Source organism: Lampetra fluviatilis, chromosome 29, assembly GCF_964198595.1.
Source record: "Lampetra fluviatilis chromosome 29, kcLamFluv1.1, whole genome shotgun sequence".
NCBI classification, from domain to species: domain Eukaryota; kingdom Metazoa; phylum Chordata; class Hyperoartia; order Petromyzontiformes; family Petromyzontidae; genus Lampetra; species Lampetra fluviatilis.
This window is the reverse complement of record NC_136303.1, coordinates 1,498,867-1,570,955: the sequence shown is the minus strand read 5'-3', so window position 1 is coordinate 1,570,955 and position 72,089 is coordinate 1,498,867. Positions and strand designations below refer to the sequence as shown.

At 51.1% G+C, this 72,089-nt stretch overlaps 2 protein-coding genes across 2 annotated transcripts in view; one reads left to right on the top strand and one right to left on the bottom strand.

Moving 5' to 3' along the window:
* LOC144942928 (uroplakin-1a-like) overlaps positions 1–7,350 on the bottom strand; it is a 17,668-nt gene extending 10,318 nt beyond the window's left edge. Inside the window, exons 1-3 of the mRNA XM_078869958.1 lie at positions 7,288–7,350; positions 6,213–6,286; positions 1–41 (exon numbers count right to left, since the gene is read on the bottom strand). The exon at positions 1–41 is cut by the window's left edge and continues 160 nt beyond it. Of these exons, the coding sequence (XP_078726084.1) occupies positions 1–41; positions 6,213–6,278 (107 nt within the window). The 5' untranslated portion in view covers positions 6,279–6,286; positions 7,288–7,350. The remainder of the gene's footprint in view (positions 42–6,212; positions 6,287–7,287) is intronic.
* A 4,696-nt stretch (positions 7,351–12,046) lies between these two features.
* LOC144942927 (palmitoyltransferase ZDHHC3-like) lies at positions 12,047–67,456 on the top strand. The gene is made up of 10 exons (XM_078869957.1): positions 12,047–12,410; positions 22,375–22,466; positions 25,014–25,090; positions 25,968–26,080; positions 29,454–29,515; positions 30,789–30,888; positions 40,481–40,553; positions 53,637–53,757; positions 61,406–61,457; positions 63,042–67,456. Exons 1-10 carry the CDS (start codon positions 12,283–12,285, stop codon positions 63,082–63,084), a joined length of 861 nt encoding a protein of 286 aa, XP_078726083.1. The 5' UTR covers positions 12,047–12,282; the 3' UTR covers positions 63,085–67,456.
* Positions 67,457–72,089: the final 4,633 nt, after the last annotated feature.

Here is a 72,089-nt window from a genome sequence, read left to right as displayed (position 1 = left end):
ACCACCCAGATGGTCACGGCGGTCAGCGTGATGCCACACAGCTGGGGCGGTGGAGGCGGTGGGGGAGAGCCAACATGGAGGGAAATAAGAGCGAGGCAAACAGAATCAGAACCAGAATGTTTATTTATACTGGTTGAATCTGACGAGCTATAAAGCTCTTTTTCAGAGATGTCCAGTTGAGCCTCCCAGTTTCTCGAAGAGGCTCAACTGGGGACACACGGGGGAGATGGCAGCCACACCCACTCTTGCATAGCCACCGCCCACGCACTCGCGAGCACCGTCCCATGCGGCTACACGGCGAGAGACCGTGACACCTCCTCGCCCTGTCCGACTCGTTCCTCATTGCGACCGCGCCGAGACCAGCAACCTCGCCGACTGCGCTTGAGAGCGGGTCAACTATATTTTGTATTTTTAAAATTGATGTTGTTTTTCTTCCCTCCAATTGCTACCAGAGTCGTGTCACTAAATTAACACATTTATTCATCTTCAATACAGCTTACAGAGGGCGTAATTTCAAGCCAGGGACGGTGCAGGTCGGCAAACTGGAAATAATTTCCGCACCATGCACACCATGTCTCTTGCGATGGATATGGTTACTCTTCGCATGCTTATTCCAGTCGACAAGCGAACCGGAAAACATCGAGTGAGAAATAGTCCTGGCCCAAACAAAACCCATGCCCAACCCTAACAATGAAAAAAGATTTGTTGAATAATTGACAGCGATGTTTCCTCTTTTTCCAAACATCAAAGCCTTTGGCGGCGCACGTCATAAACTCAACATTTTCCTGCGACAAGTCTGAGACTTTACAAAACGGACAATACAATTACCGCGAGTCTTGAATCACATGCTAAATATAGTAATAGCACTGTGTCATGGTCAGAGTGTTCATAGAACATTATTTAAGAGCCACAGAGTTGCAGCGTTTGGTATTTAAGGACAGACCGGTCGGACGACTAACTTTGCTCTCCAATTCCTCCCCAATGCGTTTACAGCGAGGAAAAAACGAAGACAACCACGTAATTTTGTTAAAAAGATGTACTGTGATCTAGGGCACGGTTCATAATGGCCATGCCGGAGCACCCAGCAGGGTTCGCATGCAGCCGTGAGCTGCTCGCGATGAAACCGGTGTCTCAAGCGCACCGCACCCGTCTCGGTTCGCTGTTGACGTCATGAAGAGGGGCCCCCACCCTTTTGTGACTTGTGTGGTTTTGCACTTAAATAAATGTGGACGCGCAATGCCGATTTGGAGTCGATTGAAATGAGAACTGAACCCGGCAATGCATCACAAAAGTGTAAAAAAAATGACTGTTAAATCAGGAATATATATTTTTTACAACCGAATTGTTATCGGGCCCAATCAAATACTATTTATCCGAGTGAGCTCAAGCTTCCTGTAAATCACGTGACTTCTGTGTGGGGATGACGATGGTTTGGTGTCCTTTTTAGAAAGCCAACTTTTATCAGAGGCATTCATCCAGCAGTGGATGGATAATGGCTTGTAATGATGATGATACGTTTCCATACATTGTATTACATTGCAGTCGTCGTAACAAGTCACAACTATTGCAAGGTTGAGAGAGTTCAAAATTCCGGTTCGGGCGTTGTCGATCCAGCCCACAGTCCCTCGAGGGCGATTAAAATTAGTACCTCTGAAATATCAAGACCTATCTCTTATGGGGCGTGGCTCGGCCGTGAAATAGGGGGTTTGAAAGCTCCACCACCGACTCAGCGCTGTGAAATGGGGAAATGAGCATTGCTGGCACTGCTCTTCAGAGACGGAAATTGCTTTTTGACCTTTGAAGGATGAATATCTGGACGTGCCTACCACTTCACACTTCTGTGATCCATTGCTTGAGATTTGTAAAAAGCTCCCCGACCCTCTGGCACTGTGCAGTCGTCACTGACGGCAGTGCAGCAAGTGGGGTTTGTCAGGACCCATGTGTCTGGAGCGTTGAGTCTCGTCTGCTTGGGTACATGGTGGGGTTTCTCCGCGACGACCTCTGGTTCTCTCCCACATTATGCAACTCTAGAAAATAAAAAAACTGGCCAAACACGGTGACTTCAGCAGCGATTCTCCTGCAAAAATGAAACTCGGTACGGCTTTCCTCGGGGTAAATTACGTTATTATTTATCTTTAACAGAATTTGGCACAAGAAGGGCATTTACGCAGGGACAGCAGCACACAATCTGTACAGAACATACACTGCAAACTATCCGATGCAGGGGGTTTGTCTGCTTTAAAAAATTCTAATGGTAAACTATATAAACTAATAACTAAATAATATTGTATTTTACCAGGTAAAGCCCACCGAGCAATATAGCTCTTTTTCAGAAGCGACGTGGCTATCACAGATGCTAGCTCACTCAATTAAGTGGCCCACTTGTGGCAATTTATTGCAGCCAAATACTGTAAACGCATGTGGATTCTAAATGCGCAGGGCAAAACCGGAGGACCCGGAGAAGAATCCACGGGGAGAAAGACATGCAAACAACAAATATACAGCAGGCGTCAAGGGTTGGGATCGAACCCACGACCCCCTGTATACCAGGCGAGGGAGTTAACATCTCGCCACACACATCACGTGGAGGGGACTACATGTGGGCCCCATCATCATGGAAGCCGACTGACAGCATAAGAACACGAAGAATATTATTCGTTAAGCAAAAGGGAGTTGGGCAAACATCGCAATGTCTAACGACTTGCCTAAAACAATCTGAGATACTCGGGGAGGCTTCCATGCTTGCGTGATAACCTACAGGTTGGTCCAGATTGTCTTGTGACCAACCCCCCCCCCCCCCCCCCCACTATTTAATTATCTAAAACTTAATAGTATTGTGAAGTAAGGCTCTTTGAAAATGTACATTGCGAGTGAGCAATTGCGTCAATCAATTTGTCATGTCTGTATTTTCTAAATGTGGTTTGTGAAAATCCACATGCTGGTACAAACAGAACCCCCGCCCCCCCACAACAACAACAACAAACCCAACTCTGGACAGAGCACGGATGGTTTTTGAGCGCGTTGGCCAACATCTTCAGAGAGCTTTAACACACAAAAAAACCCTGTATACGTGAGCTCCACAATTGACGGAATGTCACGTCACCACCAGAGTGAGAACCCCACCCCACAATCAAATGGCACCGCATTTCTCAAGAGATTTTAACACGCGACAAGCGAGAGGGGAGAATCAAAGAATGCCTGGGGGTCATTTTGAACGGGGGTGGGGGGGGGATCAAATGTGGGTTGGGGTGGGGTGGGTGGGGTGGGGGTGATGGTGGGTGGGTGAGGGTAAAATGCCGCAGCGCTGCAGGGTGCGCGTGAAGGGAGGGAATGTCGCGGGACCAGTTTGACACGTTTTTACGCAAAAAAACGTCGGAACAAGAGCCGCATTTATATTCAAAAAGTTCGTGCCGGAGACGCGCCCGTACCCCAAAGCCAAACCCACCCCTGCCGCCGTCCCCGAATGGCCATCGAATCGACGCCGTGTTAAACATCACGCCGCGAATAGTGTACACGAGAGATATATACTATGGACAGGGGGGACACATTACCTGCTCGTCTAGTCTTCTACCACAAGGACGACAATAATCATCATCTTGCGCGACGTCTCACGTGGGGAAGCGGGCCCCCTCGTTTATAAACATCAGGCAGTTCATCGACCGGTGTTGGGTTACGCAAGCCTGACTGCTGATGACGCTGGGTTTTTTGTAATTAAACCATTTTTTATTTATCAGGTAACACCCATGGAGCTACTCTGTATAGCTATTTTTCAGAAGCGAACTGGCCACAAATGACTGTTCAACCAAGTGGCTGATCACGTGGACATTTATAGCAGCCAAATACTCTGAAGGCGTGTTTCTAAATGAACACACCGAATGTCGAAGTCGGTCTGGGCACAGAGTTTTTGCTTGGATTGAACCACTGGCTGCTGAAGATATGTACCCCCAGAAGGCCGTGGGGCCGATGGATGGCATGTAAAAAAAAAAGTATATTATATGTAGAGACATACATGTGTATGGAGGCAGTCAGCTTATCTAATTTGGTACTAAAATATCGGCTTGGTAAACTGACATCCGAGAGCCATAGGATGAACCGTGTCCAAATAGTTTGAAATTCTTACCCATCTAAGGCTACCTGTTTGCAAACAGTTTACCAAAATCTAATCGTACAGCAAAATAAAAGACTTTAAAAAAAATGTATATATGGATAAATATTACATCACATGCTTGACAGGGATGGCTTAAGAATGGGTGGGTGGGGGCTTCAGCTTTGGATTGAACCTGGTTAATGCGCGGTTAAACTTTTACTTATATTATAAATTGGTTGCGTTGGCAAATATGCACCAGGCATCACCCATAAAACCCCAGCTCTATCTCTAGAGAGGAATTGAATCGCAACTGGGCTCTTACTTGGTTAGAAATTAAGGCCATCTCTAAATTGGCAATTGTAACATTTTTAACATAACCTTAAGATTGCAGTCTGGACACTATCGTAACACTTGCTAACCACAGCAGCACATTACTCATCCACGATGCTGTATTCAGCAAAGGTGGCTTTTTATTTATAGTAAGACGGATGGGTTTTACCCTGATCATTTGCATATTTCTGATTATTATTATTTGCACATACTTGTATAGCCCTTTCAATCAATTCACTGCTAGAGGGGTTCTTTAAACGCAGCGTGGGCGTTGGGGTCATTTGATCATCCTCTGGTAAAGACGGGGGAGCACAGCAGTACAGCAACACCTCCATGTGCCAAGTAGATGCGCTCATGAAGCTTTGTTCGTATATTGAAAAACATTCGTACTTTGAAGATACGTTTCCCAGCCTTTGTAACTTACCATGTAATGCTATAAACAATTTATAACTTAACATTAATATTGTATACAACGACATTATATTTAAAAAACTCAATGTTAAACAAATGAAATAAACATTACGATGAGCAACGCTCCAGAATCCGGAGTACATCAGATCAACATTTTATTACGTCGCGATTTCAGTGCATTTGTTTGTTTTTTTGCTGTTTAAAGTAATGATGGTGAATCCAAACTTCCTTATACCGAAACTTCGTTGATCGAATGTACACGTGTATATGATGCGTCTTCGCTGCCCTCTGTTGCCCCCAAAGTAGCACTGCAGCAGCCTATAGCACCTGTTATTAGCGGTGGTGGAACACTGCATCTCGAGAATATCCCATTTCACCATCTAAAACAGTCATTTATAACATCTTTACGTTAAAATAGGCGCTCGAAATGTAATTGGCCATACATACGATAGTTTCAATAATCGATTTTGACTACTGGAGCGGTGACTTCAGGCGTGCTGGAATTATTTAGCCGCTTAATCAGTCACAGGTGTCACTGGCCAGAGTACTCGACTGACAATCCACAGGGGTACAAGTTCAATCCCCAGTCAGGCGCGGGTTTACGCTAAAATGACCATTCCTATCACCATCACCCACGATCATCATCGCTATAGCCACACTCGCCATCACCGCCCACCCTCGCTATCACCACACCTTCCATCACTATTCACCATCACTGCCACCCTCATCACCATCACTCTTGCGGTCGTGAAAAATAACGATCAAATTGTGGGAACTTTAGCAGTGGATGTTCTATGGAGGATATACATAACGCCTACCACGGCAATGTGGACGTTCCACTTCTAGCTCAGCAATGAGCTCCACACCACCCCCATTGCCTGATGGAGCAGGCAGATAGTGAGTTTATAATTTACTGCCTTCACTTGTTTCGACCGATAACGCAACAAAAACATGCTTTGCCGTAGGCGTCACGAGACGTAGCGTCCCATATGGGAACTGTTGCAGCTCGCCATCAGTGGGCCACCACGGCGAGTCCCGATGACCCAAGGAAGGTGGCCCAGCCCCATAGGACGACTTCCATATCAAGCCCCTTAAAACGAACTCTTTATCCTCAACAAAGGCACACACCCCCCACCGCCCCAGGCTCTGTATTTGTTTTTTTTTCTTGTGCAATCAGTGGTATCCAGGCCGTAGTTCATCAACTCGCTCGACTCGACAATCCGGGTTAACAGAACAAAACTAAAATCAACGCAGGCAGAAACCTGGAATTTTAATAACCCAACATCTCATCAGAGTACCTCCGACAGGGCCATTATGAGAACCTGTACCCCTTGAGCCACATGAGGCCCACTTGTAACAAAAATAAAACCGTTGTCCTCCTTACCAAAATAATCACGTTGCCGATGATCACCAGCCACTGAATGCCGCCTGCGTTCGACTCCTTCGCCATGATTCCCCCTGGGAAGGAATAGGCGGCAGCGTTGTTATAGTCTCACAAGCTTGGCACCGTTTGCGAGCGCCTATCAAGAGGCTGGCCACGGCGCGCGAACGTTGCTGCAGCCGTGGGCCCACGGGACCACGCCCGCCGATGTTTGCGGACGGGCAGCCAGGCACGGGGAGATTTCACTTGAAGCGGAGAGATGAAAACCTCGCGGGGAAGGAGGATCCGAGCGGTTCGGATATCACTCGCCACCGATGTTATAGGTGGCGTGGGAATTGAACCCAGAGGGTTTGCGTAATGAAAAACAACGCGCACTCGTACACGAATTCTCATGCAAAGGAACACAATTACATTGACAAGACAAAGATCCCCCGTATAGCCTTAACAAACTGTTGGGGCAAGTGATGTTAGCGAGCACCGATGAAGGCCGGCACGGCACACGAGAGGGTGGGTGGCCAACACCACCCCCGGCCGCCTTTGTCTCCCCTAGTGACGATGTATTTAAGGCCGAGTCGACCTAGGAGAGGCCCAGAACCGGTACAGATAATCGTCACTGGTGTTGGCCGTGAGCGAGAATCGAACCCGGGTCACCAGGTTCGTAGCGCAGCGCGCGCTCATTGCTACACCGCCTCTCCCTTTTTACATTACACTTACAAACACGCCAACAAATGTACACACAGGCACGCATTCACGACAATGAACGCCACCACGCACCACAAATACACGCGTGCACATCTCGCAACGGGCACACGCAATGCAATAATCGTCGAACAGGCGTCAAAGTATTCACAATGCACCCAAATGATCTATCGTCAAAACGCGTTAGAAAGTTGCGAACGCATCGAATTGACATTGCAGTAAATCACATCGTCCCAAGCTTCGTGACCGCTCGCGATATTCACCATTGCCTCTGACATTACACGCCTTAGGTTATGAATCGAGTTTTATGGAAACACATTTTAGTCGTAACAACGCGGTTAGAGAGAGGAGCAGCAGCAGCAGCGGCAGCGGCAGCCACCTTGGTGACGGGATGAAGGTTGGAGAGAAGTTGGCTGCACAGCGAGAAAAAAAAATGCCACACCTGGTGGGCGAAGCGCAGGCGCGGGCCCCTTTATATACTCGCGTGACGTCACGCAGGTGAGAAAACAGGTGGGGACGGTGAGACGTTAGCGACAAGTGTGGGATCGTCAGCTCCTCTCCACCACCGAAAAACCTCCACCATCATCATCATCGTCATCGCCAGCCATGATCAATCCATTTCCATGTAAAGCTTTCGTGACTGCAGGGATTCATCTTCTTGGTTCTTTCGGTAAAGTCACGTAGAGAGAAATTAATACAATGATAAAAATAAAACATTTTTTATTAATAAAATAATAAAACTAAAACATATTTTAATTATTTTATAAATGTATTTATTTATTTATTTCTACGTGACTTTACCGAAAGAACCAAGAAGATAATCAATCCACTTCCCAAAAGCCCGTCGACATCTCTCATTGACTCTGCGATCAGTGAGAGATGGCGAGGTGTACAACATCCAGCGGTGGATAATAACAAAATGAATAAGCCGGCAAAACAACTCCTTCCCATGTCCGTCTCGACGTGTAAAAACAAATATTTTGTTACACACATCTCGACACAACTCGGAAGCGTTTCAATCGTATGTCTTCCACTCCGTCATTATTCTTGCCAGTCCACATCTCACGACTTCTAACCATAGCGTGCCCAGCCGAAGCGCCACTCGCTTTATTCACACTTTGAACGACGTCTGCGAGCTTCGTGTGTTCTCAAATCCGTCTGTGTTCATCTTCCTGCATCTCGACGAATTCTCAAGAGTGCGTCTTTTCGCCGTGCTTTGCTGTTGTTTTTTGTTGTTGTTGCAACTTTTCATTTGTCTTCTTGGTTCTTTCGGTAAAGTCACGTAGAAGGGAAATAATACAATAATAAAAATTAAACATAATAAAATACAAAAAATACATAAAATATTATGTTATATATTTATTATTTTATTATTTCCCTTCTACGTGACTTTACCGAAAAAAACAAGAAAATGAATTCTAGATTTGAAGCTTTCGTGACTGCAAGGATTCATACTCGTAGTTCTTTCGGTAAAGTCACGTAGGTAAAAAATGCAATTAAAATTAATAAAAAATAAAACAATAAAATCACGACGTTTCGGAGGCAACACAAGACTCCGTCATCAGGTGGGACCGTCACAGCCAGATTTGCTGCATCAAGTGAGGCCAAGAAGATGAATCCCTGCAGTCACGAAAGCTTTAAATCGAAATTTTCATCTGTCGTTCCATGTTTTCTTGACCGCGACCATGTTTCTGAACCATAATCTCATGCCAAGTACCGAATGCGACACCACACCCCATAAGGAAATGATGAAACCTCATGGGGTTTTTACAGACAAACCTTCGTCAATTCACTGCTGAATGAATGCCTTCACTTTGACGTTGGTTCGACGTCTTGGTAGATGTGTGAGGTTATTTTCGTAAACGGCGGTACAAATTGAGTCCGGAAATTAATATGTATAGTTCCTGAATGCTGTGAATGTATTTTGTTGCTAGCTAATACACTCCAGGATAACTTCTCTTAAACTATGCTTTAACTCTTCCTATCATCCGTGATGTTTGTTTTTAACCTTGCGTGTAAGAGGAGAAAAAAATCGCAAATAACTCCCGCTGATAATAGGATCCGCGACACGTGTCCCCCATATCACCGCGGACAATATGAGTTCTATATGTGCAACCCTATAGAGTGATAGGGACGGAGTTTGTCACCCGGGAGCTAAAGTTGTGTGGTATGCTCATGGTGAAAGAATTCAGAGATTTTGAGGAATGCGCGTTCGTGAAAACCCCGTCTCTGTGAGAGCCCAGCGCGACGAATTCCCTGCCTATCACGATCGTTAACCATGGTCCATTCTCTGCTGGATGAAACCCGTACCACCTTCTACGCGGGCCGTGGTCTATCAACTGCTGGATGACAGAGGTGTGGACTCGAGTCATGTGACTTGGACTCGAGTCAGACTCGAGTCATGAATTTGATGACTTGCGACTCGACTTGGACTTGCATAACAATGACTTTGTCCCACCTATGAGATGTGGACTCGAGTCATGTGACTTGGACTCGAGTCAGACTCGAGTCATGAATTTGATGACTTGCGACTCGACTTGGACTTGCATAACAATGACTTTGTCCCACCTATGAGATGTGGACTCGAGTCATGTGACTTGGACTCGAGTCAGACTCGAGTCATGAATTTGATGACTTGCGACTCGACTTGGACTTGCATAACAATGACTTTGTCCCACCTATGAGATGTGGACTCGAGTCATGTGACTTGGACTCGAGTCAGACTCGAGTCATGAATTTGATGACTTGCGACTCGACTTGGACTTGCATAACAATGACTTTGTCCCACCTATGAGATGTGGACTCGAGTCATGTGACTTGGACTCGAGTCAGACTCGAGTCATGAATTTGATGACTTGCGACTCGACTTGGACTTGCATAACAATGACTTTGTCCCACCTATGAGATGTGGACTCGAGTCATGTGACTTGGACTCGAGTCAGACTCGAGTCATGAATTTGATGACTTGCGACTCGACTTGGACTTGCATAACAATGACTTTGTCCCACCTATGAGATGTGGACTCGAGTCATGTGACTTGGACTCGAGTCAGACTCGAGTCATGAATTTGATGACTTGCGACTCGACTTGGACTTGCATAACAATGACTTTGTCCCACCTATGAGATGTGGACTCGAGTCATGTGACTTGGACTCGAGTCAGACTCGAGTCATGAATTTGATGACTTGCGACTCGACTTGGACTTGCATAACAATGACTTTGTCCCACCTATGAGATGTGGACTCGAGTCATGTGACTTGGACTCGAGTCAGACTCGAGTCATTAATTTGATGACTTGCGACTCGACTTGGACTTGCATAACAATGACTTTGTCCCACCTATGAGATGTGGACTCGAGTCATGTGACTTGGACTCGAGTCAGACTCGAGTCATGAATTTGATGACTTGCGACTCGACTTGGACTTGCATAACAATGACTTTGTCCCACCTATGAGATGTGGACTCGAGTCATGTGACTTGGACTCGAGTCAGACTCGAGTCATGAATTTGATGACTTGCGACTCGACTTGGACTTGCATAACAATGACTTTGTCCCACCTATGAGATGTGGACTCGAGTCATGTGACTTGGACTCGAGTCAGACTCGAGTCATGAATTTGATGACTTGCGACTCGACTTGGACTTGCATAACAATGACTTTGTCCCACCTATGAGATGTGGACTCGAGTCATGTGACTTGGACTCGAGTCAGACTCGAGTCATGAATTTGATGACTTGCGACTCGACTTGGACTTGCATAACAATGACTTTGTCCCACCTATGAGATGTGGACTCGAGTCATGTGACTTGGACTCGAGTCAGACTCGAGTCATGAATTTGATGACTTGCGACTCGACTTGGACTTGCATAACAATGACTTTGTCCCACCTATGAGATGTGGACTCGAGTCATGTGACTTGGACTCGAGTCAGACTCGAGTCATGAATTTGATGACTTGCGACTCGACTTGGACTTGCATAACAATGACTTTGTCCCACCTATGAGATGTGGACTCGAGTCATGTGACTTGGACTCGAGTCAGACTCGAGTCATGAATTTGATGACTTGCGACTCGACTTGGACTTGCATAACAATGACTTTGTCCCACCTATGAGATGTGGACTCGAGTCATGTGACTTGGACTCGAGTCAGACTCGAGTCATGAATTTGATGACTTGCGACTCGACTTGGACTTGCATAACAATGACTTTGTCCCACCTATGAGATGTGGACTCGAGTCATGTGACTTGGACTCGAGTCAGACTCGAGTCATGAATTTGATGACTTGCGACTCGACTTGGACTTGCATAACAATGACTTTGTCCCACCTATGAGATGTGGACTCGAGTCATGTGACTTGGACTCGAGTCAGACTCGAGTCATGAATTTGATGACTTGCGACTCGACTTGGACTTGCATAACAATGACTTTGTCCCACCTATGAGATGTGGACTCGAGTCATGTGACTTGGACTCGAGTCAGACTCGAGTCATGAATTTGATGACTTGCGACTCGACTTGGACTTGCATAACAATGACTTTGTCCCACCTCTGCTGGATGAATACCCTTCTCATCATCGTTACCAGCCGTGATCTACCCACTACGCCAGATGTGGAAAGACTTTGTCATCGTCATCAGCCATCGTCTATCCACAACTGGATGAAGACTTCATCAGTAGCCATAGTCTACGTCACCGCCATCATCATCATCATGGTCTGTGGTCTATCCGCTGCTGGATACAGACTTTGCCCACACAGCTGAATGACGACGTCACAATCACCGTGAGCCACGGTCTCTCCGCTGCTGGACGATGACCTCACCATCGCCAGGGCACGGCTTATCCACATGTCACACGAACGCGAAAGGGAGCAAGCAAACGGACAGAACAGACGCGGTGAGAGCGATGGATTATTATTATTACATCAATTAGTGCCCCGCCTGACCGGGGGAGGGGGGGAGGTCAATGTCCCTCGTCTCGAGCAAAGGACGAGCGCGCCACCTGGCGGTCTTCATCGGGAGGTGCCGGGGGGGCCTTAAGCGAGCTACGAAATCCAACCGGACGTTGGCCACCCGTCAACAGTGGCAGCGGAGGGCGGCTTTGTATTTCGCAGCGCGGTTGGGCGCCGCGGTGGCGTCAGCGCTGCGGATGTAGCGATATCCTGCTGCTGCTGATGCCGGTAGCGGTGGGAGGAGGATATCGAGGAAGAGGTTGTCTGCCGTGACGCGTTAATCCGTGTCTCCCCACTCCGCACCACCATCAACCACCAGCACCACGGCATCTACCACGACCACCAGCGGTCACCGGCGTCGTGAGCCCGTCCCATCATGAGGCCGGGCGACAGATCGTGATGGTGCCCTCGGCGCTGAACCCGGCATGGCCGTCACTCTGTCGCGCTGCCCAGACCCGTGCGGGATCTTCTGCGTGCTGCTCACATACGCGTGCGTGGGATATGCGGAGTACGCGTGTCTCGCAGCGGTGATACTGCCTGGCTACTCTGGCAGGTAGGTGACGGGTGACAGGTCGACTGACCCCCCCACCCCACCCCCCCCCAGGAGTGTGTCCGTGGTCACTGTGTGGCATTTGGCCCGGAGCTCACCGGTCGGGGGCTCAGCTCCGGAAAATACTTGGTTGTGTTCATCACGTAACTAAATTAACAATGAGATCAATTGAGTTGGAACGCGCCCATGATATTGGCCGTGTATCTCGGGGAAGCTAAGCAGGCGTTGAGGCTGGCTCTCCGTACTTGGATGGGAGGCTGCCTGCCTGGTGTGTCGTGATGTAAACTTGCGCTTGCCAGCTGGAGTTGTCGTAACAAGAGAGTTGACAAAGGTGGCGAACCACACGACTGGCTGACACCAAGGCCGTAGCCATGGAGTCAACATTGGGGGGGGGCAAATCTTCCTGGGGGTCTGGGGGTCACCCCCCAGAAAAAAAAAATCTAAATTTTAAAACGAATTTCTGCCTAAAATATTTAAAAATTCACTAACACATGGGATGGACTTTTTATTGTTTTACAATAATGTCTAATAGTGTGTTGTATTTACATTGCTCTGTTTTCTTTTTTACCTCTTCTTGTTTCATTGTATGTAATGGCAGAGATTAGGGATTAATAAAGTACAACCATAACCACAATAATGTAAACACATCTATGCATTGTTATATGAAGACAAGTCCAGATATTGTGGCCAAGGTTTAGCAAATTGTTGTTTTTCTTTACATAGCGTAGCAATGATTATTTGTACATATTTTTGATAGCAATATATTGGGGGGGGGGGGGGCATTTTGAGCATATTTGAATATTGGGGGGGATGTGTCCCCCCCAATATATATTATAATTACGGCCTTGGCTGACACCCACCCCCAACACGACCTACCCCGTATTCTACACCCTGCTGAGCCAGTCCGCGTGTGCCGTGGGAACTTCGTCATCTTCAATGTGCCACGGTCAATCCACCGCTGGACGGAACCCTCCGAAATCCATCGCCTATGTCACGGATGTGCGATGCAACAGGCGCAGTAAGCATGCGAACTCTGGGACAACTTTAGTTGCATGTTTACCGTGAACCGTCTTCCTAGTGTAATAATCCTTCCAGAGACGGCTTCGGAATCGGTCCTTTTATTTCCACTCCACAATACACTTTGCTCACTCACTCTCCGTTGCTGGCAGACAACGGAGAGAGGACAGACCACGCACTAAGTCCCCACCGCGCACGTGGCAACCCCAGCCCCCGTCCGCGCGTGACCCTGCTCTTGTCAGTTTCAGTCTCCTCTCGATCGTTCCCCTCCACTCGCTCTTAATACCTTCGTCACGTGGTTCCCCCAGCCAATCGTACATGGACAGCTTCGACCATTCTCGATGGTTCCCTGTCAATCCCGGGACCACGCCCCTCATCCGGCTCCCCATTGGCTGGGGCCCCGAATGGCTAGGCCAATCACTCCTGATGACCTGTCGTGATGACGCATGGGCCATGGTCCCTATCTCAACCCTTATTGGCTACAAGCAGGACCGGCAAGCCAATCCCCACGTGAACCCTCTATGGCTGTTAATACACTAGTAGACGTGCCAAAGTTGGGGCATCGCCTACTCTAGCTGTCTCTGCGTGTTTGTGTGTACGCGTTCCTTGCGCCTCCGTCTTGGCTTGCCCTTCTGCGCCGGTTTCAAACATTCAGGCTATGTCTGTCCACGATCCAGCCTGGGTTTAACCAGCCCGGATTGTGTGAGCCACTCACAGATCCCTAAAACGGTCTGGACACAGTTCCATCGGTGGACTCCTCCGGCAGGCGAGGCTGCGTTGGCTGGATCGTGTAGCCCGCATGCTCAGCCACCGCGTGCCCGGCCACCGCTTGCCCGGCCACCGCATGCCCGGCCACCGCATGCCCGGCCACCGCATGCCCGGCCACCGCATGCCCGGCCACCGCATGCCCGGCCACCGCATGCCCGGCCACCGCATGCCCGGCCACCGCATGCCCGGCCACCGCATGCCCGGCCACCGCATGCGCGGCCACCGCATGCCCGGCCACCGCATGCCCGGCCACCGCATGCCCGGCCACCGCATGCCCGGCCACCGCATGCCCGGCCACCGCATGCCCGGCCACCGCATGCCCAGCCACCACTCGCCCAGCCACCGCATGCCCAAGCAGCTTCTGTTTGTTCGCATAGAGGGGGCTAAACGGGCGCGGCATGGGCTAGAGAAGAGATGGAGCTGATGCGGTACAACATGAGGATGTGGAGCTGAGTGGACTTGCCAATGACTGGTACCAGTGGTGTCAAGATGTGAAACTCTGTGGAGGAGGAGGCTCGTGAAGGACGCTGCTGCTGGGCACTTGAAGGCAGTCGCCCTCCAGCAACAGCGGAAGGAGCGACGCTCACAACAACGAGCGGAGCGCCGGGCGATAAAACGCATCAAGTTGGCACAGTGGGCAGCACAGTTGGTGCGGCTTCCAATCATCTCAGGTTAACCATGCTGACACACGGGTCTATTCTTGTGACCTGCCAGCGAGCATTCGACACTTCACGTGGCCTCAACGTGCACCTAGCCTGGCACAGGCGAACGGCGGTTGTCGTAGCATGTGTGTAGATGTGTGCCTTTGTTGAAGGGGTAAATAATTGACTTTGCGTTTAACGCGAAATCCGGTTGAGACGCGTTCGAACAGTACACAAACAATCACCACCACCGTAGCTGTATCGCCCCTAGTGGGCGCTGTCAGGTAGTTGCCGTCTCATCTCCAACGCGTCCTGTCCAATGGCCCATTGGTAATAATTATTGTTAGAGAATGCAGTTTGCAACTTTTACTGCTGCTGACCATGCTGATGGAGCCCAGTTGGCATGCCAACATTCACACGTGGTTCGGACCGTTGGCATTCCAACGTTGGAAGTCCAACGTTGGCAGTCCAACGTTGGAAGTCCAACATTGGCAGTCCAACGTTGGCAGTCCAACGTTGGCAGTCCAACGTTGGAAGTCCAACGTTGGCATTCCAACGTTGGCATTACAACGTTGGCAGTCCAACGTTGGCAGTCCAACGTTGGCATTCCAACGTTGGCAGTCCAACGTTGTAAGTCCAACGTTGGCATTCCAACGTTGGCATTACAACGTTGGCATTCCAACGTTGGAAGTCCAACGTTGGACTGCCAACGTTGGACTGCCGACTGGGTGCTGACGATGCTGCTTGTGGTGGCGGTGATAATGATCAGACCAATAATTATGTTGCTGAAGTCGCCGATGCGACTGCCGCTTGCTACCGCTTGCCATTTGGGGTGACGACGATGCTCGTACTACTGCTGCTACTACCGCGGTGTCTGATTTACAACGACTATGCCATTTGTATCGCGCGCAATGTCACAGACATGGAATGTGACTGTAGGTTTTTAAGGTGCGGAGACTTTTTTCTCTCGGTGTCGCTTAAAGGACAGTCGATAGGGCAGTGCCGGATGAAGCTAGTGCGGGGCCTGTAGCATGTGTAGCTACTTTTGCTACTAGGTGTTCGGAGCATTGAGGTGTCTCTGGAAAGGTCTCGGTTCTTTGTGTCGAGAGGAGGGAGGAGGTTGTGAGTTCTGCCATGAGCTGTAGTGCAGGGCGACCAAGTAGTGTTGATTCAACTGCCTACGGCTGTTGCTGCATAGCTGTCAACCCATACGGGTTTACCCCGTTCTCGTACAGGGAAATTGAGTCTTCAGGTCCATACGGTGTAGAGTCGTTTCAACATGGGCATAAACAAAATATTATTTGTGTGTCTCCCTTGTGATGATGGGACTTTGTAGGATGAACGTTGGGATTTATAAGGGTCCCGGGGTGACCAATAAGGCCTGAGTTGGTCTGTAATAAGGTAGGGCACTGATCAGGGGTTGACAGGCATCTTGCTGTTTCTGTTTTTTTCTGATGCTGCCGCTTCTGCTGATGCTGCTGGGAGGATGTTGATGCTGATGATTAAAGTGACCGTTGCAATGATCCCGGCCATATTTGCAAGCAAAATACTGTGCTGAACTTCCAGCAGATGCAGACAGGCAGAATACATCTCGCAGGAATACTCACGCGACGCCAGTGACTCGGTGTGAACATGAGCAGCGACAGGCTCATTCCTAGCAGCGGTTTCAGCCGCACCACCTCTACATAACAAAGGCTCAGTCCCATTTACAGCAACCGCACCTTTACATCAGCCGCACCGTAACAACTCTTGGAACCTCCCAGTTCAACCAGTCTACACAACAAAGGCTCATTCCTAGCAGCGTGCTTCAGCCGCACCGAACCTCACAATAATAATATCCAGGTGCCTGCCTTGGCTCCTCCCACCCTCAACCAGTATATATACAAGGGCTGTTTTCTTGGAATATCTCTCACTTGATACAGCTGTCGTGCTGTGACGGTTCCACCTGAAGACGGAAGCTTGTGTTGCCTCCGAAACGTCGTGATTTTTATTTTATTTTTTATTTTACTTTTATTTATTTAATTTTTTTACCTACGTGACTTTACCGACTAAACCTAAGAATATGAGCAGCGACAGTTCATGTTTGGTGGGGGCCTCGGGGACTGTTACATTGTTGGAGGGCCCTCTTTGTGGTTGAAATGCCTAAACTTGATTGCCCACCACCCATGCCCGATGCCATCGCTATTCACTTTGGTTATTTCAGTTCCAGTGTTTACTTGTGAAAAATGAAATGTAAAGCTCAAGCAGAGATAAGATGAACCAAACTTTTTAATTTCCACACAGTGATGCACTGGCTTTAATTGCCAAATGACCTATAGGGTTAAGCGTATATGATTAGACTATACCACATCACCATAGTTTTCTTCTTCATATGGCTGATGTTGTTGAAGAGCAACAACTACATTGAAGTGGTTGAGCCAGATGATTGCGTCCCAAGTAGCGGAGTGGTGTGCCGCTGTGGTGATGCCTCCTCATCCTGTATTCGTGAATCCGGCCATTGAGTCTGTTATACGTTCCGTGGTTCTGTTCAGGGTGACCACAGCCGCCACACACTGCCAGAGAGTTGACTTTTCCATTCCTGCAACATCATCAAGCGTCCACATCTGCTGCTGCTGATGCTGCTGCTGCTGCCATGGTTTGTGTGCGGATGCGGTTTTATGGTCGTGGCCATAAACTTCACAGAAGATCAAAGCCAGTGATCTCCTGCGTCCGGTCTTTCACGAGACGTTCGTGGTATCTTGTGAACTCATTTCGCCTTGCAAAGCATCATCAGGGTTGAAGTTGTATTGTTGTAGGCTGCAGTATTCAATATTTGGGGGGGGGGAGGCTCCGGACTACATCGCCTAAAGCCCCTGCGTTTATCCTGAACGTAAATCCACAGCAATTGCACATTCATGCACACACACAGCAGATGCTCACACGCACACGCGCACACACACATGCACTTCTCACGACAGCAACAAAAACTCGACATTTACAAAATGTGGCCGGGCGGCTCAGAGTGCAGAAGGCCGAGCTGGTACAGCTGAGAACCGGGGTCTGAATCCAGGCAGCCGCCAGTGATTACACCGGCTGCACTCGGGGATCTCAGACGTAGTTTTGGGATATTCCCTTCTGCGGGCTCTTCTCTAAACACGACGGGGCTGCCCTACTCTGCGAGAGTAGAGTATGGCAAGAGAGCGCAGGGCACGTCTCGTGAACAAGTGACATAACGCACGTGCACACCGACACGTTTTTTTTTAATGGGTTCTTGACGTTCGCGATACCCGCATGGAATCCCTTGCGTGAGAATCCATTACATTCGATTCGTATACGTTGCATGTAATTAGTTCACGTGAACCCTGATGACGACGGTGGGCGACCTAAGCAGCTACTATCGGTGCTAAAACCTACCACACATTCGATTTTGTGAAGAGGTCAATTTGTTAAGAGACATATTCGGTCCTCCTTGCCCTGAAAAAAATGTGACATTGAAATCTTGAACAGCATCAGTCTCGTGCCCGGTGCGTGTACAGTGGGTGATCAAAATTTCATGAAGGTGTGGCGTGTTTGAGTGTTCACTCTCCTATACTCGTCCATTGCCCTTGCCTCCAATCTTCTCTCAATCTCCATGTCCCAGTCGTGATGAATGAGATCGTGGGTCCAGGTAGGTTGCCGCAATATAATCTTGCACAATTCGGCACGAGATGCCTGCTACCTTTTCCACAGTCGACCCAAACCCGGACACATTTCTCAGTGAGCACTGGATCTGCCAGACCTTGCAGTTCACTGTAATGCAGTTCAACACAATTCCTGCCACCTGAACACAGATACCTCTTTCCGGACTATGCAGGTCAAATCTGGACAGGTGGAAACCCTAAAATATAATGTGATATTATATCTCACGATATAATGATTATCGCAATATAATTTTCCCGTAACTTTGCAATTGTATTTCACACGTTCATAGACGTGTGTGTTGTCCTTTGATGTACTTCAAGTAGGAATAAGGATTGCTTAAAGAGTTAATCAACTACAGTCCACTCAACACAAGCCTGCCGTAAGTATTCTAATTATTGTAAATTTACAATATGTAATGTTTAAAGTGCTAACGCTGTCAAAAAATTTGGACATTTCGTCCCACGCCATCAATTAGTGCGTATAAATTCTTTACAAAGCCATGATTTAATGTTAATAGGAAGGTCCACACAAGCTTAATAACTATTGTCAATGTTAATTATTGTTATTCCAGAAATATTTGACCAGGAGAGGAAATATTTAAAAAACACACAAGTGAGCAACGATAATCATGATATGATTTTAACAAAAAGTCCCGTAAACGAGAACGTGCAAGGCTGCCCTGCATGAGCAGACTGGCACATCGGAGGCGAGGGCACGGGTCCTATGGGTGGAAAAAAACCCGATTTTTCCAGCGGCAGGCATCGGGTTTTTTCTTTAATACAATTAAACCCGATTTCGGGGGAATTAAAACCTGGTTTAATGAATACGAAACTTTGATCCAAGGCTTAGGCTACTTCCTTGTCGGTGCTGCTATCGTACTCGGGGGGGGCCGTCGGGCACGGGGTAGTCGTAGAATGCGGCGGGCAGGTTGGTCTTGATGAACACGAGCTTCTCCTCCACAATCGTGGGCGCCAGTGAGTTCCTTCGCTTGGAATGGATGAAGCCCATCGTTGAGAAGTTGGCGAAGTGCGGTTCTGCAATTAGAACCAATTAAACGGGATTTCTTCCAATCTCAGATGATCGGGTTTAATATCAAAAGACAATTAAACCCGATTGTAAAAAACCCGACTGTGCCACCCTTGACGGGTGCACGCGCTGCGTCAGTCCACCACGTGCTCTGCTGATTCCGCGCTCATGCCGATCCCAGCATGGAGACATCTGTGTGGGCTGTGTGTGTAAGCCACAGCCGATGATCAGGTTTGAGGTTTCTCAGCTCCGTTAGCGCCACGGTAACAACTTCTATTCCGCTTTGATAGAGTTACAGAATGAGAGACGCTCTCTCCCCAGCGCCGCTCATTAATAATGACTGATGCGGAGACACGAGATCGGGGCGAGCGGGCGGTAGGGAAGGGATGGTGGTGATGGAATCGTGGGTGATGACGGAGAGGATGACGTGGAGCAGAGGGTGATGGTGCGTGCCGGTGATCCAGCGCCGTGGAAGTGCGGGTTGGTGGGTCACGTAGAAGGCCGCTCGTGAAATTGGCCAGGAGGTGGCAGTGTAGCAAGTGGGTTTTGTGAACACGCTCTGAGACTTGGTAAGGGGGTGGCGACTGAAAGTGGGCGGGGAGACTTTCATCCAGCGGTGGAGAGACACTGGATGATGATGAATATAATTATCGTGTTCATAAATTAGGTTGATCTTGGCAATTTAGAGTTTGTGATGCGAGTTTAAATTTTTTTACCTTGGTGGCTCTAAAGCTAAATAATCTACCCCTCTAAGCCTTTCCTTATCTGAAACATTACCCCTAACCGCAGCCCTAGACCTCACTTGAACCCATGGTCCATCCATTATGTTGCAAAGTGATTGCTTCATGTGAACCCGGCAGCTACTGAAGAAGGCTCGGTCGGCATTCACCACAATACCAAAAATAGAATCTACTCCTCACGAGTTGCCTCCTGAGCACGATGGGTAGTGCTACGCCGTCTTCAGAAGCGCCGCGTCTCAACATCCTCATCCTGGGTTCTCTGCACGGCGTCACTTGTTAGCGTCCAAGGGGCCGTCCATGAATTACGTCACGCACCTAGGGGGGGGTCAGACATTTGTGACGATGTGTGACGAGGGGGGGGGGGGGTTTGAGAAATGTGACGTCACGTAAAAATGCGCAACTTTAAATAATTGTTATAAAAACACTCCTACAACATCAGAGTGCAGCGCCACATTAAATACGCACTACAATGACAATAGTTTAAAGCGATTTGAAGTATGTTTTATTTTCAAAATGGAAATATAGTTTTGGGGGGGGGGGGGCAGAGCTTTGTGACGTCATATTTGAGGGGGGGTCTGACTTTTTGTGACGCCGTGTGACGAGGGGGGGGGGGTGAAAAATCGTCCAAAATCGCGTGACGTCATTTATGGACGGCCCCCAAGATTTGTGGCCGTATGATTCTCCCGATATTACTGTTGTCCGATAAAGTTGAATTTCTGAGCTTGTGAGATGTATCGTCGTCTGCCGATATCCTAAACACGAAATGATCATCTCCTCCCTGGTTACGCGAACATCTCCGGTGCAATGGCCAACACCCACGTGTCAGCTCATCCAAAATTAGATCACCTTCTCTTAGGAATGGACCGAGGCAGAACGCCGTTCACATTCCCGCGTCGCCGCTCCTTGCGAGCCACATAGCGGCGCCGTCTCCAAGCGGCTCGGTCTTTTAAACTTCACGCGCGCGGACACACACAGAGATCGTGGGGGGAACGGAGCCAGCGTTTGAACCAGAAATACAAATCCGCTGAGAACGGCCGGCCAGGGGCAGCAATCGCCGCACTTCGCACCGCAACAACGGGGCGCGTTGTGAGCGAGCCGCAATGTTGCGCGCGTGTGCGATGGCAAGAGAGCGCAGCAGGGCACGTCTCGTGAACAAGTGACATAACGCACGTGCACACCGACACGTTTGTGCGCCCGCCCGCGTGCAAAATAGCGCGCGCTTTGTCTCCAAACACGCCGCGTCTGCGGCCCCGTCCCGTAACGCGCAAAGGCACAAAGCCCTCGTCTGTCGGCCGACATCCTGGCCGTGCCCCCCCCCCGCCCCCCCCCCGAGCGTCCCTCCTTGAACTTATTCTCAGGAAGCGCGTCTCGATGCCGCGGCTGGCAGTGGGCCCTGTCTCGCGTTGCGTAATGCGGGGGGCGAGTCGCCCGGCCGCTCCCTCGGCCCCCGTCGCGAGGTCGGGGCTCCGCTCGTCACGCGAGTTGTGCGCGCTGACGCCGGCCTCGGGAGCGCACCGCCACCGCGCAGAGATGCCGGGACGGGGGCTGGGGGGGGTGGACCCTGCGCCACCAAATGTCCCTTGCTCCCCCCTCCACACCCAGGTTCACTCTCCCCTTGCGGTAAATCTTATCTTCTTGTGTAGATGTAAATAGCAGGGTCTTACTGCAAGGTGCTTTACAACGGTTATAAATAAAGTTTTTTTTTTATCGGGTTAGATCACGTAAATATAAATGTGTCGTTAAAGCCGCCACCACCCGACACAACCAATTTGTAAGTAAACAAAGACGATGAGTGGTGTTATGAATGGTGGTGGTGTAGTTATGGTGGCAGGAGATCAGGTGGGAGTGGTTGTGGAGGGCTTGGGGTGTGATAGAGGTCGGGGTTGGGGTCGTGATTGAACATGGCTCCACAAGGCGTACAGGTCCGAGTACGAAAGTGCGAGTGGAATGCTCTCACCACGACCCCACAGGGTTCATGAACGATGCAGTGTATGAATTGCTGAAGCCTGTAACCGGCGGTTGAACTGTGAACCTCCTGTGTGGGCTGCGACGCTTAATGTTGACCCCCGCTGTGTCTCTCACCCCTTCCCATTGCCCTCCCTCCCCGTGCATCAGTGGCTGGTGGCGTTACCTCCACGCGTCCCTCTACACGCTCGATATCCTCTTCCTCCTCGCTGCCCACACGCGCGCCATGCTCGCCGACCCAGGTGAGGCAGTGGCGTGGAACGTCGGGTGTGTAGGCGGTGCAACTGCACCGGGGGGTGGGGGGGGGCGAGCACTCTCGGTTGTATGGGGGGCCTGCGGTGCCAGGGTTGGGCAATACAGGCAGCTCATTCCCATACAGATGGAACAGCTGGAGACAACACTCGCTCGGCCGCCTTCTTCCGGAAGGCCAGGGTACAGTTCAAAGTTAATTTATTAGGTATGGCCCTGTGAGCCATTCGGCTCTTGAATTGGGTGCAAGCGCAACAAACAAAAACAAAAACATGAACAAGAAAACATCTTAAAGTGACTATGTGCAAACAGAAAATCCAAGAAAAGACAGCTAAATATTGCAGAAAAAATCACCGTACACCAACCCTGTGCAAATATCCCAGTGGGATGCAAGTCAAATAACAACAACCACAAGACAACTTAGATTAAGGCCAGAAACCTCGGGGCTCACTGGGAATGGAGTTGCACAGCACTCGCGTGCGATCCACCAACCGTCGCTGCCTCCAAAGGGCCGCGTGATAGATGTGCACCACCACTGTCCTGGCGTCACGTTCGGTGTGGGACCTCGTGCCAATCAACGCGCGGTAACCGACACGAACACATCGCAGAGCTGCACTCCCCGCAGCCCGTGTCTCCTCATTTAAATCTTTAGCTCAAACACTCTTGCACAACCCCGCTAGGGTACATGCTACGTGAACCGGCAGTGCGCAAGTATTTAATTATTTATACGTTTATTTGTGTGTTCGACTGGATGTGACGTCCACCGTGCAAATGAAACAACGATTAAGTTACGGGTTTAAAATCTTTAGTTACGCGCCAAGTCACGCGTCTGCTACGTTCGCCTCAATCGACACCCTTGGACACCCTTGCTAATGAGGCAGACGCTCCATCTCGAGGGTGGGGACATTTGAACGGGTTCATTAAAACTGTCCGGCGCAAACCGCGAGAGCGTTGGCGGCTTGTAAATATAACCGCGGAAGCTTCAGACTCCGCGGGGGACAGCACGGAGGGGGGTGGTCGGGACACAGCCCGTGTGTGTGTATCACGACAAGACAATGGCTGCTTGTGTTTCTGAGCTACATCTCCCTTTTAATGGACCGGTTTGGGGGGGGGGGGGCGGCAGCTCGTTTGCAATAAAAGGTCCCATTATAGACTCAATGGCAGACTGTCGTTGAGGATTAATAGCGTGGCAGGCTTGCAGCGTCATAATCTGCCAGAGTCTATTTCCAGCTCATTATGTTGGCCCCCCCCCGGCGGTGAGCTCACGGTAATCAGCTTCTGCCGAAAGATTTGCGGCCGCGCGCCGCAAAGATACCATGAAAATGAATCATCCGCAGCCCCTTCGTCACTCCACTGTTGGATGAAGTTCTGCCCGTGCAGTGGCGGCCGAGGTTGTTCGACCGCAGCTCACCAAGCTGGCCAGCGCGGGCTGCCGAAGGCGCTGATGTTAGCCGTGGTCGCGAATCGAACTCGGCTCACTGTGTGCATGGACAAGTGTCCTGAACACCCTGCCACCGCTTCACCCGACTCAAATTAAACGACTTTATTGAGTACTAAACAATACAAATGCAAGGCTAAATACCTTTATTATGAATAAATATCAACTCCAAACATGAAAATAAAATGTTTAGTCCATCAATCTATGCAGCTGAAATTCCAGCAGTATGTGGCCTGTTAAAACAATGCCACTAGGCTTCTTGATGTCATTGGATAACATCAGTGACCATTGGTTTCTGAACTTGTCCTGGACCTCCCATAGGTCAGCTCAGCCTTATTTGGGTACCTGGCGCAGTGTGTAAATGCCACCACTGGGGAAATGAAGGTGGCCGGGCGTGATTTTGAACATGGCCCCCTCGTGTGCCGTGCTGACCTTAGCTGCTCGCTAACAGCACTTGCCCTTTTGAGTCGAAATGTTTGAGTGTACGAATATCTCCGTCTCTGTGTGTGTAGAGGTTTGTGCTGGTTCTAACGTGTGTCTTATGTAGAACTAGCCGATCTGATTCAGTCATTGATTGCTCTTCCAATTTATCGGTTCGGTTGCTCGACCAATCGGACAACACCCAAATAGTTGTTAGAAATAATTTCTCACCTCCTGTGCCGCTGGACGGGAGGTAATGGGGGCGGGGCTTGGTGGCTGAATTGGCATCATTCATCAGCCGTGCGTCACGCTGAGAATCGCTTTGTTGGGGGTTTCCTGCCTTATTTTTTTATTGATTTTTTACAGTTTTTTTTTATATTCGCATTTATGACACATGGTGCGATTCCAACAATAAACACGTCGTCCGGCGTTACGGGTCGTGTGCGTCCTTGTTTACAGGGCTCAATGTCGGTATTTTACAGGGTTGGCTGAACTTTTAGTAGGTTTCCCACCTACCTCGAGGAAGGATTATGCAGGGGCCAGCTGCCGTTTTTACAGGGGGCCCCCGAGTAACCAAAACCCCTCAAAAAAATGGGAGTCACGAAGAATAACCTCTCGTTGATCAATCGACTTAATCGTCGCGCGACGCTCGCCTCGCGTGCCCCGCTCCGGTTTGCTGCAGGTGTGGTCCCTCTGCCCGCGACAGCCATCGACTTCTCGGACATCCGTTCGAGCGCCACGCGTAACGGCGCGGAGCAGGTGCGTGCCCTCGCCCCTCCGTCAAGCCATCGCCCGCCCACCGCCAGCCTCGCCCGCTCGCCCGCCCGCCACTCTCGCGCTCCCCCACGGACTAGACGGGCGGCCTCGTCCGTCTTACCCTCTGGACACTCGATGCATTGGTCAATAATACGGTGGCCTTAGAAGGAGATAGATATACGTAATAGGCGATGTTTCAGGCGATCGCCCAACTTCATTGCACTTAATGGCCTGTCTTCATAGCACGTAATACATTGATTGCACATGCAGCATTTATGTGTTATGTCATTGCTAGACTCATCAGCTTTTATACATTTCTGTTCCTTTTAAGCCCGCAGTGTTACTGACACTACGGTCTTTGCCGCCAAGTTTATCCCACGTGCAATATCGGAATCGGGCCACGAGACAGAGAATCCATTCGGATCTCACGTATAGCAGCGGATCGCCCCGTAAGGTACAGAGTGACCGCACGCAAGCAGACATCCTGGAGCTTGCCATGAGATCCCTCCAAGTGACCTTTGGTTCAGAGGTGAGGCTCCAGAGGTCACACGGTAGGGGGGCATCACTTTTCTACCCCCCCTGTTTCAGAGAGCAATGTTTGTGACGTGAAAAACTCAATTTTTTTTATTTTAATAATCAGCCAATTGACGTGCAGCAACAAAATAAATTTGATGCGATGTTGTTGTCGAGTCCCTGGTGCGGTGTGGAGTAAACATCGCCACGGGGAAGACAAGGCGACCGAGCGTACGTGGTGCTGGCCACCCACCCCTTCGTGTGCTGTACCGGCCTTCACAGGTGCTCCCTAACGGCACTTTTCCCAATAGTCTGTTAAGGTTATACGTGGGATCTTTGTCTTGTGTGTGTGTGGTGCGGCTAGCAGGCCAGCGAGTCGTGGACCGTGTGCAATCGGTGCGAGGCGTACCGGCCTCCCCGGGCCCACCACTGCCGCATGTGCCAACGCTGCATTCGACGCATGGACCATCACTGCCCCTGGTACCGCCGCGTTTGGGGGGAATTCGCGGGGGGGGGGGGAGCAGGACAGGGATGGGGGAGTAGAGCAAGTAGGTTGTTGGCTCTTGTAATGGTTGTAATGAGAAATTGCCAGTCAACTGCTGGATGAAGCCCTCTCCATACTCTGTTACTCTCGACTTCCTGGATCTGTTCCTGATGTTGTTTGACGTAGTTTCAAACGAAACACCGTTATCAAATTGTCAAATTTGGCTTTGTTCAGACACGTGATGAGTAGTTTGTTCTGCCACGTTGGGTGGTGGAGGGTTTTAATGACAACGGTTTGGGCTGATCGATCGTTACGTCGCGGCCTAACCGAAAAACAACCTTTTACGAATCATAACATTGGCAGCTCCACTCGCTCAGTCACACAGGCAGGCAGACATACTTCCCCCTTTCCTGCCCAGCCCTTTTACGGAGATCGCTGAGTTCACGCTCTTGGGACAACAGCAGCAGCAGTCCTCCTCTGTTAGCGGTCACCATTATCATCATCATATCTCATCTGCTGTCATTCCTGTCCACTCTCGTGCCTCCTCCATCCCTACCTCCTACCCCCCTCCCCCGCCCCACCTCCCCCTTGTCCTCTACCTCTGTTTCCTTCCACTGGAGCAGGGGGTCAACAACCAAAATAACAAGAAGGGTCCTTTTTTTTCGAATTCGATACAAAACTCAATATTTCAAGAGGCGCAATGCACGCGAGTACTTACATACACACATTACGTCAAGAGCAGTCCAACCCCTGCGCTAGCGGCTGCATCGCTTTTGCCGGATTCCTGTTTGGTGGCATTATTCTGACGCGACCACAGCGCCTTGGGTGTGCAGATTTGTGCCAGGAAGGCGGCACGTGTTTAGGCGAAGAATTACAATTGACTCGACGCGACATACCCACAGCCACCCGCAGAATGTCGAAACCGGTCCACAGTTGTGCTTGCGTTGAACTGATGCTGCTGAAAAATCATGCCCTCCCAGAAGGCCGTGTGGCTGCTGGGTTGTGCGTAAAAAATAAACAATTACGTTCCTTTAATGCGGACGGACAGATATGTGAAGCAGGTGAGTCGTTGGCTTGTTTATTTAAGTTCCTCTCTATTATCGTCCCTTCCAACTTCAAGTTCTCTCTTGAATATGGACATGAGCTTGACACTAAGACAGACATACAGAATGTGTGCATATATATAAACACATGAAGGAGGTGTGTGTCTGAAGAGTAACCCGGGAGACCGGTGCCCGTGGACGTGTGTGTGTTTTTGTTCCTTTTCTGTTTATTTTTTGTTCTTTTAGATTCGCCCAAATATAAAGTGCGGTCCACCTGGCTCCCGCATGGCGCAGGACACCGAGGGCGCGGTTTGTAAACAGACTGCGAATGTCAGCGCTAGCAGCAACAGCAGCGGCAGTGGCAGCACCTCAAATGAAATGCTGTCCAGCTCAATTTCGGAGGCATTTTCATTGATGATGATCTACCATACATCTGGCGATCCCTGGCGTTCATGGTTATAAACGCACGCTCGGAATTTACACCGAGAGAGAAATTGACACTGAGAGACAGGATTCTCTCGTCAAGGAGCGTAAACCACCAAGCGAACTCCGGTCACCCTCGCAGTGGCGGCTTTTGGCTGGTCATCGAACAAAGACGGTTACCGCATCGCGCGCTTTCAGATGCACTTCTGCGGCCGTCTGGAGCGCTCTTCCTTGCCACGTAAACGAAACGTGATGAACATTACCAATTGGCTTTGTCGGGTGGTGGTGGGTTTGACGACACATATTTACGCGATATAACCCAAGAATACTCTTTGTTGTGGACATACATAGGTCAAAGGACTACTGCTGAGGATCCCTTGAAAATCCCCTTATCCACACTAGGTGGTGCTGTATTGTCTCACATTTCCCTGCTGTGGAGGTCTTCGTCACAGGGCAATAAAATGAGAAAAATTTGTTTGACCTCTGAGTTGGATATTTAGCCAAACGGAGCAAAACGCTAAGTTCAATACGACGGGGATATTTTTTTTCTGAGCAGTCATTGGTGGCCGAGTTGAGACCATCGGCCCACTACCCTCGAGGACCCGATTTGATCGCGGGCAGCCGACGCCTGGATTCAAATCTCAGGACCTCAGCGGCGGTCCGGCTCGATGACCTCATAACCCCCAGAGCCCCTCCAATGCTACGTACGCAATTCGGTTTAAAAACAACAACAACAACAACAACAAAAAGCGTCTTTCTGCAGCACAATCCCAAGGTCTGTGGAAGCACGAGCATCCCACGGCGTCTCCTTCTCGTTGGGAATCTCCGTTCGGCCGTCGCTCCATTCGCTGAAGCAGAACCGTTTTGGGATTGCGGTGGACAGGGGTGCGAATATTTCGATCATTTGTGGAAATGGCTCCGAGTCACCCTTGAATTGGACAACTGTGCAGCTTAATGGGGGGGGGGGAGGGCTTCACACGGGACACCAAAGCTTCTGACATCGGGGCCACCTTTGAATTTGCGTGCATTTACCACGGGAGGAGGTGGGATGGTGGGCTGAGTTGACCTCCATCTGGGATTTGATGTCGCAGCCGTCAAATTTTTGCGAGTCTAGAGACTCCCCGAGGAATGGGTAGACAAATAAAGGACATTGTTATTATAAACACTATGCTTCCGCAGTGGGTGATAACCTGAGTAAAATATAAAAGGGCTAGTGTGTGTTAATAGGTGCTCGCTCACCGTCTGTGCACCTGTGTGAGTGTGTTTTACGAGTGCAATTGCACGTGCACATGGGTATGCACATGCATGCATGCGTGTGTCTGTTTATTTACATGTCCCTGTTATGTGTGCACGGGTCTGTGTGTGCGTGTGTGCACGGGGAGCGGGAGTGTAGCGGTTCGCGCATTGTGCTACGAACGGAGCCACCCGAGTTAGATTCCCGCTCACGGCCAACACCAGTGACGATTATTTGTCCTGGGCCACCCCGAGGTCGACTCAACCTCAAATTAGTACCTGGTGCGGTGGGTAAAAACATCGCCACTGGGGAGACAAGGCAGCTGGGCGTGGTGCTGGCCACCCCCCCCCCCCCCCCGTGTGCCGTGCCGGCCTTCACAGGTGCTCGTGATCAGCACGTGCCCCAACAGTCTGTTAGGGGCTATATGGGGGACCTTTGCCTTTTGTGTGCGGATGTCTTTTCTCCGTTTACATTTGCGTGCCCTCGGTAAGCGTGTGTCGTCCGTAATTACGATAGTGTCTCTGTTTACGTGTCAGTGTTTGTGTACGTGTGACTTACGACCTCTTGCATCCTCACTGCTGCCGTCATCCCGGGCCGCTGCTTCGAGTTTAGCCAACACTTTGCGGAGATCCCACACTGACGATGCCTCGTTGTGTCGCGTTTTTTCAGGATAAACAACTGCGTGGGGGAGCTGAATCAGAAGTACTTCATCCAGTTCCTCCTCTACACCGGTGGGTGTCCGTCGAGCCGCATAACGATGTGTCCATCCCACGAATAAAATCGGTTCTTGCGATCACGATACCAACATCGGACTCTGCACACTCTCCGCTCCAGCGGCCATTATTATTATTATTACACTTTTTTAACGAGGAAAGCCTCGCTGAGTCTCGAGACTCTTTTTCGGGAGGGTCCTGCCAAGATTTAGCAGTCGGGGCGGTGATGTTGTGTTGCTGCCTTGTGCGATCCTCAATCTAGTGGACTCATTTGCGGCTAATCGGCCATCGACAACACGCACCGTCTGCTTCGGAGTGGATGTTGAAGATCCCGTGACGTCATCCGAAACGAGTAGGCCGTCGCCTCCGGCATTACAATCACAACTGCTCGGTGCTCGGACAGTGCGTCAGCCCCTGAGAGAGGGACAGCCAGACCCAGGGCTTTAACCACGAACACATGAACTCAGCAGCGCTGGCAGAGTGCTGGCACAGTGCACTTGAAATGGCCATGATGAACGCACTGATTTGAGAGACCCCGACGCAGCGCTTTAACCACAAACGCCAGGATCGTCTCGGCGACGCCGGCTCCACCCCCTGGGCCACGCGGCCACCTCTGGGATAGCCACAGCTGGATGGTGTCCACTGCTCTGGGGCTCGTTTGTTTACGTTTATGCCGATGGCGGGGGGGGGTCAGTGAGGGGGGGGGGCAGTGGGGAAGAGGCAGTGGGGGCCACGGGGGGGTTTCCATGCTCGTGTGCCAGTGCGGTAGTGAGGGCGGCGAGATTCTTGGGAAGGTGCCCACCTGGGGGTTGTGTTCGATCGCTCGCCCTGCGGATTGCGGTTACGTTACGGCGGCCGCTCGTCCTGACGGTGCTGATCCTTGGCACGTGCTCGCACGAGCGTGCATCTCGTCTGCGATCTTCTTCCGGGACAGACGCCCGTTTGCGTGCGATGGTGTGCATCGTGTTTGTGGTGTGTTCTTTGTTTGTTGCGTGTGTGTGACATGCGTGTTGATCGTATGTTTATTATATGATCTGCCAGTGATCTCAGTCATCCCATGGCACCTGGGTCTGTCCCGTGATCTGCCAGCGAGCCTTGGACACTTCATGTGGGCTTAAAATGCACCTGGCCTGGCACAAGTACTGTGGTGACGTCACCGCCACTTAGTGGGGAATGGCGGTTGTTGTTGTAGTTGGCCATGTGCTGGTCGCGCGCCGTGTATGTTGTGTGTGTCGTATGCGCTCTACGTGTGGCTCGCGTGTTGATTACGCGCGTTGTGTCTGTGCCCCAGGCATCGGCAGCATCTATGCACTCCTCCTGGTCCTCGCCAAGTTGGTGACGAGCGGCAAAGAGAAGAAACCTGAGGAGGAAGCGGAAAGCCAAGCCTCAGTGTAAGCATAGTCACTGTCACGACTTCATATGGGCTCGAGTTGTAGCGCAGTGGTTATCGCTCTACGCTATCAACCTGGCAACCCGAGTTCAATTCCTTGCCACAGCTACACCGGTCCGAGCCCCTCCCTTTAGCCAACCCGTACTGACCATCTCTTCGACCTTCTCTGTGACCTTTGACCTTTGCTTCTCACAATAGGGGGCGGCACTTTCCCACCCGCCCTGCCGCAGACAGAAACGGCTGTCACACCGTTACTTACTCAATCAAAACTTTTACTTAACTAGCTTATTTTGTCTCGGCAAGGACCACTGAGCTATATAGTTCTTTTTCAGAAGCAACCTGGCCACAAATGCTAGCTCAACGTGGTGGCTTATCGTGTGGACATCTATTGCAGACAAATACTCTAAACGCACGTTGATTGTAAATGTGGAGGGAAAAACGGATGACCTGGAGAAACATCCACGCGACCATGGGGAGAGCATGGAAACTCCAAATATACAGAAGGCATCAGGGCCGGGATCGAATGCACGACCTCCTGTATACCAGGCGAGGTAATTCACATCTTGCCACCTGACGCCCCATAACATCCTTAAGGGCTGAAATTTTGCCAAATCGAGTGCGGAACCAAATTTAACATGGCGATGATACAGTGCATGTTGTAAATTAATGAAAATACAGAAACTATGGCCAACGTTCTAAGTTAAAAGAACATCGAAGAACATCGTCCGAAATAATTTGTGTTTATTTCTATTTCGAATTCACTTTCTGTTGCGCCAGTGACATCGTGTTTTTCACGAGCTGAAGAAATATACGTTCCGAACTCTCACAGCGAGTAGTGTTACAGAACATCGTGTCAAAGATTGACGCCGGAAACATGACTTCATAGGTCCACTTCTGAAATCACTTGAGTAGCGTCATGTTTGCTGGTAAGGGAACACCTATTATATGCTCTGTGAATGGTGTTTATCAAACGTCAATCGGACGTTTCTTTGGGCGCATACGGGGGGGGGGGGGGAATTTTCAAAGCTGGAATATTTAAAATTCGGTGGAAATCAATCAAATTGAACACGATGGGTGCAATGGGGGTGTTCTTGGCACAGGCGTAGGTGGCACAGTTGAGGCCATCTACTCTACGTGGCACAATCCAGTTTGGTCACGGCTGTTCCGAGTCGCCCAAGTGGATTTTGGAAACGCACCGTTACCACAAATTCATCTCCGCGCATTTGAAGCGGCCTCGCTCGTGGCACAAGAACGCGCGTGTCTACGTGCGTACGTGCGCCGCACCCCCCCCCCCTCGTCCCCCTCCTCAATGCATTAGTACAGAATGCGTGGAATGTGAATGCAAACAAAGCTTGATTCGATTTTCTGCACCAATGTTGCCATCGCCACACATTCCGCGCAAAGGATGCGTGTGCTGCGTCCCATTTATCAATTATATCTTTTTTTTATCTCTCAAATATTTTGCAATCCATTTTTTCTCTCTCTCTCTCTCAACTTCAATGTGGGCGGCGGTAGCTCTCTCCTCACCCTTGGAGCCTTTCCACGGAGTGTGGCGGCAAATTGTAGATCTGGTTTTTGTGACGCACGCGCTCACGCACGTCCCATTCCGCCGCTTTTTTTTTTTTTGGCCGCGACTCTGCTCCGTGTGTTTTTGTTGGGAAGGTGCGGGAGACGTCTCGGGCCAAACAACCTGGTCGCTCGTTCCATCCACCGTGACGCACGCTTTGTGCCGTCTGTTGTCCACCCAACCGCTGGGCCACTCCAAGCAACGCAACCGATCGACGCTTGGCATTAGCAAAATACGCAAACCAAAAGGGAATCAACTCTTATCTCAAGTTTTAGCCCGCGGCCAATATTTCTCAACCTCCAGCTTGAATCGTTGGAAACCCCACGCGGTATTTATTTAGCTGTTTATGTTTTTTATTTCCCTGTTTTGGGTTCTCATCGTTTTAACACGAAAGGTTTCGCGATTAGTATTATTCATAAAAAAGGTTTTTGGGTTAGATCGCATAAGTATAAATGTGTCGTAACCCTCTACCACCCGACACATCCAGAATATTCTGGCAAATCGCCCGATGATGCTGGTTGATGTAATTACCAGCGTAACGTCATTCTACTCAATTTGTAAATGTTGTGGATTTACTCTCCAACACACCATTGGACTGAAGTGTTGTTTACGTGACAAACCTTACTGGCTGTGTCGGGTGGTGGAGGGTTACGACACATTTATGCTTACGCGATCTAACCCAAAAACCTTTGTTATGGGTTCCGATCCTCCTTGGAATCCTCCTTTTAAATAAATATCTATAGATCTGAATCAGCTCAAGCCTCCGTAAGTCACATGACCGTGTGGCAACCCACACCCAATTCCTGTCGATCATGGTTGGCTGCGTACGGCGTGAAAGAAGTTCAACATACATGCACACATTTCCCGTACTTCTCCCTTTCCCAATCCTTTTCCTTTTTGCCATTCCTCCTCCTCTTTCCCATTTGCTTTATTTCCTGGTTGTCTCGCCCAACTGCTTTCCGATTGGCCATTCCCTTTGCACAAATTGAGGCCGTGAAACAGGAAGTGGCCGTGGAAGAGGCGCAGAGACGATAGAAACCAACGCCTTGAACGTCATCGGGAAAAGACGTCCTTGGCTCCCTCGGCTGTCAGCCCGCTCACGATCATACCTGTGAGCCACCGTCATCGTCCGGTTTGTGCGGTGCCAAGCCTTGTTTACAAATCTTGTCTTTGTAGCTGCACAACAACAAGAGCTCAAGCGCTTCGAGATCGCGAACAACGGCGCACTTGTTGTTGTTGGCGATCTGTGGGAGCTTCTCTGGCAGTATCGAGATATTGAATGATTATGAAATAAGGCTTCACCCTTTCTGGCATAAAATACACGAGGTGTTAAGATGTTCAAGCACCAAATAGACAACCTATTAACAAGCATCGAGTCGGCATGAACAACACATACCTGTGGTAAAAAAATGCAAACAAATATGCTTTGATGCTGTACGTGCTGTCCTTGGAACAGATGTCTCAAGAATCTTTCTTCGCAGATGAACTCTGCAGTACAATTTAGTAATTTAGTATTTTGCTTTCGCACCACGTGTGGGTCCGACCGGCGTGGAATGGCCCCACAGTGGACGTGAACTCCGCGACCTGATTTAAATGTCCTGCCACGGCTAACGGCGGCGGTGGCGAGGGCGATATTTGAACTGCTTCCAGATCTCCACTTCACGAACGCGCGCTGACCAGCAGCGCGTGGTGAAGTGTGGAGAAACAACCTCGCTGGCCCAAAACGGCAGGGGGAGGAAAAGAAGAGGCCCTCATCCAGCAGTGGAATGAGTATTCACGATCTAATACAAGACGGGTGGAGCGGTGACGCAGCAGTCAGGCCACCTAGCTAGGAACCCGGCTGCCCGAGTTCGACTCCTGGCCAGGGCTGACGTCAGTGGTGAAGCACGGTCAGACAGCCCCCAGGGTCGACGTGGCACGGGAGAGGCCATTCACCCAGCGACGGAGTGGCAGAGGGGGGCTGCATATGGCTGCAGTGAGATGCGTGTGTTGTCGCACGACGCCGCGAATTTTGAATTAACCAAAGAATAACATTTTCTTGGGTCTTTCGGTAAAGTCACAAAGAAAATAACCCATCTCTGAACCTATCTCAGTGACTTTACCGAAAGACCCAATAATATGAATTCCTGCAGTCACGAAAGCTTTAAGTCAAGATTCAAAGAATAACAGTTCTGCGAAAGGGCACAAAAACAGCCTTTGAATCCCGCACCACAAGATGTCTCGGTGACGAGTCGGAGGTTTCCCGAGTTCCGTTCCTCGTGAGGCGCCGCGCTGCTGCGCCTTTTTCAGCACACCGATGCACAGTAACCGCATTTTAAGCACGAATTTCGTTGCTACGCGCTTGCACGCGCCTGGCGATTGCTAAACATTGTTTTTCCACGCGACGGAGAGAGAGGAGCCCGCTGTTTCGAATTGAGTTAGAGATCTTGTGTGTACGTGTGTGTGTGTGTGCGTGCATCCGTTCGTGTTAGCAAACGCCTATAAACGGTCACTACTATACACGACCACACCTGCACAACCGCACAACAACAACAACAGCCATTCGCCACTAAGTGGCGGTGACGTCACCACAGCGCCTGTGCCAGGCCAGGTGCACATTTGAGGCCACGTGAAGTGTCAAAGTCTTGCTGGCCGGAGGTCACAGAACAGACCCAGGTGCCATGGGTTGACTGACTGAGATGACTGGCAGATGCACCACCTGTACTCCCCGCTGTGCCAACTCGCTGCGTTCTAGCAAACACGCACACGCGCCTACTGTAGCTCACAGGCGGTGGTGTACGTACGCACACACACACACTTGTACACACACCCCTTCGCGTGTGGGTAAGAGGTAACTTGAAGGGATCCGAGAGGCAGCTCTGTAATATCCGCTCCCCTGGGCTGTTCTCTAACACAAAGGGTCACGCACTGCTTTGGGAGAGTTTCCGAATGTGCTGTTGGTCTGGTGACGTGACGGCGATAGCGCCATCGTGGATAAAACGCGGGGGAAATAAAACGTCCTGTGACTTGGCCAGGCACAAGCGCATTTGTTGCTTGATGGTTTGCAGTTCAATCCCAGCTGCCACCCTGGTTAACACCGCAGGTGCATTGACCGTGGGTGCACAACCATCGGCCTCACAGTGGATGACGTTAAAGGTCCGTGAAGTTATTCAAAAGGTTGATTTGGACGTCGTGGTCCAAATTTGATCAATGACACCGCAACAGTATTTAACAAGGAAAATAACCACATGGCAGCATTTCCCCCATACTGGCAGACCCAATTCCCACTTGCCAGCTGGTGCTGCATACACTTTGTGCCACACAGGGACAGCTGCCACTGGGGGGGGGGGGGGGGCTCACTTGGCGAGTTTGCAGGAGGGCATTTAAGCCTTCGCCCGGACCATGCAAATCCTTATTCTCATTCGCAAAAAAGGGGACAGAGTTCCCTCTTCGTCATAAGATCCCATTTTTCAGCCCTTGGGGCCCCTTGGCTCCGACACTCACATTGCCTAGACTACTCTGTGTGCACGTGTGTCTGTATAGCCGTGTACGTATGTGTAGGTGCATACGAACAGCACTTGCCCCAACAGTCTCTTAAGGCCATACGGGGGATTTTTTATCTTTTTGTACGTATGTGTGCGAGTGGGAAGTGCTCGGTGTCGTGGTTAGTGCACCGCGTTACAATCCTGGGAATCCACGTTCAGTTGCCGCTTGCGGTGAATATCTGATCTGGTCCTTGGCCTCCCCTAGGCCGGCTTAGCCGTACACTACTACATGGTGCAGTGTCAAGAGCACTTGCCCCAACAAACTGTGTAGCCTATACGGGGGATATTTGTGTTCATGTGTGTGTGTAAATGGGGCTGTGCGATGCCGTGAGACTTGGCGTGGCTTGTCAGACAGCCCACCCTCTACTAGTGGCTGATCGAGCGGGGCCAAGACGCACACTTGCTCTTAATAATGGGAAGCAAGTTATGTACAATGGAGGCCAAAACCACAACTCGCATTAACACAAAACAAATGGCAGGCTTTTGGACCGGCTCCAAACAAACAGCCGCGCTTTCCACATTACTCTTAGCAAACGCCCACATACGCTCACCAGCACATGTATACACATACATGCACACGTATACGTACACACAGATACACACACGCACACAAAGATCCCCGTAAAGCCTTTAACAGGCCCGGTGGGGCAAGTGCTATTCGCGAGTACCTATGAGAGGTGGCACGGCACACAAAGGAGTAGGTTGCCAGCACCACGCCCGGCCGTCTTTGTCTTCCTAGTGGCGATGTTTACACAGCGCACCAGGTACTCATTTAAGGCCGAGTCGATCAAGGGGAAGCCCGTGACCAGTACAGATAATCACCACTGGTGCCGGCCATGAGCGGGAATCGCCACCGATTTTAGCCGGGGCGAAGAATTAGACTCGGGTCACCGAGTTTGTGTAGGACAGTGCGCTAAGCGCTCGCCAACATATTATTGCTATCGTTACGGGCACGTCGATCGGCACTGCAAGCAAAAGGGGTGTCTGCCTCCTTCGTAGCGTGATGGAGAAATGACGCACCGTGGTGACATATGGTAGGTTTGTTGTCCCGGGGGAGATGAGGCCTCCTGCCAATTTTGACGAACTTTGGTTGGGTAGTTTTTTGTTGCTGCCACAGACGACCTCTGCAAACGGTGATTTGTGATCCCATCAATTAACCACGACGCTTATGTGCACACATCTAGCGCAGGTACTACGAGGAAGTTATTGCCAACGACGTTCATTAGGTTTTCATGGGAAACGTCAAAGGTGGAATCTTTTTCGTTGAGAAATGACCGTTCTACCGCCGCACAAGGCCATTTGTTATGTGCCGAGTGATCGTGTGGCTGCATCGCCGTGGCAACGGCACGGCTGCATCTCGATAGCAACGTCGCGGTTTAGATCATCACGATATCACGAGGTTGAGCAATGTTTCATTTACATTTGAAATGCCGTGCAAAAGTGTCATATAACGTCAAATACATTGTAAGACCTGCATAGGGGTGTTATGTACTGATGAATACATTTAAATTGTTACATAGTGGTATATATATGTTTAGTATGTTGCGCATTTTAAATGTATATTTCGTGGCTATTAGTGCAATTGTGTAAGTGGCCTGCGTTACGAACCCAGCCACCCAGATGGCCAGCATCGGTGATGAATATCTGATTCAGTTATAGGCCACTCCACTCCTAGGATGACTCGGTGCGCATAAATGAGAACCTGGTGCGGTGTGTAAACATCGCCACTCTGGAGATGAAGGCGGCCAGGTGTTCATAGGTGATTGCTCGCAGCACTTGCCCCAAAAATTTGATAAGGCTGCATGCGGGATATTTGTCTTTGTACATTTTAATTGTTATCTAGTAGTGTTACATAGTTTATAGTGCATTTCAAATGTCATACAGTGATGTTATGAAGTGTATAGCATATTCTACGCCCAATTCAGCGATGTTATGACGTGAATAACACTTAACATTGTTATTCAGTGATGTTATACCATGCATAACGTTTTAAATGGGATACAGTTTTAACGTGGATAGTAAGCTCGCTTAAAAAAAAAAACTTTTTTGAAGTAGCTTTAAGTGCAGCAGCTGCTTCTTTTCAATACATCTTATGGGTATAGATTGCTACCTTTCTACAACTATCCTGTAGCTTTAGCTTGCTACCCTTTCAAATCAGCTTCCCCAACACTGTGCGTGCACGTAAAAGTGTCAGGCTAGCCGCTTTAATGGACCATCTGCGCCAGCTTGAACCATTCAGGCGGGCCTGCCTATGATCCATCATCCTGGATTTAACCAGACCCGATTATGCGATGAGCTCACAGATCCTTGAAAGATCTGGACACAGTCCCATCAGTGAGCTCCCTCAGCATGCGAGGGGGCTGCCTTGGCTGGGTCATGTAGCCCGCGTGCCCAGCCACAGCATGCCCATGAAGCTTCTGTTTGGCAAGATGCGAGTGTGCTAAACGGGCACGGTAAAGGCTAGAGGAGCTGCGGGGTGATGTGGTACGAGAGGATGTGGAACTGATTGGACTTGCCAATGACTGGTACCAGGAGTGTCAAGAGCGTAAGCTGCGGGGGAGGCTCACGAACGGCGCCGCTGGGCAGTTGACGACAAAATCAACGGAGGGCAGACGAGCGATACAATCATGAGCCAATGGCGTCTCTTATGGGCTAGGGTTATGGAGTCTTCCCAGGGACGATATCTTTACCTTTCAAAAAAACCCCCATCGTAATTCAATTGCACATGAGGGTGGCTGTCATTGGCAACCAATTGTGGTGTCATTTGTGATGTGATAAGGAAGCACAGTCGGTTGGGCACTGAGTTTACTGTAATTCCATTTTTTTTCCCTCCCTCCAGTCGTTACTACAGACCCATAATGTTATCTCAACGTGGCTTTGGTAACAAAAATCATTTTTATAACAAGACAAAGATCCCCCATATAGCCTTAACAGACTGTAGGGGCAAGTGCTGTTAGCGAGCACCTATAAAGGCCGGCACGGCACACGAGGGGGTGGGTGGCCAACATCACGCCTGGCCGCCTTTGGCCACCAGCTCAACAGGACTGCATGTGTGGCTCTGCTCAGTTCTCGTGAGCATCGTGCCTCCACGCAGACATTCTGTTGGAGGATGGCTGTCTCAAGCGGCCCAGTTGTGTCTGTTGCATGTACGTATGTTGAACTTCATGTAGACAACCGTGCTAATTGGGCATATGCACATTGCCCAGTAATGCACCTTCCTGTGCTTATTCTTAGAAGAAACGCAATTTGTCCGTTAGTCACAAAATTACTGGGGTAACTTTCCACACGCAGAGCTGAGCGAGAGCCCATTCTGAGTGGAAGCAACCAGAGACCGACGCTATTAACGATGAGCCAGTACGACTTCTGACCTTTGATCTGCGCCAAAAAAAACACGACCCCAATAATTTCACGATGCTTCTGGCAATGCGTGGTGGCGTGCCTTCCACCCCCCCCCCCAGTTTGGTTATTGTGGCTCATGTTGCTCAAGTGACTGGGCGGTAGTGAACGGACCCGAATGAGGCTTCAGGTCACTCGCGCTTTTTCCATTTTTATGAACGATTGCTGTTTAAATATTAATTCATCCTGACTTAAAGCTTTCGTGACTGCAGGCATTCATCTTCTTTGGGTCTTTCGGTAAAGTCACGTAGAACAAAACACAAACGACGACGTTTCGATTGCTTGTGTTGTGCTCGAAAGGTCGTAGTTTTTTGTAAATGTTTAACAAAACACAAACGACGACGTTTCGATTGCTTGTGTTGCGCTCGAAAGGTCGTTGTTTTTTTGTAAATGTTTTTGTTCTACGTGACTTTACCGAAAGACCCAAAGAATATGAATTCATCCTCTTCGTATCCCACCCCCCCCCCCCCCATCGAGGTTAGGTTAATTCTAGCTGTGGGTGACGCCAGGGGCAGGGTGGTGCCCAGCAATATGGACATCTGTGACAAAGAGCTTTACAGCTCATCGGATTTCCTCCGGCGTGAATAAAGACTCCGTTTCCGAACAGCGGGCGTCGTGGGTACACTGCGTTTCGTCGTCGGGTGCCCCGAGGTGACTCTTCAGCCGTCGCCATAGACAAGGGGCCGACCCGGTGAGCTGGGCCGGCTGGCTGGCCATGCTGCCCCATGGGGGCTCCACCTGAGTGATAAATCGTGGTACCGGATCGGAATCGGTGCGTTTTGTGGTTGGAGAGCGGTGGTGCGGCGGTTAGCGCTACGCTGCGCTACAAACCTAGGCACCCGAGTTCGATTCCCGCTCACGGCCAACGCCGGTGACGATTATCCGAACCGGTCCCGGGCCTCCCCTAGGTCTCCTCAGCCTCAAATGAGTACCTGGTGCGGTGTGTAAACATCGCCGCTGGAGAGACAAAGGCGGCAAGGCGTGGTGCTGGCCACCCACCGCCTCGTGTGCCGCGCCGGCCTTCACAGGCGCTCGCTAACAGCGCTTGCCCTGGCGGTCTGTTAAGGCTACACGGGTGGATCTTTGTCTTTGTCTGTGGTGTGCAGGGCGCACACCATCGTCTTACTCGTGGAGTCTCTCCTGTTTGGCATCTTTGTGATCGTCATCCTCTACGACCAGGTGAGTTACGCACGCACTCCCACACCCGCCGGGCACGATCACCACCTGCATGGCTGCGGCTAAACTGCCTCCGCGGGCCGCGTTCGGCTCTGGTGGTCGGTGGTAACATCGTTCTAGATTTGAAGACTGCAAGGATTCATACTCTTAGGTTTTTTCGGTAAAGTCACCTAAGAGTATGGTAACATCGTTGTTCTTCATAACTCATTGACAGCGAATTACCGTGGTCGCTGTTCCCGTCAACTTGAATTGTCGTATTCCTGCGCCCATGTTGGGGGCGGGACTCGTGTCTGCCAGACACTTGACTGGTTCCGTCTGATCCACCACCATCCTGCAGGTGACGGCAACTCGCCCACCCACTCGCTCGCTCGCTCACTCGCCAACCGCTCCCTCGCCCGCTTACTGATTCACCAACTCTCCCTCTCTCGCTCTCGCTTCATCGCTCACCACACTGCAGGTCGGATATGTTCATCTTTAAAATTTCGATTTAAAGCTTTCGTGACTGCAGTCAGACGCTGTCTTTCCAACAGACCTGTTCTTCACCTGAGGACGGCTGCTTGCGTTGTGGCCGAAACGTCGTGAGAATTATTTGATTATGTTTTATTTTTATTATTTTATTATTTCCCTTCTACGTGACTTTACCGACAAAACCAAGAAGATGTTCATCTTTCTGTTAATATTTCTGCCATCGTCTCTCTTTCCCTCGAGGCTCTTGTCACCTCGGTCAATTCAAGAAACCCGTTATCGATTACAACCTCAAAACAGCGCCGTTTGTTGCTGCCCGCTCGCCGCTCCGTGCCTTCGCTCAGCGACCGAGATGTGGGAAAAACATAAACAAGGAGTGCGTGTGCGTGCGTTTCGGGCCGAGTTTATCTAGGGGGAGGCCCATGCCGGCCGCAGATGCCGAAGGGCGGTGACGTACACAGGCAGGAATTAGACATCGCGGCTGCTGGGATTGAAGAGGGGGGTCCCAGCCTGGCACCGAGCCACCTCTACACAGACAGACAAAGATAAAGCTCCCCCGTGTAGCCTTAATAAACTGTTGGGGCAAGTGTTGTTAGCGAGCACCTATGAAGGCCGCTACGGTACACGAGGGGGTGGGTGGCCAACACCACGCCGGACCGCCTTTGTTTCCCCAGTGGCGATGTTTACACACCGCACCAGGTACTCATTTGAGGCTGAGTCGACCTAGGGGAGGAGGCCCAAGACTGTTTCAGATAGTCGTCACTGGTGTTGGCCATGAGCGGGAATCGAATCTGGGTCGCCGGGTTCGTAGCGCAGCGCGTTAACTGCTACACTGCCGCGCACACACGCAGACAGACAGACATCCACGCGCACACACACACGCAGACAGACAGACATACACGCGCACACACACGCGCAGCCACAAAAACAAAGATCCCCCTCGGAAAGCCCCCAACAGACTGCTGGTGCCGAGGGCCGTTAGCGAGCACATGTTGCGACCGGGGCGATGTGGCCGCCACCACGCCCGACCACATTTGCCTCCTCCCCAGAGCTGAAATGTTTTTTTTTACACACCACACCAAGTCGGTAAAGGTAAATCCCAGGACTATTTCGGAAAGCTCTCGCCGCTGACGTTAGCAGCCGTGGCTGGGAATTGAACATAGGTCAGCGGGGTTCGCAGTGCAGCGTGGTAGTCAAATGTGCCAACCAATCCACACACGCACGCACGGATAGACACACAGATATATATCAGTAATAGAGCAGAACCGAGTAAGAATCCGAATTGTCTCCCTCGGTTGAAAGTCAGCCGTCCATTGTTTTACCATCTCCTCCACATACATCCACCACCAGCAGCAGCAGCAACAACAACAACCGCCATTCGCCATTAAGTGGCTGTGACGTCACCACGGCGCTTGTGCCAGGATACGTGCACTATAAGGCCACGTGAAGTGTCGAACGCTGGCTGGCAGGTCACGGGATAGACCCAGTTGCCATGGGTTGACTGACTGAGATGACTGGCACTACCAGCAGAAGCAGCAGCAGCACCCTCACACTTTTCCATCTGTGCATAAATCCTCGCAGGCCGTACGGATCTAATCTTTGGTAAGTATTATCTCATTTTTAGCAAGTCCACCAAATTCCACAACATGACGGATGGATGGGACCGGGTCCCAATTTCCAGCAGATGCCGTGTGTGTGCTTGGGATTCTGAGTCATGGCCATGGAGCTATAAGAGAACTCCCAAACGCTATCCCCCCCCACACACACACCCTGTGTCCTCATGTTTTTGCGCCATACTTTAAGCAGAATGGGCCTCGAGAAATGGGTCCGAAAAATATTTACAGTTTTTACGCTGCCATGGTGTAATGGTTAGCACACTGACCTTGCAGTAGGAGCAATAATAATAATACTTTCCACTTGTAGCGCGGAAGAGGCAGTTAAGCGGTGGGCCGGCACCGGCAATGACCCAAGCTTTGGCGTCCTCTATACGTGCAGAAGGTTTCAGCCAATGAATGAGTGTTCACGATCCAGAGTCCACCGGTTGAATTTGATCTCCAGGCGCGGCAGTTGAAGCAATGGGGCGTGTTTCTTAGATCCCCCCGCCCCAAACCGCCTCTGTCCACCCGGCGGTGTGAACGGGTTCATCGCCATTGATCGGCAGCCCGCGTGTGGTGGCCAGCATTCAGAGGAGGTCAATTATCCTCGACAGAGCTCCCTCTAGTGGAGGCCACTTCCACCAGCAGTGGCACGAGCTGGTTTCCTTCCTCATGTCGCGGTGGTGAGATGTGTACTACTTCGCCTGGTATAGAGGAGGTCGCGGGTTCGGTCCCGACCCTGACACCTGTATCGTTGGAGTCTGCTTGTTCCGTGCCCTTCGAGTATTTGGCTGCTATCAATGTCCACATGAAAAGCCGATTAATTGAGCTATTACTTGTGGCCAGGTCGTTTCTGAAAAAGAGCCGTATAGCTCAGTGGGCCTTCCGTGATAACATAAAATAAAAAAGTTCACTTTAGTTTTAGTTTCATGTCGAGCACTCCAGAAGGGAACTGGCCAACCACCGCATTGCAGGACCCTCCTGAAAATAAGTCTTGAGACTCAGTGAGGCTTTTAATTGTTTTAGATAATCAAGGGCATCGCTATTTGACCAGGCCATTCGGCATCGTTTGTGTTTCAACGAGTCTCGGAGAATAAAAAAAACAGTCAGCGGATTGCTGCCCAAACAAACACCACCCCAGCACTCTGGCCGAGGAGTCAGGCAGGCCGATGATTACGTGCGATGTCACCCCGCGACATTCACACGCCGTGCGCCCTGAGGTCACCCCCCGTTGTCCGGCTCGGTGACGTGTAACCGTCGCGGCGTCGTACTTGGTACGAGGCCCTACGGGCGCAGCCGCCTCTTGCGTGCGCCTCACGCGGGCGCCGCCGTTATGGTCACTGGAACGCGTCCGGGGGCAGAGCTGCGTGTGGTGAGAGCGAGCTTCGTCCAATCCATGCGTGCGCGAAATTTTTGTTTCTTCCTTTAGTTATTTAGAGCTAAATGTAGTTTGAAACGTGCAGCCGTCACTTTCGGCGGGAGCCGATGATGTGAGCTGACCGCTGCGATGAACGGAACGGCTTGGCAATTGCCTCTGCAAGGTTTGCCGCACGTCGTCCAAAATGCACGCGGTGCAGCAACAATGAGTGCGACGCCCTCCAACATCAGTCGGCCTTCTGGGAGTATTTGGTTAACAGTAGTGATAGCCTGCGTTGGCATATTTTCAAACGCGGCAATACCCCCATTTACGTCTCCCATTTTCACGTCGTTTCGTAAATATATCTCATCACTTGATTGTTACTACTACCCGATTGGCGTCGCCTCATCCCACACTTACGTCGCTGACATCATCCGTCCTTTTTCGTATCCGCCGCCTCTCAGCCTTCACCTCCACCGCCTACCCTGTAAATCGCTTCGATTGACGTCGCTTCAATATTTGTCGTCGCACCTTTCAGGAACGCATCCTCCGACATAAACCGGCGTATTACTGGAGTCCTTTTTGGACCGGTTTTGTTTCCCCAAAGGATTTGGGCAACCCTCTGATCAATGCAGCCAGATTTGAACAGGGTGAGTCTCTAGTTAGCCATGTGGCGGTGGCGCACGCCCGTAATCCAGCACTGTGGAGGCAGCGGCAAGAGTTGGTGGATCATACGCAGATGGGCCCTGAAACTCCTTTCCCGTGGGCGTCGACGAGGTGCCATGGGCCTGGCTCGGGTCCGGAGAAGGCGGCACAACATGTGGACTCGCGTGGCCCCGGTTTCCTCCCACATGGCTGAAACACCTTAAAATATATGTAGGGGACTGCAGAGCTTGGGCAATTCTTGGCACCGGCTCGCCGCGTGGCTGCTGCCATCCCGTTTTGTCAGCGGTGCCTCCTCGCGCATCTTGAGCCGTTCTTACTCTGCGGCTTGTCACAAGTCGACATTGTTAACATTACCATGGACGGATGGACAAAGCTGACGCTTTAATGCTTTCAAGCTCTGCTGGAAAGCGTAAAGAATGGGAAGTGTTGTTTGTGAGGAGCGCGACTGGTGACACGGACACGGGGGAGAAGCTGGAGTCAAAACCCCCGATGAAAATTATCTCACAACAGCGGCGGCGGCTTGCACGTCAGAAGAAGAAGAAAAGCCATCTGGCGACTTTAAAAACAAGGGCATTTATAAATATGATGCCAATTATTGTGTTTGTTGATCAAACAGTCGATGTTAATGTTTGCCATATTGTTTCGCGCACACGGAGGGACGCATGGACGCACGCACCGACCCCAGCCCTTGGCTGGGAGAATCGCGGCGGTGGATAAATTAAACGGCTGTGTGTGAACTCGATCGGCGCCGCACAATAATACGGGGGGGGAGGGGGGGGGAAATTACAGCGATCAAACAGAGGATAAATTCCTACTTGGAAATTTCACAATTGTCAAATCACAGTTGCAAGCCGCAGTACCGGTGGCTGGTTGGCGAGTTTGTGAGGGTTAGTGATAGGATGAGGGTTACAGATGTCAGGGTCAGAGTTGGGCTCAGGGTTAGGCTCAGGGTAGAAGTTTAGGGCCGAGTAGGACATGGGCCAGAGCAGAAATCGGTACCACTTCAGGTACCAAGACTTTATCAGTACCGGGTGTATTTATGCAGTCAATAAGCGTGAATGATTTGATAACTGCATTCATTTTAAATGATAATCACACAATTCACTGTTATTGGCCACGTAAATAAATTGAAAGCTCTAAAGCTACGCCGGCTCAGCTGGTTTCCGACAAGTGAAATATATGGTGAGGGCTCATGGACTTTTGGGTAGCGTCAGGGTGAGAGTTAACGTTGTTTGTGTTTCCTTCCCGCGCTCCTCCGATTACCACGGTTGGCTACGTACGGTACGAAAGAAGTTCAACGCACATACACACAACGTTACCTAGAAGAGCGCGGGAGATTGCCGCTCAATGAAAAGTTGAGGTTTTATTTTTTCCGCCGCTGGACTCGCACCTGCGCCCCTAAAAGGGGACAGGGCGTGCGGGGAGACGCATGATCTCGCCCGCGGGATGAAGTCACCGCATGGACGATTTGGGCCAGCACGGATCCATGCCCGGCACTGTTCCCATGGCCGCTGGGGCAAGGGGCCCCTTGTCAGTCTAGGAAAGGCGCAGGATCAGGAGCGCCGCTACTATCTTCAACTTCACGAAACAAGGATACAGATCGGAGCTCAAAATACACATTAGAAAACCAAAACTCGCGTTAAAAAACAAGTTCTCCGATCTGTGGACGCGCGGATCGCTGTCAACCGCTTACAAAAAAACACACGCGTTTTGCTGACCGCCATGGCGGTGAAAAAAAGCATGGTGAATAAAAAATAGCGATGAAATCAGCTGACGTGCGGGAGCTCGACGGATTGCTGCACGGCAGAGTTGGTGGCGTCTTGGAGGGCCCTCTTCATCCACAGGCTGTGGAGGGATCGTGGCTGACGACGATCGTGACGAATACAGACGAGGCGGAGACAAACGAGGTGAAAAGGGAATACATGCGTGGATCATTGAATGGAATTGCGGTGCAAATTCGTGGTGATTGATATTGGCTTGCTGGCTGGGGCCGGTTGGGGAGATGAATTGTTGCAATACTTCGTTAGCAAAGGTCACGGACAATCGAGAGCGCTTGCATCTGTTGCGTTATGTTCCCCTGAATTTTTATATAACCCCCCTACCCCAGCCAAACACCATCCCCCCCGGGCATGCCCTCCTCCCCCCTACATCAATCTCACCTCTCCTCGTGGTGTCCGTCTCATCCGGAGAGAGAGAGAGCGAGCCATCACGCACGTGTTCCTTAAACGATGACATAATCAGATAAAAATAACACGAGTGGCTCTTATTGTGCCGACGTACGTCTCGCGGCCTCGTGTGTGTGTGTTTGTCCCGCGCTGTACCACGTGAGATTCAGACATCGTTCGGTGACTCTCAACCCACTTCCTGGACCGCCGTCTCAGCGTAGCCGTGGCGTCGCCTTGAAGAAGCAAACGCGTCGCTTGACCCGTTTCTGAAATGGATTTTAACTTTTTGATTTCTCTCGTTTCTCACTCGTTCTTCCCAGTGTCAGCTACTTGCCTCCAACTCCTTCCATCCTTACTCTTTGGTTCTTTCGGTAAAGTCATGTAAGATCCTTCCATCCTGTCCTATAAAAGTTGCATATCTGACCGTCACATATCCTCCCTAACAGACTAACCACACCCAGCACAATATTTGTACGTGTTTGTATTTGCAAATTTTCTCTCCGTGTTTACAATGCCGCCCGATTTTTTTTATGTTGAGGGTTTATCCCTCCTAACAGCAACGCAACTTTTACTTAAACGTAATTCATGACAGACCGTCTTCACGAGCCGTGCACCGTGTGGGGCCCCACCTCCCAGACGGACACAGTTATAATGTGTCAACGCCTTCAGCCGCGGTGGGAAAGGGTGTAATGAAGTTGCCTTTTGCGGGTCGGTGGTGAGACTGAGGAGGGATTCCAGTCCGGAGGAGTTGTCGCGATTCGCCGATTAATTCGATGCTCGCGGAACACTCTTTGGGTTGCGTGCCTGAGAATTGATTCTTGGTTCTAGATTTGAAGCTTTCGTGACTGCAAGGATTCATATTCTTAGGTTTTTTCGGTAAAGTCACGTAGGTAACCTCAATAATAATATTCAGGGCCTACCTTGGCTCCTCCCACCCTCAATCAGTATATATACAAGAACTGTTTTCTTGGAATTTCTCTCACTTGATGCAGCTATCGTGCTGTGACGGTTCAACCTGAAGACGGAGGCTTGTGTTGCCTCCGAAACGTCGTGATTTTTATTTACTTTTATTAATTTTAATTTTTTACCTACGTGACTTTACCAAAAAAACCTAAGAATTTGATTCTTGGTCATTCCCGTGAATGTTATGGACCTCTCTAAGCCATTTCCTTTCGGTGTGCCTTGTTCTCTCTCAAAGACACCGGCGATCACGGCCTTCTGTCTATTTAGCTCTGTCCGTGATATGTAATCAATAGCTTTCCATCAGCTACTCCCCCCTTGCTGCTTCCAATTTCATCACATTGTTTCCGTAGTTAATTTGCCGTCTTACCCGACTTCTTGTGCCTATGACGTTCTAATGTTACGGGCCAAACGGAATAAGAATCATAACATTTATTTCTACTGGAGGAATCCGATGAGCTATGAAGCTCTTTTTCACAGATATCCAGCAAAAAAAACCTAGGCAGACAGATACACACAAGACGAGAGTACACACAAGATGTGAGTACAGAGATTACTGAGAGCGCAGACAGTACCGATCGAGACAGACGAAACAAAGGAGGCGACACGCACGAGACGAGCAGTAGCGAGGAGAGAAAGAGTGCGGAAGAGACGGCACACACTCAGCAGTACGAACGAGACACACAGCACGGATGAGGCAGCACAGGCGAGACATAACGAATCGGAGAGTACAAAACAAGACGGAGCAAAACAAAAGAGACAGCGGAGGCAGGACGGCTGGTACCTCATGAGAAAGTACACGTGGGACGGACATTATGAATGAGATAGTATGAGTGGGATGGTGCAAATTCGTACAGGCCGAACAAGCAGACAGACGGGACTGATTAGACGCAACAAACGAGACGGACAGAACAACAAAGAGCATCAGCCTGACGAATGGGACAGGGAGGGAGGGAGGGAATGTAAATGGCTTCACCATATTCTGACCGTGAACTGCAAATTCACGAAATTGGCGCAGAGGGGGAGGGGGGGGGTGTGCGAATCGGCGCATGCCTATTCTAGACTCGAATCCGTTCCCTTTTACGATTATTGTCATCATCGAAATATGTAACCCCCCCCCCCACTCCTATCCTCTCTGCACCACCCCAATAATTCCTTACCCCCACCACCACCACCCCCGCAAGCCCCCCCCCCCCTCCAAAAAAACTACATCCAAAATTCTCCACAAATCTGGAATGTGAGGCAGGCAGAGGGCTCCAAGTATTTCCTGGACGGGTCCAGAGAGACAGCCCCAGAATGTACACCCCCCCTCCCGCTCCCCCTTCCCTCATTTCATAATCTCCAGACTTGCCGCTAACGCTCCGTCAGGGAGGGAGAATCTCGTAAACACGCGCCGCGGGTATCGCGAATCGTCATCCTTCGACCGTCGCCTCCAGGCAGGAACGCCTGGAGGCGTGAGATCGATTGGTGGTGCTAGGGGTCAGATGGATCGCACCATCGGCGGACCCGTGGCCGATGGCGACCGCGTGGCCGGAGGTGTTCATCTAGCAGCGGATAGACAATGGCTGATGTGATGGCGAGGCGTCATCTCGCTCACCTGGTGTGCAGGAGGTCGTGGGTTCGATCCCGACCCTGACACCTGCTGTGTATTTGTTCGCGTGGATTTTTCTCCGGATCCTCCGGTTTTTCCATCCGCATCTAGAATTGAAATGCGTTTATTTGGCTGCGATAAATTTCCACGTGAAAAGCCACTTTATTGGGCTATCACCTGTGGCCAAGTCACTTCTGAAAAATAGCTACACATAGCTCAGTACTAAAATAGTAGAATGTCAACAATTTCAACGTGTCGTGTATCCGAGAGCCACTTGGTGCTCAGGAACTCCTGTCAGTTGCCAGCAGGTGGCGGCGCATCTCTCTCTGTGACCGCCCGGGCAGGTTCACGTGGCTCGCAGTCACCTTCACAAGAAGGTGGCACAGGGTGGTCCAGGGGGGGTTTACAATGGCCATGCCAGAATCACCGAGCCCAGCACCGCTGAGGGCCTGGGTTCGAACCTGGGTTTGGTTTAAGCCAGCTGTGATTAAATGTAGTCGTCAATTCGTAATTGATTTTTTTTCTTGGGTCCGATCGCATCGGTAGAATGTGTGTCGTACACACTCCACCACCCGACACGGGCAATTAATAAAGTTGTCGCGTGAACAAACGTACCAGCTTATTATCGCTCCAGCCCACCAGTTGTGTTGGGGATAGCAATTCACAGCGTTACCAATTTTTGGACAACGATTCGCAATTTGAAGCCTTCCAGGGACGCTCGTGGACACAGTGTGGTGCACTGCTCGCTGTGAGCACTCCAAATTCGAAATATATTCCGAACATCAAAACGTCAAATTTCAACAATCGTAATGTCATTTGGAGAAGGTGGCTGGGCATGCGGGCTACCCAGCCAATGTCAGCCTTACCTGCCGGAGGAGCTCAATGATGGGACTTTCTCCAGATTTTTCAAGGATTTGTGAAATCCTCACACAATCCAGTCTGGTTAAACCCAGGATGGATTGTAGTGCAACCCAGCCTGTATCTTTCAGACTTGTGCAGATGTTCCTTTAAAGGGGTCCACATTTCGCAAGCGAACACACGCGTAAAACACGCATTCATATTCACACACAAACACAAATACCTATCTTCCATTGGCCAGCAGCATTGGAATGACATGAGGAAAATATAATATTTTCCAAATGATCTCTCTTTCTCTCTCTCTCTGTGCCTCTATCTCTGTGTGTGGGTCACTCTTTATCTCTGCCTCTCTCTATCATTCTCTTTCTTTGTCTCTCTCTCTCTCTGCGTATCTTTCTCTGTGTCCCAGTCACTGCGTCTCTCTATCTCTCTGCGTCTCTCGCGCTCCGTCTCTCCCTGTGTCCCTATCAGACTCTCTCGCTGTCTCCACGTCTCACTCAGCGTCTCATCTCCCCTCTCAGCTCCTCCGTGAACCCTCCCTCTTGCGTTGAGCACAGCAGGGAAATGTCAGCACCTGTAATTACTGCGGGAGACAGGAGGAGGGAAGAGGATGTGTGTGCGTGCGTGCATCTGTGCGCGCGTGTATGTGCGTGTGTGGTTTACGTGTACGTACGTGCTTCCTGTGTGTGTCTCAACGTGCACACGTATTTGCGAGCTTGTGTCCTTATGTGTGTGCGCGTTTGTGTTTCTGCTTTCTTGTCCATGTGTATGTCTGCGTGTGTACGAGTGCGCGCATGTGCGCGCATGTGTGGGGAGCGGTGAAGCGGTTGGCGCGCTGCGCTACGATATCCGGAAAACCGAGTTCGATTCCCGCTCACGACCAATAACAGTGGCGATTATTTGAACTTGTCCCGGGCCTCTCCTAGGTCAAGTCAGCATCACATGAGTACCTGGTGTAATGTGTAGACATCACCAGAAGGGAGGCGTGGTGCTGGCCACCCACCCCCTCGTGTGACATGCCGGCCTTCATAGCTCACACTGTTTTACCAGCGGAAGAGTTGCTTGCGAACAGCACCGGCCATCTTTCCCGCGTGGTAAATGCTGTTCGCAGTGAGACGAAATCACAGAGTTCGGAGGTCACCACTGGACCAGAGCAACGAAGGGAAGGGATGTAAAAAAATGGGGGGGGGTGGGGTGGTGGCAGGGGGGGGGGCACGGCGACCTTTGCCCAGCAATGGGAAGTTGCAGGAAACGAAAACAATTGCAAGCGATCTCGCCAACAGCTTAGCAGGGATAAAGGCAGCCCGGACTGTCTGTGTGTGTGTGTCTGGGAGTCGTCTGGGAGTTGATGGACAGGAGGTAAGAGGGAGTGAGGGATTGAGGGAGGGAGGGAAGAGGGAGTGGGACGGGGGGGGGGGCATTGAAATATTCTCCCGCGATGCGAGACGTGGGTGCAGCTCATTTGTCAAGAGTCGGTGAGGGCCCTCTGAGAAAGCCACGTGTCCTTGCATAAGGGCCGTGCGGCAGAGTTTTTTTCTTTCTCTTTTTGTTTTGTGAGATCGGATGAAGATAACTTTAATTCATTTCCGAGATGACATTTTTACGCGAGTAATTGTATACGGGGAGGGGGAGGGTGGGGAAATGTTCCCTTCTGCGGTTGGGCGTTGTGGCCAGGCTTGTGAAGCGGCGTACGTCATGAAAGCAGAGGTCGATGGTGGCGGCGACGATTGACGGTGGCGACGATGGCGATGATGAAATGCCCCATGGCAAAAACACTCGTTTACAAGCACCGAGTTTCACGAGGGCTATCGCACGAGATGACGATTGCGTAGGCGCTCTTATCGGTTGATTGTTACAAATGATCTTTTTTGAAAAAAGTTTGTACCATTGCTCTGCTGACAAATACGTTTTACTGATATCGTAAAAGTGATTTAAATTCGAAAGTCATTTCCTGCTCAACGACCATTAAGGCAATGGTGCTCATTTTCTGTTTACAACTGTGCAGAGCCAATGGTGGGAACTCCACGTTCTCATAGCGGTGGGGCGAGTCTCCCAACAAGCATAACCACTGATGGATTCCCCACAGAGTGGTACTTATTTTATCGACAAAGGATGGCATGATGGGCCGAGTCAACCCCAACCAACCAGGAGTCGAACTCGCAAACGTCCGCTTTGGGAGCCGCCCGCTCGACCGTCCGCTGAGGCACACCGCCGGTCACTCCGTAAACATTCATCAAAACAAGAGTGCAACTCACACCATTGGAACCTCATTTGCCAGTAAAAAATATGATAATTGGTTTTTTACCCTTTTATCTGGCAACAAAACTGACACCTTTTTTACAAGGAGTCATGTTTGCATTGACCACAATACCTGCAGTCATAATGCAAACAAAAAACATAACTCTGATAATGTATGCACTGGCGTCATCTGTTCCAACACCATGTGAGACTAGGCTCTAAGGAAAGCTGTCTTGGGTGTGGACCAATCAACTTCAAGGGCAGTGCATACATTATCAGAGTTATGTTTTTTGTTTGCATTATGACTGCAGGTATTGTGGTCTATGCAAACATGACTCCTTGTAAAAAAGGTGTCAGTTTTGTTGCCAGATAAAAGGGTAAAAAAACAATTATCAAGAGTGCAACTCACTTGAGAGACACCGTAGCCGAGGGGGCAGGTCAGAAAACAAACTGAATCTGACACGGGGGTTCGAATCCCCCATTTTATCTCCCTGCCCTCTGCCCCCTATCACGCCCCCCACTCACAGGGGTATCGGTGAGACGCCCCCTCCCTTCGTGTACGCTGGCGGTGCTGTCGCTGGCCTGGAGAAGAGTGCTTCCGCAGTGCATTGTGGGACAGGAATGTGAACCGCTCCCCCACCACCACCGCCTGCTCCATCCTATTGCCCCCCCTCACCCATTTTCTTATAAAAAGGTTGTGCTTGCTGTCCCTGACCCCTAAGAAGCAAACAGACGTGCGGAGGGGGCTGGAGGGGGGTGCACAAAGGGTGAGGGGGGGGGGGAGTTCGCCTCAGAACTGAGGGGATCTCAGAAAGGTTCAAGGAGGAAGGTTGCCACCTGTCCTGGTTGTTCAAGGATCGTGGTCCCAGTTTGTGCACTGCACGATAACAACAATAACAATGAGTAACAAGACACCACTCAGGGAGGCGGTGCGTTTGCTTGCAGTTCTTTAATCGTTCCGGTGTTGTGAGAGATTCTTCTCCCGGGACGTGGCAACCCAACACAGGGAAACTCAGAAGGCGGCTTTATAGGTGGCGGCGATTGTCTTAGAGTAACATTGGACGTCACGTGTCCCTTGTGCGCACGCGTGTGTCTCACTCGCCTGACGTGCGTGCGTGTGCGCGCGTGTGTGCCCGTGCGTGTGTGCGTATGTGCCCGTGTGTAACCATGTGTGTGCGCGTGGCGCGACAGCTGACGTCCGTGCTGGCCGACGAGACGGCGGTGGAGCAGCTGATGAAGCAGGCGTCGCGCGACGCCAGGCGGCCACGCAGGAGGAGCGGCATGGCCGTGCTCCGGGAGGTGTTCGGACGCGGTGAGACTCCCACGTGCGCACACGCGCGCGCAACGTGTACGCAACGTGTACGCACGCACATACGTGTGTGCACGTGTACACGCGCAGGCACGTGTATGTACGTGTACACGCGCACGCACGTGTATGTACGTGGACACACACACACGCTCAACGTCTGTGGTATAAAAAAAACCCAAGACAATAACATGGGAAGAAGGGTTCCTCGCAGTAACAGCTGGAGAGCTGCATGAAAATGCGTTGTTTTGAGTGGTGCTTTGTTGTTATTGTTGTTACGTAACTGATGAAAACCAGAAACTTTGAATGTCCCGGGAAGACTCGCAGATGTCCCAGGACAGCAGCAGCCGGCAATCCTCCTCATCCCCTCACCCCCTCAATCACCTCCCCAACTTCCCACCCACCCCTAACCGACCCCTTCACTCAGTCGCCCGCACATGAACCCACCCACCTAGGACAGCGATATTGACGTGAGGATGATCCTGGGAAAACCAGGACACAGTTGGCAACCCTAGCTCACGCTCGCACGCACTCACTCACGCACGCCACCCGCACGCTCGCTCACATTCACTCGTGCGTGGTGGCGCCGGGCGCCGTCGCACGGACGCGGTGCGACGTCGCCTCCGCACGGGCGTACGCAGACGCACGCAGTGTGGTGCACAACAAAGACAAAGATCCCCCGTGCAGCCTTAACAGACCGTAGGGTCAAGTGCCGTAAGCAAGCACTAACGAAGGCCGGCACGGCACACGCGTGCAGCGGGTGGCCAGCACCACGCCCGGCCGCCTTTGTCTCTCCGGTGGCGATGTTTACGCATCGCACCGGGTACTCATTTGAGGCTGCGTCGATCAAGGGAGAGGCACAAGACCGGTTCGGAATAATCGTCACCGGTGCTGTTCCGTGGGTGGGAATCGAACTTGGGTCGCCGGGTTTGCAGCGCAGCGTAGCGCCGACCGCTGCACCCGCACTCCGCGTACGGAGCTGTGATGCACGCACACTCGCTAATGCACACACGCACACTCGCTAACGCACACTCGCTAACGCACACACGCACACTCGCTAACGCACACTTGCTAACACACACACGCACACTCGCTAACGCACACACGCATACTCGCTAATGCACACACGCACACTCGCTAATGCACACACGCACACTCGCTAACGCACACACGCACACTCGCTAACGCACACACGCACACTCGCTAACGCACACACGCACACTTGCTAATGCACACACGCTAATGCACACACGCACACTTGCTAATGCACACACGCACACTCGCTAAAGCTCACACGCACACTCGCTAACGCACACTCCCTAACGCACACATGCACACTCGCTAACGCACACACGCACACTCGCTAACGCACATACGCACACTCGCTAACGCACACTCGCTAGCGCACACACGCACACTCGCTAACGCACACACGCACACTCGCTAACGCACACACGCACACTCGGCGTGCGTGCGTGTGTCTAACTCGCCCACTCACGGTCTCTCTGATGACACCCCCCCCCTCCCCACTACCTCCCGCCACCCCATCTAACCCCCCCCCCCCCTTTGCCAAAATCTAGCATGCTTATTTATTTATTTGCATGTGTTTTCACTCATCCGCCCATTCGCTGTGCGGCACACGGCTGTAATTACGCGTAATTGCACAAACAGAACTATGGCACTGTACGTAATTACCTCATTACCAAAAAGAAAAACCCCAAGTAAATATAAGAAGACTGTAAATTTAAATAGGGGGGGGGGGGGAGCGGTCGCTTAGCGGTAACCCGGCGACCCGAGTTCGATTCCCGGCCACTGCTAACTTCAGTAGGCGAGCGGTAACTGAAGCCGCCATTGAACAAACTCGGTGAACTTTGGTCCGATAATCCTTCTGACGGACACGGCGAGACAGGGGGGTGTTGGCGGGGGGGGCGGGGGGAGGGGGAGGCCTTAATCCAGCAGTGGATTGACGCAGGGACGCTGCCGCAGCGGCCACGTGACGGTGATCAGCGCACCGTACCCGCGCGGCGTGAACGTCTTCACCACGGTCCGTCATACGGACATTGCAGGGCAGTGGGCACCTTGACCATAGGCCAAAGCCGGACATGTTTTTCAGCCGGCCACATAGGTCCATTTTATATGTAAAAAAAACTGTGCAGTTATCATACTCCTAGTTTTTTCGGTAAAGTCACGTAGGTAAAAAAAATGATGAAATTAAAATTAATAAAGAATAAAATAATAAAATCACGACGTTTCGGAGGCAACACAAGTCTCCATCATCAGGTGGGACCGTCACAGCCAGATTTGCTGTATTAAGTGAGGCAGCGATTCCAAGATGCAAGTTCTTAAAAAACTAAGAGTATGAATCCTTCCACTCACGAAAGCTTCAAATCTAGAATGTGCAGTTATCCTGTGATGAAGGTTAAAACGCAATACCGGAACCACATCGATTCCTGCCACGCGACACGCAGATGCCAATTCCTTGAGAGTACCGGGTCAAACCTGGACACGGGGGGGTGACCCTTCCCTGGTGGCTGCAGGGGTCATGCAAACCCGTTCCGTGCAACGGCGACGCTCACACAGACGATTGTGCGCGTGCGTCTCCCGCGTGTCGCACGGTGATGCATGCCAGGGCTTCTCCCGTTTACTCCCATTGCTAAACACACCCACAATGCAATTGGTGGTGGCCAAACGTCCCAATCTGAACATCGACCTGCAAATTACTCAATTGGGATCATACAAAGACTTAGATCCCCCGTCTACCTTGAACAGACTGTTGGGTCAAGTGCTGTTAGGGAGCAGCTATGAAGGCCGGCACGGCACACGAAGGGGTGGGTGGTCAACACCACGCCCGGCCGTCTTTGTCTCCATAGTGGCGATGTTTACGCACCGCACCAGGTACTCCTTTGAGGCTGCGTCGATCTAGGGGAGGCCCAGGACCGGTTCAGATAATCGTCACCGGTGTTGGCCGCGAGCGGAGAATTGAACTCGGGTCGCTGGGTTCGTAGCGCAGCGTAGCGCTAACCGCTACACCACCGCTCCCAACCAGTCAACTGGGATCACACGCAGCAGCAGCAGCAGCAGCGGCAACTTCAGCCGCTACTTGCGAGCGCTTCACACGACGCTCCTAAAAAAAAGTCGTGAGACTCAGGGAGGCTTTGCTGGGTAAACAAGAAGAAGAATCATAGGAATTGATCGGACGAGAGAAAGAGGTGGTGTGTGGCTTACAACAAGAGGTTTATCGATGGATCGATATTTATGAATGCTTCGAACGAGAACAATCCAAGGACCGCACCTTTCGGCTCCCAGACAATGACAGCTGTGGAGGCTGACTGGTTTCACTCACGGGGTGTGGGGGTCAGTCCAGAGTTCTACATCGCTTCAAGCATCCTGCTAAACCACCACCCACACGATTATTAGTATTTACAGTTGCAGCTCAGTTGTATCTACACTAGAAGAAGTGGACCCAGCAACGAGCCTCCCTGCGGCGTGCCACGGTGAAGCCGAGAGACATCAGAAGTGGACAAAGTCCTCTGGATGGTCACGGACACGGCATCGTTGAAGAAAGTCACGCACGGACGCGGCTGTAATTGTGGCAAAGTTCGGTTCGCTCGCCTCTCCAGAACATCATTAGAATTGACGTCAGTCGCGTGGTCGTCATCTGTTCGGACGGAGGGAGAATCTCCGTCGCGCGCGCGGGAGAGGGACAGAGAGAGAGAGAGGGGAGGGAGAGGGTTTATTATTTTATTCTCAGCCTGACCACTCGGCGTGCCTTCATCGCAGGCGACGAAGGACACGGCACAGACTGTTCGTGTCGCGGGGACGCGAGCGGGGTGGCTCTGATGTTGGGAGGAGATAAGAGATGAGGGCGATATGGCGAAACGGGAGCTGCCCAGGAGTGATCGGTGATGTTGCCTTCGGTGGGGGAGGTTCTGTGTGTGTGTCTGTGGTGCGTGTGTGTCTGTGCGCGTGTGTGTGTGTGTGCGCGTGTGTGTGCGCGTGTGTGTGTCTGTGGTGTGTGTGTGTAGTGGTTGGCATTCTGCGCTACGAATCCGACGGCCCAAGTCCGATTCCCGCTCACGGCCAACGCCAGTGCCGATTGTCTGAATGTTTCCTGGGCCTCCCCTAGGTAGACTCAGCCTCAAATGAGTACCTGGTGCCGTGTGTAAACGTCACCACTAGGGAGACAAAGGTGGCCGGGTGCAGTGCTGGCCACCTACCCCCCTCTTGTGCCATGCCAGCCATCATAGGTGCTCGCTAACAGCACTTGCCCCAAGAGTCTGTTTAAGGATATACAGGCTACACAGGTGATCTTTACCTTTGTTGTGATGATGAGAGTGTGTGTGCACATACTTGCGTGTGGGTGCGCGCTTGGGTGGCTTTAATAGGTGCCTGTTAATCGGCACAATCTTTATAGAGGGTCTTGGTGAACACGAGAGGCAGTGTGTGTGTGTGAGTACGTGTGCACTTTTAGTCATGGGAGTGTGAGTCAATGTGCGCGTGGTTTTAATAGGAGCTTGGACTTCTCTCAACAGACTGTGTAGCCGACGTGGGGATCGGTGTGGTGTACGCGCTCTGAACTTGCACAATTTATTCATTATTTCTCCACCACTCCTCCCTTGAGATGAGATTAAATGACTTCCAGAAAAGGTTTCCCCGACCCTGCCATGGTAGTCCCATCAGCACGGCAAAGATCCCCCGTATAGCCTTCAACAGACTGTTGGGGCAAGTGCTGTTCGCGAGTGGTACCTTCGAAGGCCGTGGTGCCAGCACCACGCCCGGCCGCCTTTGTCTCCCCAGTGCCAGTGTTTACACACCGCACCAGGCAGTTCTTTGCGGTTGAGTCGACCCAGAGGAGGCCCACGGCCACTGAGGTTGGCCGTGAGCGGGAATAGAATGTAGCCACCGGGTTTGGCGCACAGTGCATGAGACGCTACGCTACCACCCGCTGCGCCGTGAGATATACAGACGTCATTTAGCGCAGAGGGGGGGGCTTTCACTGCCAGAATGATCATCATGATCGTCATCCATAATGGATGTTTGGGTCAGATAGCACGAGTCAACCGACGGTGTGTGTCGTACACCCCTCCCTCCCCCTCCCTCCCCCTCCCTCCACCCTGACGACCAACACGGTGGTAGGGCCGTACACCAAATTAGTTACCGCTGTGTGGATCGTCGGTACAATACAGCGGACGCTTTGTATCAATGACAAAATTGGAGCGTTTGTTCAAGCGACAAGTTTATCTGTCTGGCTGCGTCGGCAGGTGGGGGGGGGGGGGTGCGACACGCGTCGGGGGCATTTTGCTCACACGGGGATCTGACCAAAAAGTCATCAGTCGTGAATCAGGTTTCAGCATTGGCGTGTTCAGTTGTCGTGTCCCGACAGCACGACAGATACAACAACTCGGCAAGCCTCCTGCCAGGATCGTCCTCTTTTTTTTTAAGGAAGCTTTGCTCGGAAGTCTTCCCGGGAACATCAGATATGGCAAGTCTCTGTTGTCGGGAAGTCTTCCCGGGAACATCAGATATGGCAAGTCTCTGTTGTCGTCAGCCATGGATTTATTTTGAACTTCTTCCGCACCGTACGTAGCCAACCATTCTCATTGGAGGTGCGTGATGGTACACCACTCAAGGCAATGCATTTGCATGCAGTCATGCTGTTCTCCGGTATTATGATAATGTTTGGTTTCATTTTAGAGTAACGTCATTCATGCAAGTTGCATCTCACCACAGGCAAGGCTTGAAGGCAGCAGCCAGGCAGTGGTGATCCAGCGGAAATAATTGCCCAAGTTCTGCAGTCCCCTAGATATTAAACACGTTATTTGCATTGGCATTGATGCACCACAAGCACAAAGAACAAAAAAAAACTCAACATATTCGTGAATAGTTGAGTATAATGCATACATATTCAAATGTTTTCAGTTAATTAATAATGAGTGTTTACACGTGGAATATTGTTTCTTGTGTTTTCCCGAGCTAGCTGGGCCGGGATTAGGCAAGGACCGGAGAACACACACTTAGATATGTATTGACTTTTCGCTAGTACAACAGCAATTACTTATAGCGAACAGTGCACAGTTCGAAAGAACAAATATTCAAGCGAGAAGAATAAGAATGAAAAGAAACAAATTTGAACTTTAAATCTAATCAATGATTCCCATCTTGTCTGACAATTCTTCCTCTGCTCACAAATCCGTCACCGATGTTTCGTAGAGGTGGCAGGCGTAACAACAAGGCGGATCGAAACGCACTGTGCTCCACTGCTGGATGAACGCGCGCGGATCGAGAGGCTAAAGGCCGGCACCCGGTGCTGTGGGGTTCACGCGGAGTCCGGAGGAAGTTGGTGTCAAGCGTTGTCCCTGCATCAATCCTGGATCCTGGCCGGGGTTGGAAGGGGGGGGGGTTAAAAAAAATCCGGTCACAAATACAACTTCAGATCGAATTTCGGTTTCGATTGCAACGGTCTTTAACGAGTCTGTAATTAGCTTTGCTAATTAACCGCGCAATTACGATCGCGCTTAGTCCTGCTCGGGGGACCGCCAGGTGTCGTGGGAAAACGAAATCTCCGTCCGTGGCTCCGAGAAGCGTGGGTTGTAGGGGGCGATGGAGCCCCCCTGGGGAAGAGGAGAGTGAGTAGGTGGGCGGGCGCGCGCGCGCGGGCGGGAGGAAGGGAGGTGAGGGGAGGAGAGATGGGAGGGAGGTTGGAGAATGGAAAAAATAATTATCCGGAGTGTAACCTGACGTGTGTGTGCATGCCGGTGTTGTGCAGTGGTTCGCGCACTGCGCTTCGAACCAAGCGACCTGGGTTCGATTCCCGCTCACGGCTACCACCGGTGACGATTTTCTAAACCGGTCTTGGGCCTCCCCTAGGTCGACTCGGCCTCAAATGAGTATTTGATGTGGTGTCTAAACATCACCACGAGGGAGACAAATGCGGCCGGGCGTGGTGTTGGCCACCCAGCCCCTTGTGTGCCGTGCTAGCCTTTCTAGGTGCTCGCTAACAGCAAGTCTGTTAAGGCTATATGGGGGACCTTTGTCTTTGTTTTTTTGTGAGTGTATGTGCACTTGTGAATATTTTGTGTGTGTGTCTGTCTTTGCAGGTGTTCTAGATTGACCGTGTATTGCTGTGTATGTGTATCTGTATTTGTCTAACTGACTTGAGTCTGTGTCTTTGTGTTTTAAACTGATTGTGGGTCCGTGTGTGTGTGTCTGCGTATCTTTGCTGAATGCCTATGAAGCTAACCACGTGTATGTCTGTGTGTAAAAACTGCGTGTGCATGTAAACAGTGGCGTATTGATTGGCGCTTTGCGCTATGAACCCGGTGACCCGAGTTCGAGTCACGTTCACAGCCAACACCACACTGTGACGATTATCTGGACCGGTACTGGGCCTCCCCTAGGTCGACTCGGCCTCAAATGTGCACCTGGTGCGATGTCTAAAACATCAGCACTGGGGAGACAAAGGAGGCCGGGCGTGGTGTTGGCCACCCTTGCGTACCATGCTGGCCCTCATAGGTGCTCGCTAACAACACTTGTCCCCAACAGTCTGTTGAGGCTGTAAGGGGGATCTTTGTCTGTGTGTGTGTCACACTGACGGTGTGTGTGTCACACTGACGGTGTGTGTGTCACACTGACGGTGTGTGCGTGTGTCTTGCAGGTTACATCGCGCTGTGGCTCTGTCCCTGCGACTCTCCCCCATCAGAGACCGGGTACAGCCACGTGCCCGACCACGACGTCTGAGCAGACTCTTGCTAGCGAGCCCCCTGCCCTCAGGCGCCTCCCACCACGCACGCACACAACGACAACAACAACAACAGCAGCGGCAACAACGACAACAACGTTCGCAACTACCGTCAGTCACCACTAAGTGGCGGTGATGTCACCGCCACAGATCTTGCAATGGCGCTCGTGTCAGGCTAGGTGCATTTTAGAGTCCTCCCCTATCCCACGTGCTTCAACGCATTTCGGATGCATGACGAGCGGTAACATAATGCCACGTGGATTCAGAGTTTTTAATTTAGACTGGAGGAATCCGATCGGTTATTCTGCACGCCGCGTACATTTTATGCAAACGATTCCTGCGGGGCTACCGATCAGGACGGGCGAGGCGGGCAGTGCAAACGACACGACAGACGTCAAAACACAACAGTAGAGACGAGACATCCAGTGGACACAACGGAGTGAAGACCATAGCAGTTGGGACATCCAGTACAAAACGAGACGGTACCAAGGAGACCTTGAGACTCGGTGATTCACGCCCGGGTAAATGAAGGCAATCATTGTTGCACGCTAGGGTCTGTTTCACCTCGTCGAAATACAATAACACTCAGGCCCACCGGCCTAGTGGCAAGGCCACTGGCCTTGCGAGGAGTGCTACTCAGTCGCATTCATTTCAGCAGCAAACTCCGCACCGGTTTTACTTCTCTAGCAGGGAGTTGCCAGTTAGACAGAATCCTACCGAGATCTTCTGCGATGTTCACACATGTCTGAATCTTTGCCAGTGACAAAGACATCAGACTTGGGAGTCGGCTTCAATGCAGTGATGTCACTTAGACTGCGGCTTGCGACAATTCGGGGAATCTCTGGGAGGGGATTGGCAGAGGGTGGGGGGCTTGCATTCGATACGTGCACAGTACGAGCACCAAGTACGTCTTGCATGAGTTAGCTGCCAGGGTGTGTTCGCAAAGTATGCCGGTGGGGTGTTTAATTAGACCCCCTTGATTATCTTATGCAACGATCACTTACACCCTGCGATTAATTGGATCGTAGGGCCGGTTTGAGTGTTGGTTTTTTTTTTGTTATTTTAAATAAGCCAGCTGGATGAAGGCCACTCCATGCCACCTCCATCCCTCGCATCCCCGCGTTTCCTCATGCACGCACGCGAACTCGACTGATCTCGTCGCTCCATCTCCTCCGTGGGGGTCCCGGCCCGCCGGCCGCCGTCGCGATGGTGGCGTCTCCCGCCCAAGCCCCGCGTGGCTTCTCCCGCGATTGCGCTTCTCTCCCTACATTTTTCCCCGATCCGTGCGCTCCACTTTCGAGTCTCTCGGTGCTATTCCCAGCGCCTCGCCACGTTCATTTTCCTGCACTTCTCCGCCGGCGGCGGGCACCTGTCAGCGGACCTAGGCGAAGCGCACGTTCACATGTCGCACGACAGAGCTCCAGCGGACGTTGCGTACACGCGACCGGGAATCGAACCCTAGCCTGCGCGCCGCGTGGCTAAAGCACCGCACCACTGCTCCCTCCCTCCCCCTTCTCTCCTCTCCTCCCAAACCACATGCGCCCGCTCGCAGGACCGCCAGGCACCGTCAACATGGAATTAATTTGTCCGAGTGAGTTCAATAATCTGCGTCATGATTGCATCCAACTGCTCCACCCGTCCCGGCCTCTTGAGTCGACGACGGCCGCCGCCTCGCGCACGGTGGGCACAAGGCGCAGCCCCTGCAAGCGCTCGCTCGCACGCCGCTGCCTGGGCGGACGGGGATTTTAAGGCGCAGGGGAGGACGAAAGAAACGTGCCGTGCCGGGAGATGGAGTGGAACCACCGACTTTGTGGATCGCGAGTCCCAAGGTGCCAACCATCGCAGCCCGTCAAAACTCGCGGGTTGTTGCTCTGCAAGGGAGAGAGAGGAGGGAGAGACCCGCGGCCCGAAGCAAACCAAACAGCTCTCTCGTAGGTCGTGAAATTACAACAATCACGGCAATGATTTGCAGCCGCTTTAGTCCATTCATTCCGCCCAAACGCTCTCAGACAAGCGGGTTGCTTGGCCATACCTCACCACGCTGGTCGGTGCCGATTGGTGAAGGAGGGATGGTTTAGGAATCGCGCCGGTAAGCCGTGACTGGCAATCGGATTCGGGTCACGGTGATCAGAGGGAAATGCGTCAAGCGCTGGGCCAAAGCCGCTTCACCCCAGGTAATGAAATAACAGACGAAAATAAATGAATAAATAACTCTATAAATTAACAGACAGCAGGGTAGAGCCAGTTAATTATTGCTTGGATGGGAAATTTCATGGAAATTCCACGGAGTTGTCGACTTGGAATGCAAGGTTTTCCAGACTGGGCAGTGCAGCAGCAGATTAATGAATCCATCTTCTGTTGTGCTTGTATTGTTACACAATAATTTACGTGTTTGTGCAGGAGAGCCACGCTGCGTTGCAGCGCTTTTTCTGGAGGGTTCTGCTTTGGGATTTTCTTTAAAAATGTTTGCAGCCAATGAACGATGAGTGTCCATACACATGGGAGGAGACCGGAGCTCCCGGAGAAAATCCACGCACGCAAGGGGGCAACGCTCTATCCCCATACGGATGGAAACCGATGGCGATTAGTCCACCCGCTGTCTCGCCTTCTGGCAAGCCAGGGTATGCAGCATCCTCGATGCTCTCGGGCAGGGAGTTTCACAACATCTGTGCGGTGATCCACCAACAAGCCAGTGGAAGCACAACACCATCTCATCCCGTCCAATACAGAAACCATCATGTCTTCTCTTTATATATATGTGCGTGTCTTGAACACGGTTTACTGAGCGCAGGACGAATGGCACAAAAAGTCAGGCAGCCAGCAACAATTGGCACTTATCAAAGTTGTTACAATGTAAGAATGTAACGCGTTTCTTGAATTGAGCGAGGTTGTTTTTAGAGCCATGGTGGAAAGAGACGACGGAGAAGCGTTGTGACCTGCGGTGTGGTGGGTGGGCGGGTGAGTGAGTGGGCGGGAGAGTGAGTGGACGGGTGAGCGAGTGGGCGGGTGAGTGAGTGGGTGGGTGAGTGAGCGCATGAGTGAGCGGGTGAGTGAGCGGGTGAGTGAGTGAGTGGGCGGGTGAGTGAGTAGGTGAGTGAGACGAAACTCAGAGTGAAGTCCATGGGAACAGTAACCATGTTAGTAGCGATAGAAGAGTGTTAAGGAGACGACTGTCCGCTGGAGGATGAGTGACTGGGGTGAGTCGGTGAGTGCTGGCTCATCGGTCAACCTGCCTGCTCCCTCTGCGTTGCATCAAGTGCAGGGAGCCAGGAACGGGGTAGCCCACCACAGATGTGGCAGCAGTAATATGCAAGCAATCGAGAAGCATTCCATACAGGAACTTCTTCTTTCACGGCACCTCCCTCGTCTCGTGTACGGTGCCTTGGTGCGGCTCGGAGATCATCGTCCACGTCCGCTGCGTCCCAATAAATCGCGATGCGCACGTCGCAATGTCCTGCAGACGCGGTGTCTGGCTGACCGGTTATGGGCTGACGAGCGGTTAATGCGGCGGACAGAGCCCCGTGGAGGATAAGCGACCTGGCACGTGTTGTCAACACCACTGCCGGCACGTGTTGTCGACAACACTGCCGGCACGTGTTGTCGACAACACTGCCGGCACGTGTTGTCGACAACACTGCTGGCACGTGTTGTCAACACCACTGCCGGCACGTGTTGTCGACAACACTGCCGGCACGTGTTGTCGACAACACTGCCGGCACGTGTTGTCGACAACACTGCCGGCACGTGTTGTCAACACCACCGTGGCCTGAAAAGGACACAAAAGCTAATCGGTGACGTTTCGGACAATTTCCCCTTCTTCACTTGCGTGTTAATCATGAAGGGTCGTTACCCGAAACGTCACCCGAAACGTCACCGATTACATACTGTACCGTTTAGGGGCACAGTGTTGTAACTGGCGTGTGTGTTACACGAGTGTTGTTCATAACCGTGCTTGTGCACAACTGCCATCAAATACAGGGGTGCTTTAAAATTTTTTTAACACTTACATGGGACTATCGTTTTTAATGGAAAAAGAACGCATACTAATACACTGTAACATCACAACAAATGTAATTTTTCAAATTTTCTTTCTGTGTATTTCACACCTGATGATGCTTGCTTGTGTTGCAGTCGAAACGTCGTGAGGATTTTTTTTATTGTTTTATATTATTTTATTATTTCCCTTCTACGTGACTTTACCGAAAGAACCAAGAATATAATAACAAATGTAATGTTAATAGCTTCAACAAGTCAGTCTCCACTTGTTCGCCATCATTGTCAACACATGCCTGGAATCGTTTTGAACCTCCCTGTGAATTTTGTCAAATCCATGGAGGAGATCCTCCACTGGACGCGTCTCCCAGACTCTCATCCACGACGGTCCCCGCTGCACTGGCCCGATGTTCGTCCGATCTGTTTGTTTTTGAAAACGCCGCTTCGCAACACGCGATTCGTGGGGCGACGTTCAAAACGACACCGCTCACAAATGTTCTGCGCCGATGGCTTCACCCCGAACCCCGCATGCTGCACTGCCCTCTCCGGACCCGCCTCGCGAACTTGAGGGGGGTTCCACTGATCCGTACGCGGTCCACCAACCCTAGCCGACATATCTCTGTATGATCGCAGGTGCGTTGCGTGTGTGAATTTGAGTCGCGCTATTTATATTTGACGGGGAATGTTTTTTTTGGTGCTGGGATGATTTGGGACCCGGGAGGTGTGGTAATGCATGTTTGCCGTTATCGTTTTGTTTTTGTGTTATTACCCCCAAACCACCACCCCTAAACCACCACCTCCTTACCTTTGTCACGAAGACGTTTCCATTCGCAAGGATCTCGGTGAGCAGTGCACTACCCCGTGTCAGAGAACGAGGTGACGTCACGGAACTACAGCTGCGGCTATTTCCAATTGCCTCCGATCCACGTGGCGTGTTCCAATTTGTTCAGATCCTCACAGATGGAGGAGTTTGAGCAACAGTTAAGGGGACGACCGAATGTAATGCTGGGAGGTTTTTTGTGTGTGTGCGTGTTCAGGCAACGGTGGCTGGGCTAAGACCATTAGCTCCTGCGACACTTGAGAACGCGGTTTAACCACAGGCGGTCGAAACGCGGATTCAAGTTTAATTAAAGTTTTCATTGTTTAAGCAGGTGGCAACTCAAGGGACCAGTATAGTCTCAATTTGCAAAGCTGTCCTGGGGCTTCAGCCTGCCAGTAGGCGGCTATGATCACGATAGGGTAATCATCCCAGTGGCGCTATTTGCGGTGAGAATGTTTCAAATCAGGACCCTGACGCGGGCACCCAATTGGCCGACTATTGCGATTGACGGCAGGGGATCCTTGGAAGTCCACCGTGAAGCAGACGCAGACGGGAGTGTTATTCCGGTCATCACACGCCGCAGTATTAACCGGGGCGGCCGCTTTAACTGAGCCGTGAACCTCTGCGCCAGCAACACGGCACCGCGAGGCCGCGCCACCGGCCGGATTCGAACCCAGGAACCCGACGACACAGCCACCCGTATGCTATCCCTCCTTGTTCAACTCTTTTACATATATGTGTGTGTGTGTGTTTTTAAAGGTATTTATTGTTTTTGTTCCAGCAGCAGCAGTAGTAGTAATGCCCCTTGCTGTGCGTGGAATGTGGGTGTTGTTTATTGCGTTTTGTTCACCGAAACAACTCCGATTATGGTCAACTCCCCCGATAGCTCCTTGCGCCTCCTCGCTCGTCACGGCGCTCGTGTGCACGTTACATGTTGGTCACCGGTCGGTGTTTGAAGTGACGGGACGGACGATTTTACAAACAAACAAACACAAAAACCGGCGGTTGTTACAATCGGGAGAGAAACGTGTGTCCGCGGTGAAATGATCGTTTGCTTTGTTTCAATAAATTAATCCTCTGCACTCTCAAATGTCGTGTTGCGAGTTTGACGAATGCCTGCGCGATACTAATAATAAACTGGCAGCAATTCCTGCGTGAAGTATGGTCAATCCGTGGCTCGTCAATCATTGGGGGGGCGGTAGGCGGGGTTGGTAAAGCGATCTGGTTCTGACATCACTCGCCGCCGATGTTAGCCCTGGCCCGGAGTCGAACTCGGGTAGACGTGCTCGCAGCGCGGTGCGCTCACCGCTGCATCACCGCTCCGGCTGTCTTGTATCAGACGGTGTAATCTACAGTCATTCGCTCAATCCACTGCTGGATGAGGGCCTCTTCTTTTCCTCCCCCCCCCCCTGCCGTTTTGTGCCAGCGAGGTTGTTTCACCACACTTCGCCACGCGCTGGTGGTCCGTGAAGTGGAGATGTAGAAGCAGTTCAAATATCGCCCTCGCCGCCGACGTTAGCCGTGTAGGACATTGAAATCAGTTCACGGAGTTCACGTCCACTGTGGCGGGGGGGGGGCAATTCCACCCCGCTCTGACCCACACGTGGTGCGAAAGCAAAAAAATACACAATTAGGTAGCTGACACATTCGGCTTAAGCGCACGTAGATTTAGCAACACGACGGTATTTAGAGTACACAAAAAAAAGCTGTTAAATCTGTTCCCAGCCGGCTACAAAGATCTTCGACCACCAAAGATGTCCCGTATAGCATCTAACTGACTGTAGGGGACAAGTGCTGTTAGCGAGCACCTCTGAAGGCTGGCAAGGCACACGACGGGGTGGGTGGCCAACACCACGCCCGGCCGCCTTTGTCTCCCTCGTGTTGATGTTTACACACCGCGCCAGGTACTCATTTGAGGCCGAGTCAGTTTTAGAGCAGGACCCTGGACCGGTTCAGATAATGGGCGCTGGGTGTTCGTGACCGTGACACACACGACACACACGACACGACACACACACGTGCAGAGACACGACAACACCAGCTTGTGTAACAGTTCTTTATAATGATGATAGTATGGCATACTTAAAAGCAGTGCTTTATAAAAAAAAAAAACAAATAGGCTTCCTAGATAGGGTAACATAACAATAACGAGAGTAGCAATAGTATTGCCTATATTACAACAACAACAATAATAATATTAGACCTTCACAGAAGGATAATCGGGCGCTCATATTGCCCCCCTCGAACCGACCGGCATCCGACTCGGCACCATCCTACTGCGTGCTCTCTCGCCCCCTCCTCCTCCTCCTCTCTGCGATGAAGAAGAGGAGAGGGAGGGGGGGGGCGACGTTTCGGGGCCCGGTCCACACGCAGCGACTCGCAGCGACTAACACGGCCGGTGTCGCACAGTAAGCTCAGGGCTTGGCCACCTGGTCTGGTTTTTTTTTCCAGGATCGTCCCTCGTTTGGCGAGGTAGCTATCCTGGGATAAGCTGTAGATCTTAGTGGGTGAGAGGGTGAGGGTGAGGGAGTGAATGAGTGAGTGAGAGGGGGTTGCCCCACCTCTCCTGGTTTTGCAAGAATAATCCTCTTGTAGAGGAGGCAGATGCCCTCCTGGGGAAATCTGTCATCAGCCTTGCCCGGGACATTAAAAGTCAACCAGGCCACTCAAAGCCGTGGTTCTTTGTCAAATTATGTTTGGTGATGCTGCCGCATTGGAAGTGGTGCACAAACACAATTCACACAATAAAAACCTCCAACACATTCTCATCAATAACGCCGTGGCCTTAAAAGAAAACAAATAATAGGTGACATTGCAGGCAATGACCATTCATCATAGCACGTGCAATCATGTTCGTATTTTTTTTTAAGGCCACACAGTGTTATTGACGAATGCGTTGAGATTTGTCCAGGCTTGGGGTAAATTATTTTACTTACGAATCGAAAATGGTGCGCCGACTTTTTGCCGTTTAATTTCCCTCTCGATCGTGACCCAGTGTCGAATTGTGAAAACTCCGATTCGTTTCCCTGCGCCAGTCCAACCCGCTTTCTCATTTGATCGAAACGGGTATTCTGGTCTTCACAAAAGCCACCGCCATAAATGTTGGAAGCTTCAAATTCCGTACGATTTTTTTTTTAGTTTCTTTTTTGGAGTTTTTATTTTTGGTAATCGGCTCGCTCGACAGCGACTGCCGTGGAAACTCGGAACCGCGTCGCGTCGCAAGTTGCCGCAAGCGTGTAGACCCCCCCCCCCCGAGCGCGCACGCGAACACACACGGCACAGATAGACACCAACCCACACCTCCTCCTCCTCTACCGCAGCAGCAGCAGCACTCGTTACCCACCTCTCCCGATAAACATGACGACGTCGAGCCAACGTTGGTGCCGCGTGGTTTGGAACCGTTGGCCCAACCGTCAGCCCAACGTCAGCCCAAGGGTTTCATGTTTACTGGGCTAATGCAAGGCACAGCTCAAAAAAGGTTACACTAAAACTTGTGAGGTAGTCCAACAATTTGTTATATAACAAAAACAATAATTTAGTTTTGTTTCACTTTGTCGTCGTTTGTTAATAGAGGTTATTTTTTTTTACTCAACAGCTAAAGACGTCGGTTTTTCCTTTCGTTAAATTATTAAACTGTTTTTTTAGTAGAACTTTTCATTAAAATATATATAACGTAATATATTATTGTTAAATTATGTATTACCACTCGCGCAGAGTAGCTCGTCGTCTCGTTATGAATTACGCGTAAGATAAAGTCGACTATGTTTATATAAAAAAAGTACAAAATAAAATAATTCATAAATATGTAAAAAAAAAACCGGAATAAAACATAAATCTCGAGATAAAAGTTTAAAAAACACGCACGCACGCGCACGGCTCAATGTGAAGTCACGGACATCACGGGAAACCTTGTGTGTTCGCTGACACCGGGTGAGGCATCTCGTGCCTCCGTAGACCCAAGCTCAACCCCCCCTACCCCTCTGAAGAAACTCAACGCATTAAAAAGCGGAGATGGAACTCCAAAAGCCACCATTCAATCCTCATTTCATGTATGTGTGTTGAACTTCTTTTGCACCGTATGTAGCCAACCGTGCTAATCGTCATTACAAACTGGAGGTGAAAACGATTCGCCCCTTCTCCCGCTCCGCCGACGGATTCGACTCGTCGGCGATTTGTGTCAGGGTCAGAGATTCGAGTCCAGAATCCGTGAGAGTTCTAGTTTGTTAGTTTGTTTAACACGTGACCTTTGTGGGAGTTTATTTGTTTAACACGTGACCTTTGTGTGAGTTTGTTTGTTTAACACGTGACCTTAGTGCGAGTTTGTTTGTTTAGCACGTGACCTTTGTGTGAGTTTGTTTGAGATCTCGATGCCGAGAGGACTTCCGTGGTCTCGCTGGCGGCCACAGTCCCGGCACGCCCCGTGGGGGGGGGGGGGTCCGTCTCTCCCACTGGACGTTCGTTTCCCCAGCCGCAGAGCGGGCGTTCGTGCTTTTGCAGCAGCAACAAGATAAACAACAACAAATAACTAAACCGTCAAAAAAACAAACACCTCCCCCCCCTTTCTCTCTTCCCATCCGTCGATCCGACCCCGGGGCGAGCTTAAGGAACGGGCAAGCGACAGCAGAGCGAGGGGGGGGCGAAACCGCGCGCGTTCCTCCTCGAACGCATGCAGCGCAAATCGCTTGGGCGAGAGAGGTGGCCGTCGGAAATGGATTGTTGTTGTTTCTTCTTCCAACGACCGCCCTCTCGCGGTTGTGGCTCGGCCCGTTGAGCCGCCGCGAGCCCTGTGCGCGTCTCTCGTCGGAGCGCTCGCGACTCCCGATTTCGGATTTGAACTCGAACCTCGCTCGCCGTTCCGACGGAAGGCACGGCCAAAGGGCGATGCCCGCTCGCTCTCATCACAGCCAAACCCCCCCCCCCCCCAACACGGCACTGCGCTTTGCTGGGGAGAACGCGACTCGGGCGGTCACCGTGGCTCCCTGGCGGAGGGGATGGAGATGGAGGGGGGGGATATCATCGAGTAGCACTCTGTGGTAAATTAACAGCGGCTGTCCTGTGGGCAGACTTGCCCCCTGCCATCACAATGTGGAATGTCCACCACGGGGCTCCGGGTCGCCATCAGAGATGAGCACCGTCCCAATGGGAGAGACACTGCTGGCTGTGTGGTTTTTAAAAAAGATGTGTTTAGGCGTCCTGCGCGTTTGTTAGCTGCCTGTTACGGGTGAAGGCGGATGGGGTTGGGGGGGGCACGGTGAGGGGGGGGGGCATACATCTCCCACAATAAATAGTTCCGTCTCCCTCGGCAAAGCATTCCCCCCTCTCCACCGCAATGGAACGTGCCGTGGCTGGTCGGTGAATGCGAGAAGCCCTCGGCAAGGAGCGGTCCATTCGCCCCGGAGAGGGGACGGCGTTTGGTGATGTTTGGTTGGTTGCGGTTGGCGCGTTTTGGTAAAAGCCGTACACACCTGGTGGCTTCTGTGCTACGAAGTCTTTCGCTGCTGTAGATCTGCCTCCCGTGGGGGCAGCTGTGAGAGTCAAGCGAAAGCTCTCTAAATATATATTTGTAGTTTTATTTCTACTTATTGCTTTATTGCCAATTGTGCTATCAGCATCGTGTGCAGTCACGAGACTACAAGATGCTTTGTCTTTTTAGTTTGCTGTCCTTCCCCCGCAACCTCCGATTAGCAAGGCCGACTACGTACGGTGCGCGAAAGAAGATCAACGTACACACACACGTACACGTACACACACACACGTACACACACACACGTACACACACGTACACAC

Bases quoted from the DNA above. Each gene is read 5' to 3' on its own strand.
- LOC144942927 (XM_078869957.1), top strand. From the start codon at position 12,283: ATGGCCGTCACTCTGTCGCGCTGCCCAGACCCGTGCGGGATCTTCTGC. The intron at 22,467-25,013 runs GTGAGGCAGTGG...GGTTTGCTGCAG, and splicing joins CGCCATGCTCGCCGACCCAG to GTGTGGTCCCTCTGCCCGCG. The intron at 53,758-61,405 runs GTGAGACTCCCA...TGTGTCTTGCAG, and splicing joins CCGGGAGGTGTTCGGACGCG to GTTACATCGCGCTGTGGCTC.